Source organism: Neoarius graeffei, chromosome 12 (assembly GCF_027579695.1).
Source record: "Neoarius graeffei isolate fNeoGra1 chromosome 12, fNeoGra1.pri, whole genome shotgun sequence".
NCBI classification, from domain to species: domain Eukaryota; kingdom Metazoa; phylum Chordata; class Actinopteri; order Siluriformes; family Ariidae; genus Neoarius; species Neoarius graeffei.
In genome coordinates this window covers 35133566-35205654 of record NC_083580.1, presented here as the reverse complement: position 1 = coordinate 35205654, position 72089 = coordinate 35133566, and the positions used below count along the sequence as shown (strand labels likewise).

At 42.3% G+C, this 72089-nt stretch overlaps 2 protein-coding genes and 1 long non-coding RNA gene across 10 annotated transcripts in view; 1 reads left to right on the top strand and 2 right to left on the bottom strand.

Moving 5' to 3' along the window:
- Positions 1 to 36145: 36145 nt before the first annotated feature.
- Positions 36146 to 39372, bottom strand: irf1b (interferon regulatory factor 1b). The gene is made up of 9 exons (XM_060935808.1): positions 38996 to 39372; positions 38334 to 38425; positions 38088 to 38187; positions 37778 to 37983; positions 37554 to 37662; positions 37337 to 37450; positions 37215 to 37240; positions 36899 to 37031; positions 36146 to 36742 (listed from the first exon to the last, which is right to left on the bottom strand). Exons 2-9 carry the CDS (start codon positions 38418 to 38420, stop codon positions 36609 to 36611), a joined length of 909 nt encoding a protein of 302 aa, XP_060791791.1. The 5' UTR covers positions 38421 to 38425; positions 38996 to 39372; the 3' UTR covers positions 36146 to 36608.
- Positions 39373 to 41855: 2483 nt separating this feature from the next.
- LOC132894900 (uncharacterized) lies at positions 41856 to 44417 on the bottom strand. Its single transcript, XR_009655688.1, has 2 exons — positions 44248 to 44417; positions 41856 to 42146 (listed from the first exon to the last, which is right to left on the bottom strand). It is a non-coding gene; the product is annotated as an uncharacterized LOC132894900 (long non-coding RNA).
- A 26559-nt stretch (positions 44418 to 70976) lies between these two features.
- The window catches only part of skp1 (S-phase kinase-associated protein 1), a 58312-nt gene continuing 57199 nt past the window's right edge, over positions 70977 to 72089 (top strand). For all 8 annotated transcript variants that reach the window (XM_060935806.1, XM_060935807.1, XM_060935805.1 and 5 more), the window contains exons 1-2: positions 70977 to 71086; positions 71796 to 71892. In XM_060935806.1, coding sequence (XP_060791789.1) covers positions 71796 to 71892 — 97 coding nt within the window. In that variant the 5' untranslated portion in view covers positions 70977 to 71086. The remainder of the gene's footprint in view (positions 71087 to 71795; positions 71893 to 72089) is intronic.

Below are 72089 nucleotides of genomic sequence, written 5' to 3'. Positions count from 1 at the left end.
CCAGTCATACTACCTGCTAGAAACATCCTGCAAGAATTGTGTAGACTAAGAACAGCCTGGGATGACACCGTACCAGAACACCTTGCACAACAATGGACCAAGTGGACTGAAGAACTCCAACAGCTCACTGACTTTGGAGTAACTCGATGCTTTAAGCCACCTGAATTTGGCAAAACTGTGCAAGCTCAACTGCATCACTTTTGTGACGCATGTGAAATAGGCTATGGTACTGTCACGTACTTAGTCCAGAAGAATAGCAGCAACCAAGTACACTGTTCATTTTGTTAGGGTTTTGCTGGGATTCGAACCTGGTTCGTTGGTGTGATAATCCAGCAAACCCCCACTAGGCCACCAGGGGGATGACTCAAATGCAGAGGCATGAGGCGGAAGTAGAAAAAGAATCAAAAGGTTTATTTAAACTATATACACTATATACAGGGCAAAACAAAAGACAAAAAAAAACCAAAGAGTATAATCCAAAAGAAAAGCAAAGTGCAAAAATTCAAAAGCTAAGAAGATCAAAAAACACAGTACAAAGGAAACTGGAGATAAACATAACAGCACAAAGACTCCGTGACAAGAGGACTGAACTCAGGGGTATAAATAGACAAACTAATTAAGGACACAGGTGAAGATAATTAGGCAATTAACACAAACACAAAACACAGGAACAGTGGCGGCCTCTAGAGGCCAAAATAAACACGACATGAAAAGGAAATAACAGCGGCCTCTAGAGGCCAAAACAGTCCTAGTCCTAACAGGACCCCCCCCTCTAGGAGCGTCTCCTGACGTTCCCAGGGCGATCCGGATGGGCCAAATGGAAGTCCCGACATAGTTCTTTATCAAGGACATCCCGAGCAGGAACCCAGCAGCGCTCCTCAGGACCATAGCCCTCCCAGTCCACCAGATATTGCAACCCGCCGCGGACCCGGCGGGAGTCAAGCAGGCGATTCACAGTGAACACAGTCTGCCCCTGGAAGATGCGGGGGGTGGGGGGTTCCTAGGGGCAGGGGCATACGTAGACGTCAGTACGGGCCGTAACAGGGAAACATGGAAAGTGGGGTTGATCCTCAGAGTCCGGGGCAACTGGAGCCGGTAGGAGACAGGGTTCACCCTGCGCACCACCTTGAAGGGGCCAATGTAGCGAGGAGCAAGCTTGCGGTTCTCCACCCGCAGTGGAAGGTCCTTAGTGGACAGCCAAACACGCTGCCCAGGGCGGAAAGCGTGTGCAGGTCTTCTATGGCGGTTGGCCTGAGTCTGGTTGGTTCTGGAGGTCTGTATGAGGGTCTTCCTGACCTTGCTCCAGGTCTTGCGACACCGTCTCACATATTGGTTGACCGAGGGCACCCCCGCGTCCTCCTCCTGGTCCGGGAACAGAGGTGGCTGGAACCCGAATTGGCACTGGAATGGCGACAGCTTGGTGGCCGATGACTGCAGGGTGTTGTGGGCGTACTCCGCCCATGGCAGCCAGGTGCTCCACGATGTCGGGTTATCCATAGCCAGGCCTCGCAGGGTGGTTTCCAGGTCCTGGTTGAGCCTCTCCGTCTGACCATTGGACTGTGGGTGAAACCCAGAGGAGAGGCTGGCAGTGGCTCCGATGACCTTGCAGAACCCGTGCCACACTCGGGAGGAGAACTGGGGCCCTCGGTCTGAGACGATGTCCTGTGGAAGACCAAAGACTCGGAAAACATGATTAAACAAAAGTTTCGCAGTTTCAAGAGCAGAGGGGAGTTTGCACAGTGGTATGAAGCGGCAGGCCTTGGAGAATCTGTCAACTAAGACCAAAATGACCGTGTTACCTTGTGACTCAGGGAGACCCGTGATAAAGTCGACTGCCACGTGGGACCAGGGACGCCGGGGAATGGTCAGAGGATGCAGGAGACCCTGGGGACGCTGTCGTGGGTTCTTGGTTCTGGTGCAAACCTCACAGGACAGGACAAATGACCTTACTTCCTTCTCCATGTTAGGCCACCAGAAGCGTCTTTTCAGGAAGTCCAGGGTCCTCCGAGCTCCCGGGTGGGCGGTGAGAGGGGAAGAGTGACCCCACTGGAGAACCTTGGCCCGGGCTTGATGTGGGACGTACAAGAGGCCTGGTGGCCCCGTCCCAGGACCGGGGTCCTGGCATTGGGCTCGTCGGACAGCCTCCTCAATACCCCAGCGGACAGGGGCCACAATCCGGGACACAGGGATAATAGGCCCGACTTCATTCTCCCTGTTAGTGGCAGAGAACAGTCTGGACAGTGCGTCAGGTTTGGTGTTCTTGGAGCCGGGGCGGTATGAGAGGGTGAAGTCAAACCGACTGAAAAACAGGGCCCACCTAGCCTGTCGAGGGTTCAGTCTCTTGGCTTGCTGGAGGTACTCCAGGTTCTTGTGGTCAGTCCAAACCAGGAATGGATGTTGTGCTCCCTCCAGCCAGTGCCTCCACTCCTCAAGGGCCAGTTTGACCGCTAGCAGTTCTCGATCCCCCACATCGTACCGGGACTCAGCAGGACTCAGGCGGTGGGAGAAGTAAGCGCAGGGGTGCAGCTTTCCTTCCGAACGTTGAGAGAGCACCGCGCCGACACCACTGTCCGAGGCGTCCACCTCCACGATGAATGGTTGGGAGGTGTCCGGGAGAACCAGAATGGGTGCCGTGCAGAAGCGGTCCTTGAGGTCTTTGAACGCCTTTTCTGCCTGAGGAGACCAGCCATAAGATCCACCTGTCCCTTTGGTGAGGTCTGACATGGGTGCTGCCACAGAACTGAAGTTCCTGATGAACTTGCGGTAGAAGTTAGCGAATCCTAAGAACCGCTGAACCTCCTTAACGGACTTGGGAGTAGGCCAATCCCGGACGGCCAGGGTCTTGGCAGGGTCCATTTGGAGTTGGCCTGTCCGTACAATAAATCCCAGAAAGGAGACCTCGGGAACATGAAATTCGCATTTCTGGGCCTTGGCGAACAGATTGTTCTGTAGCAGCCTCTGGAGAACCTGGCGGACATGGTGGCGGTGCTCCTGCACAGTCTTGGAAAAGATAAGGATGTCGTCGAGGTAGACAAAAACGTATAGGTTAATCATGTCCCTTAAGACGTCGTTGATTAGGGCCTGAAAAACAGCTGGTGCGTTGGTGAGTCCGAAGGGCATCACCTGGTATTCGTAGTGCCCAGACGGGGTGTTAAAGGCAGTCTTCCACTCGTCTCCCTGTCGGATACGGATGAGGTGGTATGCGTTCCGTAGGTCCAACTTGGTGAAGACAGTGGCGCCTTGGAGCAGGTCGAAAGCTGTGGACATCAGCGGAAGGGGATATCGGTTGCGCACAGTGATCTTATTCAGGCCCCTGTAATCAATACATGGTCGGAGCCCCCCATCCTTCTTGCCGACAAAGAAGAAGCCGGCTCCAGCAGGTGAAGTGGAGGGTCGAATAAACCCAGAGACCAGGGCATCTTTGAGGTATTCCTCCATGGCCTTGCGTTCTGGCTGAGAGAGTGAAAACAGTCTGCCACGAGGAGGGGTAGTCCCAGGGAGCAAGTCGATGGCACAGTCGTAGGCCCGGTACGGAGGAAGAACGGCGGCCCTGCTCTTGCTGAATACCTCCTTGAGATCCCAGTACTCTGTGGGAACTTGAGATAACTCGGTGAGATCAGGGGGCTCGGCAGGAGACACAGGAGAGCTAGAGAGCAGACAAGAGGCATGGCATGCAGGGCCCCATTCCACAACCTGGCTTGTTACCCAGTCTATGCGAGGGTTGTGGCGAGTAAGCCAAGGAAGGCCTAGAATAACTGGGAACTCAGGTGAAGGAATCAGGTGCAGGGATATTTCTTCCTTGTGACCTTGAGACTGGAGGAAAACTGGAGAAGTAACTTGGGTGACTCTTCCATCACCTAACGCTTGGCCATCGAGGGCAGACACAGACAGTGGGACTTCAAGAGGTGCAGTCGGAATATTGATGCTTTGGGCGAAGTGAATATCCATAAAGTTCCCAGCCGCCCCTGAGTCTATCAAAGCTTGACAAGAGTGGACAGACTCACCCCAGGAGATGGAGACCGGGATGTAGATTCCTTGGCCAGGGAGTCCAGGAGAGAGGGTAGGCCCCGTCACAACCCTCCCTCGGCTGGACGGGGCGGTCCTTTTCCCAAGAGTTCGGGACATGATGCTCGGAAGTGACCAGGCTTGCCACAGTAGATGCAGCACTTGTCCCTCCTTCTGCGCTCCCTCTCAGATGCGGAGAGGCGAGTACGACCCACTTGCATGGGTTCTGGACAGTCACTGAAGGAGGTAGACGGTCTCCAGGTAGAGGTAGGGAGGCTGGGGGGGCTCAAGGCTTGGTGGCGTTCTCTCATCCTGTTGTCCAGACGAATAGCATGTGAGATGAGGGTTTCGAGGTCACTTGGGCATCCAATAGAGGCCAGACTGTCCTTGATGGGGTCAGACAGACCATGGTGGAAGGCTGACACCAGGGCAGTCTCGTTCCATCCACTTACTGCTGCGAGTGTTCGGAACGAGATGGCGTAATCTGCGACGCTTCCTCCTTGCCGGATGGACATGAGCTTTCGGGCTGCGTCGGTACTGATGTCTGCCTGATCGAAGACCCGAAGCATCTCTTCAGAAAACAGCTGGAAATCAAAGCACTCAGGTCCCTGTCTTTGCCAGATAGCAGTAGCCCAGGCTCGCGCCTTACCAGCTAATAAGGTGATCACAAAGGCAATCTTGCGGCGATCCGTAGTGTAGGTGGTAGGCTGAAGCTCAAAGGTGAGTTGACACTGGGTAAGGAACTCTCGGCACTCACTGTGCTTGCCGTCATACCTCTGTGGTGCAGGAAGGCTGGGTTCGCGAGGTGAAGAAGGCAGCATTGCAGGAGGCACTGGAGCAGGAGTGGGAGCTGGATCAGGAGCAGGAACTGGATCAGGAGCAGGAGATGCAGGCAGAGATGTCAGCTGTGCCAGGGTTTTCCCAATTTGCTGAAGCAGTTCCTCGTGGCGAGCGAGGGCCTCACGTTGGCTGGTGAGCGTACGTCCATGAGCGTCCATGGTCGCTCCGAAGCGTGTCAAAGCTGCCATAATTCCCTGAAGGTTGGCCGGGTAGACAGTTGAAGCAGCCTCTGCTGAGTCGGTCATGACGGAGTCTTTCTGTTAGGGTTTTGCTGGGATTCAAACCTGGTTCGTTGGTGTGATAATCCAGCAAACCCCCACTAGGCCACCAGGGGGATGACTCAAATGCAGAGGCGTGAGGCGGAAGTAGAAAAAGAATCAAAAGGTTTATTTAAACTATATACACTATATACAGGGCAAAACAAAAGACAAAAAAAACCAAAGAGTATAATCCAAAAGAAAAGCAAAGTGCAAAAATTCAAAAGCTAAGAAGATCAAAAAACACAGTACAAAGGAAACTGGAGATAAACATAACAGCACAAAGACTCCGTGACAAGAGGACTGAACTCAGGGGTATAAATAGACAAACTAATTAAGGACACAGGTGAAGATAATTAGGCAATTAACACAAACACAAAACACAGGAACAGTGGCGGCCTCTAGAGGCCAAAATAAACACGACATGAAAAGGAAATAACAGCGGCCTCTAGAGGCCAAAACAGTCCTAGTCCTAACACATTTGTCTTGGGGAAGGCGAGGGTCGCCCCTCTGAAACCAACTACCATTCCACGGTTGGAGCTGATGGCGGCTGCCTTAGCTGTGAAGGTGGATGTCATGCTGAAGAAAGAGCTTCAGTTGCCGCTGTCAGATTCCAAGTTTTGGACAGACAGTACTGCCGTACTCAAGTACATAGCCAATGAGAACATCAGATTTAAAACATTTGTGGCAAACAGGATTGCCATAATCTTGCAAGCATCAAAAGTGCATCAATGGAGCTATGTCAACACTCAGTTGAATCCTGCTGATTATGCCTCAAGGGGTCAAAGGGTGAGCGCCTTCATGAGGAATGATGTCTGGATTGCTGGTCCCAGCTTCCTTAGTAAACCAGAAAGGGAGTGGCCAGATGAACCCAATCACCTAGAAGAGCTCACGGCTGAGGACCTTGAGGTGAAGAAAGGCATGCTGGTTAACGCTACCACAGTAGAAAGCACTGATGCAATGCAGCAACTAATACAATACTACTCTTCATGGATACGTCTCAAGAAGGCTGTGGCGTGGTTCACGCGACTCAAGCAAACCCTGGTGAACCTGTCTAGGAAGAGAAAAGAGTTGAAAGGATTGTGCAGGGATGAACAACAGTTGAACAAAGAGATGTTGAGCTACAAAAAGGGTCTCAAACATACTTACCTGACTGTGGATGACCTGCAAAAAGCGGAGATTGCTATTATTAGCCATTGCCAAAACAATAACTTCCAAGAGGAGATATCTGCTCTTCGGAGAAAGGACTCCATCAAGAAGAGTAGTCGAATCTTCAGACTCAACCCACAACTTGAAGAGGGAATCCTTCGCGTTGGAGGGAGGCTCAGTCGAGCATCCATGCCAGCCGAAGCCAAGCATCCGATGAGCATCCCTAAGAACCATCATGTGGCGGACTTGATTCTCCAGGATGCACACAAGCGTCTAGGACACAGTGGACGTAATCATGTCTTGTCTCACACACGCCAGAGATACTGGATCATTGATGCTCCCTCATCAATCAGAAGAATGCTGTCTTGGTGTACCACCTGTCGAAGACAACATGGTGCATCAGGCACACAAATGATGGCAGACTTACCAAGAAACAGAGTTCTACCAAATGAACCACCCTTTACCAGAACTGGTGTGGATCTATTCGGGCCGTTCAGTGTCAAGCGGGGAAGAGTGTCTGTAAAAAGATATGGGGTGATATTCACCTGCCTTGCATGTCGTGCGGTCCACATAGAAATGGCAGCATCATTGGAGACCGACTCCTTTATTCAAGCTCTGCGTTGCTTCATTGCGAGAAGGGGTCAGGTGAAGGAAATGAGATCCGACAATGGGACCAACTTCGTCGGAGCCGACCACGAGCTGAGAAAGGCAATAAAGGAGTGGAATACTTCACAAATCAAGAATAGCTTGCTCCAACATAACATCACATGGTTATTCAATCCACCATCCGGATCCCACCACGGAGGGGTGTGGGAAAGAATCATCCGCTCCATCAGGAAGATCATGGGTGCCACTTTGAGAGAACAAAGCTTGGATGAGGAAGGTCTTCAAACGTTCTTCTGTGAATGTGAAGCCATCTTGAATAGTAGGCCTATCACTACACCTTCTAATGACATTAATGACTTGGAAGCCCTTACCCCACAGCACTTACTCTTGCTCAAGACTAAGCCCAACCTACCACTGGGTGTCTTTGATAAGGATGATACTTACGCACGCAAGAGATGGAGGCAAGTCCAGTACATGAGTGATCTGTTCTGGAAATGCTGGACCAGAGAATATTTGCCTTAACTTCAGAAAAGACAGAAATGGAACCATCCAGCGCGCAACTTCATCCCGGGAGATGTAGTCTTGATCGTCGACGAATCAGCCCCTAGAGGATCATGGCTGATGGGAAGAATTGTGAAGACTGTGGAGGACGAACATGGAGTCGTCCACAAGGTTTGAGTCAAGACGAAGACGAACGAACTTGAGCGGCCGATCACCAAACTCTGCCTGCTTCAAGAAGCAGAATGAAAAGGACTGTCAAGTACATTCAATGTTGTAATTGTTTCTAGGATAGAAAGCAATTAGGGGCCGGGTATGTAGCGGCCAAAGTAGAATTCATATAGATGTGAATTACAATTTATGTTAAAAGGTATAAATAATTTCATTTGAATTTGTAATTTCATACAAGTAGTTTATTTCATGATTAAAATGATGAATAATATGTGGCAAGGTTAGAAGAATTAGAGAATGTTAGAATTAGAATTAGAAGAATTAGAATTAGAATTCATATGCGAAGAATTAGAATTCCATAGGAACGGTCTCGCGCTTCTCATTGTAGATCTTGAGGAGCCATGGAAGCGAACAGTTTTTCTTACCTGGCTCTCTGAATCTCCGGCAGACATTAGAACCTTTTTATTTCATCAGTAGCTAGTTTAGTTAGTTCATGTGTGTTTTGTAACTGTTAAAACGAGGATTAAAGTTCCACTTTCAAGACGTTTCAAGTGGATTTATTACAAGGCACATGGACATTGAGAGTGGAAACAGCTACTTTGGGTCAGAGACTTTGTCAGTGTAAGCTATAGCACTTTTCTCAAGGTCTCACTAAGAACAAGCCTCTACAGCGCCTTTGCGCCCTCTCCCATTAATCGAGACCCCGTTCGAAAGAATTGGGATGGATCTCGTCGGGCCAAATCGTCGGGTCAACACGAGGGTACCGCTTTATATTAGTTCTGGTGGACTATGCAACGCGATACCCGGAAGCGGTGCCTCTGCGCAATATCTCAGCATGCAGTATTGCGGAGGCGCTCTTCCGCATTACCGCACGAGTTGGAATCTTGAAAGAGATTCTGACTGACCAAGGCACCGCGTTTATGTCACGTACACTAAATGAACTGTATAGGTTGTTGGGTATTAAGCCGATCCGCACCAGAGTGTATCACCCACAAACGGACGGTTTAGTTGAATGGTTCAATCGCACCCTCAAGAATATAATTTAAAAATTTGTAAGTGAGGACGCACGTAATTGGGATAAGTGGCTTGAACCCTTGTTGCTTTCAGTGCAAGAGGTCCCCCAAGCCTCCACAGGGTTCTCCCCATTTGAATTGTTATACGGGCGTAAGCCGTGCGGCATTCTAGATGTGCTGCGGGAAAATTGGGAGGAGGGACCTTCACCAAGTAAAAATGAAATCCAATACGTTATTGACCTGCGGGCAAAACTCCACACACTCACCCACCTAACCCAGGAGAATTTGCGGCAGGCCCAAGAACGACAAACCCGCCTGTACGACAAGGGTACGCGCCTCAGGGAGTTCGCACTGGGAGATAAAGTACTCGTACTGTTGTCCACATTGAGCTCCAAATTAGTCGCTAAGTGGCAAGGACCCTTTGAGGTCACATGGTGAGTCGGGGACGTTGACTATGAGGTGAGGCGAATGGACAGGGGTGGGGCGTTACAGGTTTACCACCTCAATCTGCTCAAACTCTGGAATGAGGAGGTCCCCGTGGCATTGGTGTCGGTGGTTCCGGAGAAGGCGGAGCTGGGGCCGGAGGTTCAAAAGGGAACATTGGCATAACGTACCTCTCCGGTCCCCTGTGGAGACCACCTCTCCCCAACCCAACTCACAGAGGTTGCCCAGTTGCAGACCGAGTTTTCGGACGTATTCTCGCCCCTGCCCGGCCGCACCAACCTCATAGAGCACCACATTGAGATGCCCCCAGGGGTGGTAGTGTGTAGCCGCCCTTACAGGCTACCCGAACACAAGAAAAAAGTGGTTCGGGAAGAACTCGAGGCCATGCTCGAAATGGGTATCGTCGAGGAGTCCCACAGTGACTGGAGCAGCCCGGTGGGCTTGGTACCCAAGGCCGACGGGTCAGTCCGGTTTTGTGTAGAATATAGGAAAGTCAACGGGGTGTCTAAATTTGACGTGTACCCAATGCTTCGTATTGATGAGTTGCTCGATCGACTAGGCACAGCTCGCTTTTACTTGACACTGGATTTAACAAAGGGTTATTGGCAGATTCCCTTGACTCCATTATCCCGAGAAAAAATGGCCTTTTCCACACCGTTCAGCTTACACCAGTTTGTCACACTTACTTTTGGGCTGTTTGGGGTGCCCGCTACGTTTCAGTGGCTGATGGATAGGATACTCCGCCCCCACACCACCTATGCGGCCGCCTACCTCGACGATATCATTATGTATAGTAATGACTGGCCGAGACACCTCCAACATCTGAGGGCCGTCCTTAGGTCGCTGAGGCGAGCGGGTCTCACAGTCAACCCGAAGAAGTGTGCGATTGGGCGGGTGGAAGTACGGTATCTGGGCTTCCACTTGGGCAACGGGCAGGTGCGTCCCCAAATTAACAAGACGGCGGCAATTGCAGCCTGCCTGAGGCCCAAGACCAAAAAGGGGGTGAGACAGTTCCTGGGGCTGGCTGGCTATTATCGTAGGTTTATACCAAACTATTCGGACATCACCAGCCCGCTGACTGATCTGACTAAAAAGGGGGCACCAGATCCGGTCCAGTGGACAGAGCAATGCCAGCGGGCTTTTTCTGAGGTAAAGGCTGCACTGTGTGGGGGGCCACTTTTACACTCCCCTGACTTCTCTCTCCCCTTTATGTTACAGACGGATGCGTCGGACAGAGGGCTGGGGGCTGTTTTGTCCCAGGAGGTGGAGGGGGAGGACCGCCCAGTGTTGTATATCAGTAGGAAGCTGTCGGTGCGTGAGGGGCGCTACAGCACCATTGAAAAGGAGTGCCTAGCGATCAAGTGGGCGGTCCTTGCCCTCCGTTACTACCTGCTGGGACGCTCTTTCACCCTCTGTTCGGACCACGCGCCCCTCCAGTGGCTCCACCGCATGAAGGATGCCAACGCGCAGATCACCCGTTGGTATCTGGCACTCCAACCCTTCAACTTCAAGGTGATCCACAGGCCGGGGGCGCAGATGGCCGTGGCGGACTTCCTCTCCAGTCAAGGGGGGGGGAGTCGGCTGCAGGCCAGACGGCTGCCCAGCCTGAGTCGGGCGGTGGGGGTATGTGGCAGTGGGGGCATGGCCAAGCGTCGGTCTGTGACCGGAGGGTGGAGTTGGGGAAGGTAAGTGGCAGAATCACTGCACCTGAGGTTGATTAATGTGTTTGTGTGTCTTCCCCAGTGACCGCGCCCTATTTAAGGAAGAGAGCGAGAGCAGAGAGGGTTCTCTCCCCAAACAGACGACTGGAGTGTGTGTGTGTGTGTATGTGTATAGTAAGGCTGAAAAGCTATAATAAACAGGTTTTGTGAACTCAGTTCTTGCCTGCCGTCCTTCTGTGCTCCACCCACCCATCCGAACTGCTACACACATATATGTGTGTATATATATATATATATATATATATATATATATATGTGTGTGTGTGTGTGTGTGTGTGTGTGTGTGTGTGTGTGAATATAAATATATGTATGTATATATCCACACACGTGTGTGTGTGTGTGTGTGTGTGTGTGTACAGTGGGGCAAAAAAGTATTTAGTCAGTCACCAATTGTGCAAATTCTCCCACTTAAAAAGATGAGAGAGGCCTGTAATTTTCATCATAGGTATACCTCAACTATGAGAGACAAAATGAGAAAAAAAAATCCAGAAAATCACATTGTCTGATTTTTAAAGAATTTATTTGCAAATTATGGTGGAAAATAAGTATTTGGTCAATAACAAAAGTTCATCTCAATACTTTCTTATATACCCTTTGTTGGCAATGACAGAGGTCAAAAGTTTTCTGTAAGTCTTCACAAGGTTTTCACACACTGTTGCTGGTATTTTGGCCCATTCCTCCATGCAGATCTCCTCTAGAGCAGTGATGTTTTGGGGCTGTCGCTGGGCAACATGGACTTTCAACTCCCTCCAAAGATTTTCTATGGGGTTGAGATCTGGAGACTGGCTAGGCCACTCCAGGACCTTGAAATGCTTCTTACGAAGCCACTCCTTCATTGCCCGGGCAGTGTGTTTGGGATCATTGTCATGCTGAAAGACCCAGCCACGTTTCATCTTCAATGCCCTTGCTGATGGAAGGAGGTTTTCACTCAAAATCTCACGATACATGGCCCCATTCATTCTTTCCTTTACACGGATCAGTCGTCCTGGTCCCTTTGCAGAAAAACAGCCCCAAAGTATGATGTTTCCACCCCCATGCTTCACAGTAGGTATGGTGTTCTTTGGATGCAACTCAGCATTCTTTCTCCTCCAAACACGACAAGTTGAGTTTTTACCAAAAAGTTCTATTTTGGTTTCATCTGACCATATGACATTCTCCCAATCCTCTTCTGGATCATCCAAATGCTCTCTAGCAAACTTCAGACGGGCCTGGACATGTACTGGCTTAAGCAGGGGGACACGTCTGGCACTGCAGGATTTGAGTCCCTGGCGGCGTAGTGTGTTACTGATGGTAGCCTTTGTTACTTTGGCCCCAGCTCTCTGCAGGTCATTCACTAGGTCCCCCCGTGTGGTTCTGGGATTTTTGCTCACCGTTTTTGTGGTCATTTTGACCCCATGGGGTGAGATCTTGCGTGGAGCCCCAGATCGAGGGAGATTATCAATGGTCTTGTATGTCTTCCATTTTCTAATAATTGCTCTCACAGTTGATTTCTTCACACCAAGCTGTGCAGATTCAGTCTTCCCAGCCTGGTGCAGGTCTACAATTTTGTTTCTGGTGTCCTTTGACAGCTCTTTGGTCTTGGCCATAATGGAGTTTGGAGTGTGACTGTTTGAGATTGTGGACAGGTGTCTTTTATACTGATAACGAGTTCAAACAGGTGCCATTAATACAGGTAATGAGTGGAGGACAGAGGAGCCTCTTAAAGAAGACGTTACAGGTCTGTGAGAGCCAGAAATTGTGCTTGTTTGTAGGTGACCAAATACTTATTTTACCGAGGAATTTACCAATTAATTCATTAAAATCCTACAATGTAATTTCCTGGATTCTTTTCCCCCATACTGTCTCTCATAGTTGAAGTGTACCTATGATGAAAACTACAGGCCTCTCTCATCTTTTTAAGTGGGAAAACTTGCACAATTGGTGGCTGGCTAAATACTTTTTTGCCCCACTGTATATACAGTGCTCAGTGTAAATGAGTTCACCCCCTTTGAAAAGTAACTTTTTAACAATATCTCAATGAACACAAACAATTTCCAAAATGTTGACAACACAAAGTTTAATATAACATCTGTTTAACTTATAACAGGAAAAAGCAAGTTTAATAATATAACTTAGATTACACATTTTTCAGTTTTACTCAAATTAGGGTGGTGCAAAAATGTGTACACCCCACGACAAAAAATACTACATCTAGTACTTTGTATGGCCTCCATGATTTTTAATGACAGCACCAAGTCTTCTAGGCATGGAATGAACAAGTTGGCAACATTTTACAACATCAATCTTTTTCCATTCTTCAACAATGACCTCTTTTAGTGACTGGATGCTGGATGGAGATAGTCTCAATGTGGTGTTCTATGAGGTCAGTATGACCAGGGAGGGGTGAGAACACATCACAGAATTCCTCCTGCAACCTAATAACCTGTGCTCTCTTGGATGGTGAGAGGTGGTCTCCACAGGGGACCAGGGTGAATTGGGCTGTACTTTTTAGGCTTGCCTCTGGTCCCAGCTTCACTGTCTCCAGAACTATCATTGCCAGAGTCACAGGAACCTCTTCTCTCCACAGTTTTAGGAGACTGAGGTGAGAAATTTGACATGTGTCACCCCATCTGGACATTTGACCTCATAGTCGAATTCCCTAACTTGCCATGTGACCTCAAAGGGCCCTTGCCACTTGGCTAGCAATTTTGAGCTTGAAGTAGGCAGTAAAATGAGGACTTTATCTCCCCGTGCAAATTCCCTTAGCTGTGTCCCTTTGTTGTACAGATGAGCTTGACGTTCTTAGGCCTGTAGCAAATTATCCTGGGTTATGTGACTCAATGTGTGGAGTTTTGCTTTCAGGTCAAGAATGTATTGAATTTCATTTTTACTTTGTGTTGACCCCTCTTCCGAATTTTCTCTAATGATGTCTAAGACACCACGGGGCTTGCACCCATAAAGCGATTCAAATGGGGAAAACCCTGTGGAGTTTTGTGGGACCTCGCACACTGCAAACAAAAGAGGATCTTGCCACCTGTCCCAGTTTTTAGCATTCCTGTGAATGAACTTACGAATCATATTTTTAAGTGTTTGGGTAAATCATTCGACCAGCTTGTCTGTTTGTGGATAATGAACACAAGTACGAATCAATTTAATCCCCAGTAAGTCGTACAATTCGTGCAGTGTCCATGACATAAAGTAGTGTCTTGATCAGTCAGGATTTCTTTTGGCATCCTGACTTAGGAGATAATGCAGAAGAGAGCCTCTGCAACAGTGTGTGCTGAAATATTGTGGATAGGCACTGCTCCCGGATATTGAGTTGCATAATCCACTATGACTAATACAAAGTGATACCCACATGCAAATCGATCTAATGGCCCAATGAGATCCATACCAATTCTTTGAAGGGGATCTCAGTCAATGGTAATGGGCACAATGGCACTTTTAGCATGACCACTGGATTTACCAGTTGGCCTTCATGACATGCTGCACACCACCTGTGGACATTGGTGTGAATCCCTGGGCAATAGAAACAGGCTATGAGACAATTTAGTGTTTTATCATGCCCCAAATGCCCAGACATAGGACTATGATGAGCCACATGGAATAAAAGTTCCCTATAGGTCTTCAGGACCAACAACTGTCATCTTTTCTTTACTTTGAAAATCCTGCGTCACTCAATATAGTCTATCCTTAAAGCATATATGCAGAGCCATGGCCTCACTTTCGTTTATAAATGCCTTGAGACCTCAAGAATGGCATAGGAATAGTTTTAAGTGATAACAATAAATCTAATATAGTAATTTTTACGATTAAAATGATTCATATAGGTCGCGGTCTTAGTGAATGACCTTGACATCCGTAACGTCACAGCAGGAAGTCTATTGGTCTCATCGCCATTTCCGCTAGGCTAAAACACAGAGCTGACTGCAACTCCGATTCTCCATTTTGAGCTAATTTATCACCATGCCATGTAGATGTGTTGCTGGCTGGTGCAGCAACATGACAGAAGGTGGATTTACGTTGCATTCATGGCCCAAGAATGTTCAAACTGCAAATATTTGGCCACGTTTTGCAAGAAGTTCACGGGCACATTGGGCGGCTATGAAGTATTCTCTCCTCTGCTCTGCACATTTTACTGAAGACTTGTATGAAAACTCTGATCTGTTGAGGAGTGTTGGCTATAAGCCTGTATTGAAAGAGGGTGCAGTATCAACAATTAAATAAAACTACAAGAAAAGGAAAGTATTTATTTTATTTTGTTTTTTTTTAAAGGAAAGTGAGTTTAGTTGCACCAGTTTTCCTGGAGTGAGCCGAGGGTTGTTGGTAAAACCTGGGACGGAACAGGACAGGACATATCGCTCAGGCAGTGACCTCCCTGTGGTTGTTGCTAAAACCGGTGACATCCAATTCCATCCTGGGTTTTAGTAATTGCCTGAGCCGAGCAGTAATGGCGGAGTAGTCAGTATGGAGAATGAGTGGAGCAGCCGTCTGATTTTCTCCACTGGATATTGCTGCCATCTCACCCTTACGTGGAAGAAGCGAATGAACAGAGAACTGAGCAAACAACTGAAAGTCAGACCGTTTCAAAACAATCGGCCACAAGATTGGCCTTCAAGAAGCAAGAACACAGATGGGTAAGCTCCAACTCTCATTTGGATTAAAAAAACAACAAAAGCAATGCGTTGTTTACCTGCATTTAGATTAATACATGTAACTTGTATTGTGTATTTAAGTTACCGGTATAAGATTATTTAATTTGCTTAAGAATGTGATTATTTCAGTTCATCTGATTATTTAATTAGCCTTTTACATTTTATCAGTGAAAATGCATGCATGTACATGTATGTTCCATAAGTTATAACACCTATCCTGTTTTAATGAGAGTCAACCCACAATCAATGAAGTCAAATCAGTCTTAGTTGAGCAAGTCGGTAATGGCATTTCTTACTTTCACCATAAATTTTTCTTTATATGAAGTTGGTCTATAGCTGTAAAAGGCCTCGGCCTTAAAACCGGTTCCCGCTGTGACGTCACGCACTCAGGGATGGCTAGCTCAGCAGGGCAGCTCGAATGCCAATTTTGCGGTCGATTTTAACTCTCAAAATATATATTTTTAAATTCCCATTAATGCAGCATCCAAGAGTCAAGGATGGAGATACTATCCACTCAGAAATGTATTTAAAAATAAAGGTTCTGTGTATATCCTTTAATAATACAAAAATACGTGAAGGAGAGTGCAATGTTAGGTTGGAGGATTTGACCATCAGTTACTTTCACTTGGTCAAAAGTATGTCTCTGGGACTCATCATGCACCTGCTCCCATGGGAAATCCCCTCAGGGATTCTCCAGAGACAGGAGAGCTCTCCTTCTTCTCCATGTCATCATGATGCAGAGCTGACGTGGACAGCCCTGGGACCACCTCCCCAGCTAATGCTGCAGAGGGATTCCTCCATAACGTACTACTGCAGGACCCACCCACTGCTAACTGTTTCATTAACATTTTAAACCCCAACTAATCTGTTCCCAAGATCAGTGGGTGGATGAGGCTCAGGTTAACTGCTGCCTCCACACTATGTTTTTCTCCCTGGAAGTGAATAGTGACGGGCATTAGCAGATATTTATGTATATCACTGAGCACACACTTAACCTTCACCAATCATGCATTTCCCAGTGTTCCAGCTTGTGCCTGATTCAGTTCTCGCTCAATTCTCCATACTCGCTGGTATGGAGGTCTGATTGCAACCCGAATCCACCAAAGCCTGATGCAGTGTTTTCCCCAGGGTGCTTTAGTGTGTCAGGGCTGGTACGCTTTAATTTCATGCCGACACGGTTTAAATTTACCAACACGCTATTTTTTTTGCTCCGATACTCACTGAAAACTGCTCTGTTAGCTCTCACGACTTTGCCGTGAGACTCACAATTTTTTGCACTGAATCATGCAGTGAAAGGACATTCGTGATTGGTTGACTGCAGGAAGTCAACCAAGGAAATCACCTCTTACTTTGTCTTCATCATTTCCACCTGGCGAAAATGAGTGACAGTGATCCTGGATCAGAGGATATAGCCTAACCTGCATGCCTTTGGGGGAAACCGGAGCACCCGGAGGAAACCCACGCGGACACAGGGAGAGCATGCAAACCGCTGGGCTCGAACCCAGGACCTTCTTGCGGTGAGGCGACAGTGCAAACCACTACACCACCATGCCACTTCTTCTTCTTCTTATTATTATTATTGCACAAGCACCGTAGGTGCAAAGCCCTATTGTTTTCAGCATGTTTTTCTTCTTCTTCTTTTTTTCTCTGTGGAAGAACTTGCGATGCTCAAAAACTCACAAATTTTGGCACACATCAAATATGCATAAAATCACAAAGGTACATGGAGCAAGGGACTGGGTGTGGTTCCGGAGCTCTATAGCACCCTGAGAACAAGCTATGGTTGAGGTAAAGTTGCTTGGATCGGCATGAAATTTGGTGTGATCGATACTCTTGTGATACAGGACAAAGTTCATTTAGTTGTATTTGACTCTGCCTAACAGGAAGTCAGCCATGTTGGATGGAATGTGGGATTTTGACATTTTCCCGTGCTGTTTTGAGGGGATTATGATGGCTAAAAACTCATGAAATTTTGCAAACACATTTGTCCTATGATACAATTTGAGGTCTCATCTCATCTCATCTCATTATCTCTAGCCGCTTTATCCTTCTACAGGGTCGCAGGCAAGCTGGAGCCTATCCCAGCTGACTACGGGCGAAAGGCGGGGTACACCCTGGACAAGTCGCCAGGTCATCACAGGGCTGACACATAGACACAGACAACCATTCACACTCCCATTCACACCTACGGTCAATTTAGAGTCACCAGTTAACCTAACCTGCATGTCTTTGGACTGTGGGGGAAACCGGAGCACCCGGAGGAAACCCACGCAGACACGGGGAGAACATGCAAACTCCACACATAAAGGCCCTCGCCAGCCCCGGGGCTCGAACCCAGGACCTTCTTGCTGTGAGGCGACAGCGCTAACCACTACACCACCGTGCCGCCCACAATTTGAGGTGATATGGTAAATTAGTCTAGTTGGGCTTCATTAACTCCATAGCACCACCTAGTTCAAAAATACAGATTTGACAACTTGTACATATTCGAAAACTCATGAAATTTGGTACAAACATCAGTCATGCACACCGAAACTGAACCACAGGGGCCTGACTCCAGGTGTGTCCATGGGACTCCATAGCACCCCCATATGTCATTGAGACTCCTGCACAGTATATAGTTTCACCTATCTGTGTAAAATTTGGTTTGTGTGTGGAGTGCCCTGAGATGAACAAAATTGCCTGTACATTGCATCACCCATACTCAACAGGAAGTGAGATATTTTTGGAGTTGTGCATTTTGACACGTGTTACATTTTAACGAACTCCCCTAGGCGGTATGTTGGATCCATTTCATATTTGGTATGATGTCATGTCAATATGTTGCTCATGTTAAATTGTGAAGCAATTTGCAATATGTCACAAGATGTTGAAATGGTGAACCAATAATTGTATACATTACACCACACAAACACGAAGTAAGTCAGAAATTCACCATGCATTGCCTGATATGGCTCAAACTTCACAGGTTGTAGGATATCAGGGTTCTGAAGATATCCACATGCCCAAAGACACCCTCTGGTATACCACCACCATTTGGACATGGGCAGTAATGACTCCATTGCCAAAACACGTGGTACATTTTAATGTACTCTTCCTAGGCATTTTCTTGGATTTACACCATATTTGGTATATGTCATGTCAAGATGTTGCCGATTTTAAATTGCAAAGGGATTTGAGATATCTTGCAAGATGCTGAAATGGCGATCCAATAAATTTATGGTACACCACATACTGTACCACATCATGGGGACTCCATAGCACCCCTACATGTCATTGAGACTTCTGCCCGGTATATACTTTCACCTATCTGTGTCAAAATTGGTCGGTGTGTGGGGTGCCCCAAGATGAACAAAACTGAAATGCACATTGGTTTAGCCAAATGACTTGTGACAGGATTTGCAATATCTTGCATGATGTTGAAATGGCAAACCAATAAATTTGTATGTTTCCCCACACAAACAGGAAGCATAACAAAAATTCACCATGCATTGCCTGATATGGCTAAAAATTCACAGGTTATAGGATATGATGGTTCTGATGAGATCCACATGCCCAATTTGACCCTCTGGTATAGCGCCACCTTTTGTACCTGGACAGTAATGATTCCATTGCCTAAAAACTTTGACTCATGAAATTTGATTCTCACATCAGTCCTGGCCACCACTACTCAGGGATAGAAGCTTGACCCCGGGTGTGTCCAGTGGACTCCATAGCACCCCCACATGTCATTGAGACTCCTGCCTGGTATATAGTTTCACCTATCAGTGTCAAGTCAAGTTTATTTGTATAGTGCTTTTAACAATAAATATAGTTGCAAAGCAGCTTTACAGAATTTGAATGACTTAAAACATGAACTAATGTTATCTCTAATCTATCCCCAATGAGCAAGCCTGTGGCGACAGTGGCAAGGAAAAACTCCCTCAGACAACATGAGGAAGAAACCTCGAGAGGAACCAGACTCAAAAGGGAACCCATCCTCATTTGGGCAACAACAGACAACATATAACTATAACATTAACAGTTTTAACATGAAGTCAGTTTCATTGATGTTATAAACTCTTCATTGATGGAAACTTAAGTGCAAAACTGTTCATGACAACTGCAGTCCTAAAGTTAGCAAGTCATCTGTAGTCTTCAGCCATAAAAGCATTACTGTAAGTGTCCAGAGCATCCTCCAAGTGTGACTTTCAACTGTCCGCATGGGGCCGTCCTCCACAGGAGCTATGCGATGAGACTCCAACCAGACACAGGGCACCAGGATGGATCAGGCAGGTCAGTATCAAAATTGGTAGGTGTTTGGGGTGCCCCAAGATGAACAAAACTGAAATGCACATTGTGTTAGCCAATTGGCTTGCGACAGGATTTGTGGTGTCTTGCATGATGTTGAAATGGTGAACCAATAAATTTGTGTTTCGCCATGCAAACAGGAAGTGTGTCATAAACTCACCATGCATTGCCTGATAGAGCTAAAAACTCACAGGTTATAGACATCAGGGTTCTGACAATATCCCCATGCCCAAAGTGAGCACCACCATTTTGACCTGGACAGTAATGATTCCATTGCCAAAAAACTCTGACTCATGAAATTTGGTACATTCAAGTCCTGGCCACTGCTACTCAGGGATAGAGGCTTGGCCTTGGGTGCAATGCCCAATTGTGTCCGCCATGTTATTTTTTCTGTGCACGAAAACTCATTTTTGAGGCACATGCAATGCACAAAAACTCATGAAATTTTGGCACACTGATCAGTTGTGCCTAAAATCACAACTTTACATTGAGCAAGGGACTGGGTGTGGTCCCTATAGCACCCCCAAGCACAAGCAATGGTTGAGATGAAGTTGCTCAGATCAGCATGAGATTTGGTGTGATAAATACTCTTGTGATACAGGACAAAGGTCACTTGGTTGTACAGTATTTGACTCTGCCCAACAGGAAGTCAGCCATGCTGGATGAAATGTGGGATTTTGAAAATTTCCCATGCTGTTTTGAAGGGCTTACAATGGCTAAAAACTCATGATACTTTGCACATACATTTGTCCTATGATACAATTTGAGGTGATATGGTAAATTCGTCTAGTTGGGCTTCATTAACTCCATAGCGCCACCTCGTTCAAAAATACAGATTGGACACCTTGTACATACTCGAAAACTCATGAAATTTGGTACACACGTCAGTTATGTGCACCACTACTCGTGGTAGAATGATTGTATGCTGTACAATCATTCTGCCACAGAAAAAGAACAGTTCAAAGAAATTACTGAAAGCCCAAATATTGCCATGACATTCATATCCAAGGCAAGGCAAGTTTATTTATATAGCACATTTCATACACAGTGGCAGTTCAATGTGCTTTACAGAAGTAAAAGCAAAACAGTAAACAATAGAGAATAAAATTACATAAAATAAATAGGGAAAAATATAATAAGAATTAAACAATAGTAGAAATAAAAAAATAAAATGAAGTAGAAGTTCAAATAGGGGGAGAAAAAACACAGCAGAATAAAATAGAATAAATAGTTAAGTAAAATTTGAAACATGCAGAAACTGTAAAAGTACAGATTATAAAAACATGTAAGGAAGACAATATTAATTATTTAACAGAAAGCATCTGAAAACAGCTTGGTCTTTAACCTAGATTTGAAGCTGCCAACAGCAGGAGCATTTTTAATGTCCTCTGGCAGTTGGTTCCATAGCTGTACTGCATAGTAGCTAAAAGCTGCTTCACCACACTTTGTTTTAACAACAGGTTTTAATAGTAAATTTTTCTGTTGCGATCTGGTAGATCTGATTGGGTTAGGCCGCTGCAATATATCAGAGAGGTAATTGGGCCCTGTACCATTTAGAGATTTGTACACCAGCAGCAATGCTTTAAAGTCAATTCTGTAGCTTACTGGAAGCCAGTGAAGGGACCTTAGAATTGGAGTAATGTGCTCTGTTCTTTTTGTTCGTGTGAGAACCCTAGCTGCTGCATTTTGCACCAGCTGAAGTCGTTTGATGGTCTTTTTTGGCAGGCCTGTGAAAAGGCCATTGCAGTAATCAACCCTACTAGAGATGAAGGCATGTATAAGTTTTTCCAGATCATTTTTTGACATAAGTCCTCTTAGTTTGGAAATGTTTTTTAGGTGATAGAATGCCATTTTAGTGATTGCTTTCATGTGACATTCCTCCAAGATGACATTCATGTCACTGTATGTAAACTTCTGACCACAACTGTATGCACACTCCAGATTTCTGTTTTTTCATCTTAATTACTGTTTATGTCACAATAAAACAACAGTTTGCACCTTTAAAGTGGTAGACATGTTGTGTAAATCAAATGGTGCTAACCCCCCAAAATCCATTTACTTACGAACATACGGTATTATTTCCTGATAATTCAGACATTGAACAATACCTTAATTACTTTCATTTCAAACATGCGACTTGCATTAGTTAATTCTAATTAATTTCCTAGGCTAGTCGTTAATGTATGTCACTCATTTGTTAAGTAATTACTAAGGTGAGTTATTCCTTCGTAAATGCTTTAATAATTTTTAGCTCATGTACATTTTACTGGAAAGTGTGACCATTAAACATGTCTTTAATCCATCAGCACCTTGGATTTCTATTCCAAAAATATTACATTGTATGTAATCACTTTCTTTTCATGCTTTGATCCCTCTTTTAAATGTTGAAAGTGAAAGTAAAAGTTCAAAAGAGTGCTTGATAGAAAAAGATTTAATCAAGACATGAATTTTTCTGGGGGCATTTAAGCTTTATTTTGGAACATTTGGAACAACCTTTTAGATTAATGTTGTGAAGATATGTGATATATCTGTGAGGTAAGTGAAAGTTCAGTAATTTCACGCACTTTTGCACTCATCGCAGCTAATTGGAAAGGCTTGGTTTTGGGGTATGTTTGTTATGAGGTAGCCTGAAAATTAAAAATCTGATATGTAAATTCTGAATAGTGTGAAAATGCATACTTTTCATTCATATAAGCTATAACAATCCCGCTGAAAAATTCAGCTGTCAAACCAGCTACATGACAAAACAGAGGCTGAGCTGTCCAAGCTGGGAGACGAAAACAGTTTCCGATTTACTGCTTGTACTGCACCATCATAAATAAATCAAAATAACACAACAGTAAGGCCATTAGAAAATCTCAAATATTTATTGACCAGTTTTGTCAAGTAATAAGGAAGCTAGAAAATAATTTACTAGCTGGCAAAGCTGGTTTACCAGCATAACCACTTCAGCCTGTGTTTTGGCAGCAGGTAACTGCTCAGACTGGATTTTTCAGTCGGGAAATTATTTTGATGATGCTGAAAATAGGTGAAAGAGGGGCGGCACGGTGGTGTAGTGGTTAGCGCTGTCGCCTCACAGCAAGAAGGTGGCCCCCGTGGCCGGCGAGGGCCTTTCTGTGTGGAGTTTGCATGTTCTCCCCGTGTCCGCGTGGGTTTCCTCCGGGTGCTCCGGTTTCCCCCACAGTTCAAAACATGCAGGTTAGGTTAACTGGTGACTCTAAATTGACCATAGGTGTGAATGTGAGTGTGAATGGTTGTCTATGTGTCAGCCCTGTGATGACCTGGCGACTTGTCCAGGGTGTACCCCGCCTTTCGCCCGTAGTCAGCTGGGATAGGCTCCAGCTTGCCTGCGACCCTGTAGAACAGGATAAAGCAGCTAGAGATAATGAGATGAGATGAAAATAGGTGAAAGAGTGCACAGTGTATTATAATAGTATAGACCCTTTTCAGTCACGTGACCTTCGTAAACGCGACCGCCATTTTGGACATGTAGTGGACTTCGGCTCGAATCAGTTTGAATGCGAGGAAGGCAACAAACGAAAAACATAAAAGAAAAAGGAGCGAGATGCAGAAAACACCTTCACTATCCAGCGACGTAGGGCATTTAGAGGGCGAGCAGAGGGAGAGGTATTTGCAAAAATTGAGGTTAGCAGGCTTAGAGAACGATGTTTACCTGCTTCCACCAGGATTGTTAACTGACGTACGGAAGTACATGGAGCCCTCGTCTTTACCTGACTTCGGCCCACATGATCTGTATACCTATGTCGTTAAAAACCCATCGCCATACACATACACGCCAACGTCCGAGGTTCCGGAGCGTGCTCCGGCTTGCTCCCGGAGTGCTCCGGCCGAGGTTACGGAGCGCGCTCTGGCTTGCTCCAGCCGAGGTTACGGAGCGCGCTCCGGCTTGCTCCAGCCGAGGTTACGGAGTGCGCTCCGGCTTGCTCCAGGAGTGCTCCGGCCGAGGTTACGGAGCGCGCTGCTTAATTTGAGGGGAACCTCGGCCGGAGTGTGCTCCGGAACCTCGGCCGGAGCACTCCGGGAGCAAGCCGGCGCGCACTGCTTAATTTGAGGGGAACCTCGGCCAGAGCACTCCGGGAGCAAGCCGGCGCGCGCTGCTTAATTTGAGGGGAACCTCGGCCGGATCATAATTACAGTAAACTAGTAAATACAGTAAAGGAAAAACTTGAGACTGAAAGGTTTTAACAGTCATCCAAATGACTGAATGTAAACATTGCTACAGTAACATACCAGCTACTTGTTGACATTAGCTAGTCAACAATAGCTACTACAGAAGAACAAAGAGGTTACAATGGGTTATTTTAGCCTATTTGGTTACACACTCGCCGCCACAGAATGTTAACAGCAATGTAATGCCTTTTCTGGCTAATTTTATACGTCTTACCTCCAACAAAGTGGTCACTACACAAGCGTTGGTATGCCGAGGGCTGCCAATCTTTCCTGTTTATGGCCGCTATCCATCTTCTCCGTTGGGATCCGATAAAATGATAAACCTTGCCTTGTTTGTTGATGGTTACTACATCCAGATGCACAACAATATAGTGGCAGGATGGAAGTCTTGCTGAAAGTAAAAACTTTCTTTGCTGTCGTTCCTCAATGCTGGCTGTGGTAAACTACTGGTAGTACATGTCCAAAATGGCGGCCGCGTTTGTCGTGACGTCACGTGAAAAGGGTCCATAATGCTGTTGTTGACCTACAAGCTTTAACTACAGTGACAACTACAAGCAAGCATTGTTCGATTTTACACTGATAAAACAAATAACATATTAGGCAACAGATATATGTTTGATTGATTACCAATAGCATTCCTTTGTGTAAGAAAATATACAGGAAAAAAATTGCATTAATGTAGCCTTGTCCTAAGCATCTGAAAATTCTTAGATTTTTTTAAAAAAGGTTTTTTAAATTTATCCAGTGGCTCTTGGTTCCCCAGTGATTGCATCCTTTGCAGGAATGAATGAATAAATGAATGGTTCAAAAAAAAAAAAAATAAATAAATAAATAAATACTTGACTGCTTCAAAGTATCATAAACATGATGTGCAAACCTGTAATATTCATTTAAAAATAACAGTAAATTAATAAAAAGACTTAACATGTCATGATTTCTGTGATAGGGCGCTACAGTAAATGGATTTTAGAGGTTGCTATTATGTTCATAGCTAATTTATGCCACAAGATGTCAGTAGCTGCATTTGCTTTGTAAACAACCACTTAAATGCTTACAGTAAAATGAGTCTGGGTGCAGCATACTCTCACAGTTGAGTAACATCAGTGTCATTATTATTAGACTTATAATTGTATTATACAGTATAAATTCTATTCATTATCTGTAATTCACTGTAATTTGGTTTCACAAAATGTAATAAAGACTCATCACTACATTACCATTTCTTTAGGGTGTAAACAAGGTTGTCAGGTATTTCCTACTATGGAGGACGAAATGCTCTTCGCACACATAACATGGTATGCAAAAGGGAGTTACCAATGCACAGAGATTACTCAACAATTTCTAAGGTTAAACTCGACCAATTAACCCACTGAAAACTTGTTGTTTAACAATGGCATTCCTTTCATCATTTTACCTGAGAATTTCTGCTGTTTACAAGCCAGCACTATAGCTCAGCTATATATATATATATATATATATATATATATATATATATATATATATATATATATATATATATATATCTGACACACACACACACACACACACAATATATATATATATATATATATATATATATATATATATATATATTGTGTGTGTGTGTGTGTGTGTGTGTGTGTGTGTGTGTGTGTGTGTAATATGGGGTTCCAGTGAATCTTGGTTTCCCCAATGACTGCATACCTTGCTGGCACCAAATTGTTCTATGAATATACAACTAAGTAGCTTCACCTGATACTCCCTATTTCAGTTATGTGTGTCTGTGTAGAGAAGCATTTCCAATAATTTGTACATATAGATGCAGTTGAAATATACAACACCATATTCTGCAACTCAGGTTTGTTATGAGAGGTTTGTTTTTGCGCAGGTATAGCTGTGGGAATACACGATTTAAAAAGTAATGGTTAGTAAATTTAGAACAGAAATTGAAATTTGGTCCAGAAAGTGCTGCTAGAATGTCCGAGGAATAGACAAATATGGATTAATTGATTAACTCTTCAAAAACTAAATATACCACATAAAATTAGATGAGCAATGTGGAAATTATAAGTCTTCTGGATTGGTAATGGCTACACACAGTTCAAGACTTGTTCTGTTACATTTTATTGCACTGTATTGAACCCAATCAAGATATGAACAAACAGGATTTCATGCATGGTCATGGGAAAACATCCAGGGAACCTGGGTGCTTTCCAGCTCTGCCAAGGGAGTTTCTTGTAAATGCATTCGTTTCTCCTCAGTGGCGACGCCACTTGATCATGTGGCAGTACTGCTGCTTGCAAAAAAGTCATGTGATTTACAAGAAATCCAGGCAGTGTTTCGAGGAGCCACTAGTCTGGAGCATATGAATTTCTGACAGTTAGGAAGGAACAGCTTTATTGCTGCAGTTGCTCATTTAGGATAGTCATTTTGAAGATCAGAGATCTGGACAGATTGCACTGTTCCATTAATTCTGCATTTTATTCTGGTCATGCTTAAAATATTTATTTAATTATTTATATATATATATGTGTGTGTGTGTGTGTGTGTGTGTGTGTGTGTGTGTGTATATACATACACACGTGTGGGTGTGTGTATATATATATATATATATATATATATATATATATATATATATATATATATATAAAATCTCTTCTCATTATCTCTAGCCACTTTATCCTGTTCCACAGGGTCGCAGGCAAGCTGGAGCCTATCCCAGCTGACTACGGGCGAAAGGCGGGGTACACCCTGGACAAGTCGCCAGGTCATCACAGGGCTGACACATAGACACAGACAACCATTCATACTCACACCTACGGTCAATTTAGAGTCACCAGTTAACCTAACCTGCATGTCTTTGGACTGTGGGGGAAACCGGAGCACCCGGAGGAAACCCACGCGGACACGGGGAAAACATGCAAACTCCACACAGAAAGGCCCTCGCCGGCCACAGTGCTCGAACCCGGACCTTCTTGCTGTGAGGCGACAGTGCTAACCACTACACCACCGTGCCGCCCATATATATATAAAAATGCTCTGACATCATACATATTAATAGGGGATTACACTGATATATATAAAACACTGATCAGCCATAAAAACACTGACAGGTAAAGTGAATTACATTGATTATCAGAATCAGAATTACTTTATTAATCCCCAGAAGGAAATTCAAAATTGCAACCAAGCTCCTGAATCAAGGAAGAAATAAATATGTCTAAAAATAGAAGATAAAACAGTCCTAAAAATGAATAAATAAAAATAAAATAAATTTAAATAAGTTCAATAACTTAAGTAAAAGCAAAATGAAGTGATTTTATATACAATGATTCCTATATACAACCCCAATTCCAAAAAAGTTGGGACAAAAGTACAAATTGTAATTAACAACGGAATGCAATGACGTGGAAGTTTCAAAATTCCATATTTTATTCAGAATAGAACATAGATGACATATCAAATGTTTAAACTGAGAAAATGTATCATTTAAAGAGAAAAATTAGGTGATTTTAAATTTCATGACAACACATCTCAAAAAAGTTGGGACAAGGCCATGTTTACCACTGTGAGACATCCCCTTTTCTCTTTACAACAGTCTGTAAACGTCTGGGGACTGAGGAGACAAGTTGCTCAAGTTTAGGGATAGGAATGTTAACCCATTCTTGTCTAATGTAGGATTCTAGTTGTTCAATTGTCTTAGGTCTTTTTTGTCGTATCTTCTGTTTTATGATGCGCCAAATGTTTTCTATGGGTGAAAGATCTGGTCTGCAGGCTGGCCAGTTCAGTACCTGGACCCTTCTTCTATGCAGCCATGATGCTGTAATTGATGCAGTATGTGGTTTGGCATTGTCATGTTGGAAAATGCAAGGTCTTCCCTGAAAGAGACATCGTCTGGATGGGAGCATATGTTGCTCTAGAACCTGGATATACCTTTCAGCATTGATGGTGTCTTTCCAGATGTGTAAGTTGCCCATGCCACACGCTCTAATGCAACCCCATACCATCAGAGATGCAGGCTTCTGAACTGAGCGCTGATAACAACTTGGGTCGTCCTTCTCCTCTTTAGTCCGAATTACACGGCGTCTCTGATTTCCATAAAGAACTTAAAATTTTGATTCGCCTGACCACAGAACAGTTTTCTACTTTGCCACAGTCCATTTTAAATGAGCCTTGGCCCAGAGAAGACGTCTGCGCTTCTGGATCATGTTTAGATACGGCTTCTTCTTTGAACTATAGAGTTTTAGCTGGCAACGGCGGATGGCACGGTGAATTGTGTTCACAGATAATGTTCTCTGGAAATATTCCTGAGCCCATTTTGTGATTTCCAATACAGAAGCATGCCTGTATGTGATGCAGTGCCGTCTAAGGGCCCGAAGATCACAGGCACCCAGTATGGTTTTCTGGCCTTGACCCTTACGCACAGAGATTCTTCCAGATTCTCTGAATCTTTTGATGATATTATGCACTGTAGATGATGATATGTTCAAACTCTTTGCAATTTTACACTGTCGAACTCCTTTCTGATATTGCTCCACTATTTGTTGGTGCAGAATTAGGGGTACTGGTGATCCTCTTCCCATCTTTACTTCTGAGAGCCACTGCCACTCCAAGATGCTCTTTTTATACCCAGTCATGTTAATGACCTATTGCCAATTGACCTAATGAATTGCAGTTTGGTCCTCCAGCTGTTCCTTTTTTGTACCTTTAACTTTTCCAGCCTCTTATTGCCCCTGTCCCAACTTTTTTGAGATGTGTTGCTGTCATGAAATTTCAAATGAGCCAATATTTGGCATAAAATTTCAAAATGTCTCACTTTTGACATTTGATATGTTGTCTATGTTCTATTGTGAATACAATATCAGTTTTTGGGATTTGTAAATTATTGCATTCCGTTTTTATTTACAATTTGTACTTTGTCCCAACTTTTTTGGAATCAGGGTTGTACATATATTGCACCTGAGTTAAGGATACATGGTAAGAAGTGTACCACAGTTATACAGTGGAATTGTACAGCTTGACAGCAACAGGTAGGAATGATTTCCTGTGTCTCTCAGTTGTGCAGCATGGAAGAATCAGCCGTTTACTGAATGTGCTTCTGTGGCTGATCAGCTCCTCATATAGAGGGTGGGAAGGACAGTCTAAGATTGTTTTTATTTTGGACAGTGTCCTCTTCTCCAACACCATTGTCAGAGAGTCCAGTTCCACACCTATAACATGGCCGGCCTTCCTGATGATCTTATTGAGTCTGTTAGTGTCCTTCACCTTCAAGCCGCTACCCCAGTAGATGACAGCAGGATGGCGCCGGCCACCACAGAGTCATAGAACATCCGCAGCACCATTCTGCAGATGTTGAAGGACCTTAGCCATCTCAGAAAATGGAGACAGTTCTGGCCCTTTTTGTATACAGTTTCCACGTTTTTGGACCAGTCCAGTTTATTGTCCAAGTCCACCCCCAGGTACTTATATTTCTCCACCATGTCCACACTGACCCCTTGGATGTTAACAGGATTCACCGGAGCCCTGATTCTCTTCAGATCGACCACCAGTTCTTTCATCTTTGTCACGTTGAGCTGTAGGTGGTTCTTTCTGCTCCACATGACAAAGTTGTCCACCACCATCCTGTACTCGCTCTCATCACCACCAGTAATACGTCCAACCACTGCAGAGTCATCAGAACATTTCTGGAGGTGGCAGATCTCGGTGCAGTAGTTGAAATCAGTGGTGTAGAGAGTGAAAAGGAAAGGAGAAAGGACAGTCCCTTGCGGAGCCCCGGTATTGCTGATCACTCTGTCCGACACACAGCCCTGCAAGCGCATGTACTGTGGTCTGCCAGTCAAATAATCTACAATCTAGGACACCAGTGGGGCATCCACCTGCATCGCTGTCAACTTCTCACCCAGCAGAGCCGGCTGGATGGTGTCAAAAGCACTGGAGAAATAAAAAAACATGATAGTCACAGTGCTGGCTGGCTTGTCCAGGTGTCCATAGATTTTGTTGAGCAGATAGATGATTGCATCCTCTACTCCAAGACAGGGCTGGTAGGCGAACTGAAGGGGGTCAAGAAGTGGTTGGACCATAGGCCAGATCTGCTCCAGGATGAGTCTCTCCAGGGTCTTCATAATGTGTGACTTCAATGCCACAGGCATGTAGTCTTTGAGGTTGCTAGGACGCGGCTTCTTCAGTACAGGGACAAGGCATGACATCTTCCACAGCACGGAGACCCTCTGAAGACCCAGGCTCATGTTGAAGACATGCTGAAGTACTCCACTTAGCTGGAGGGCACAGGTCTTCAGGGCCCTGGGGCTAACACCATCCGGGCCTGCTGATTTTCCTGCATGAAGTCTCTTCAGCTGTCTTCTCACTTGCTCCTCGCTGATGATCAGTGTGGGGGTGACGAGTGGGGGAGGGATGAAGGTGTTTCTTGGGGGGGTGCTCAGCCAGGGGGTCTGTTGAGGAGGTGCGAGCGAAGTCATGAAATGGGGATGAGGTAGGGCAAGAAGAGGCAGGGGAGAGGAGAGAATGTAAAGTGTGTGGTTGTACCCATCCCACAGAAGAATGGTGGTGGTGGGTTGGGCTCACACCATCAAATCTATTAAAGTAGATATTCAGCTCATTCCCACATTGCCATCCACTCCTTCACTGTTGGTTGGCTTGTAACCAGTGATTATGTTGTTACAGTGGCACCTGTCAAAGGGTGGGATATATTAGGCAGCAAGAGAACAGTCAGTTCTCGAAGTCGATGTATTGGAAGCAGGAAAAATGGTCAAGCATAAGGATCTGAACGACTTTGACAAGGGCCAAATTGTGATGGCTCAATGACTGGGTCTGAGCATTTCCAAAATGGCACTGTGTGCTCTGGAACAAAATGAAAAAGGACCATCCAGACTGTTACAACAAGAAGTCCAAAAACCAGAGTCTGTCATGGTATGGGGAAGTATCAATGCTCGTGGCAAAAGTAACTTACATTTCTGTGATGGCAGCATTAATACAGAATAGTACACTGAGATTTTGGAGAAACTTATTCTGCCTTCAGGATAACATCTTTTTAGGGAAGCTGATGCATATTTCAACAAGACAATGCAAAACCAATTTCTGCACACATTACAAAGGCATGGTTGAAGAAGGAGAGTTCTATCAGTCACTAAACATCTCTTTACTGTTGAGAGAAGGAATGCCAAAATTACAAAGTTGTAAATGCTTTATTATACCAATGTTTTTTGAATGTTTCAAGAATCAAAATTGAAATGTGTTTATTTCGAGAAAAAAAAAACAATAACATTCATAAGGTAAAACAGCAAATAATGTGCTGTTGTATTGTCTCATCTCATCTCATTATCTCTAGCCGCTTTATCCTTCTACAGGGTCGCAGGCAAGCTGGAGCCTATCCCAGCTGACTACGGGCGAAAGGCGGGGTACACCCTGGACAAGTCACCAGGTCATCACAGGGCTGACACATAGACACAGACAACCATTCACACTCACATTCACACCTACGGTCAATTTAGAGTCGCCAGTTAACCTAACCTGCATGTCTTTGGACTGTGGGGGAAACCGGAGCACCCGGAGGAAACCCACGCGGACACAGGAAGAACATGCAAACTCCACACAGAAAGGCCCTCGGCGGCCCCGGGGCTCAAACCCAGGACCTTCTTGCTGTGAGGCAACAGCGCTAACCACTACACCACCGTGCCGCCCCTTCTGTACTGTGTATAATATGCAATGTCATATAATGCATTTTAATATTTAACAACCACTTATGTGTCTTATCATATAATGCATCATAATATATAACAACCACTTTTGTGTCTTGTTTCTCAAATCCAGTTGTTTTAAACACATCAAATGCTCAGCACATTGAAAATCATGATTTTAAATACCACTTCTAATGTCCTTAACCTCAAAGGAAGGCTTGGAGTTTGGTTGGCAATCTTTAAATCTTTACATCTGGCTACAATATATGTAAAAGTTGTTAATAAACTATTTATTCCAGCTGTAAAAACACTAGGGATCTCTTCCATCATTGCTTTATTGTGGCTATGGAGGCCATGGATTACAAGGAGTTTGACAGAATACATTGGGCTTTTGGTTTTCAAATGTGGCTTCAAAAATGGAGAGGTGGATGCATTTATATAAAACCTGGTGTGAACAGTATTATAGATAATACATTGAATTATTTTATGACTTGTTGAACCTTCGACGGTCCGGGTTCGAGCCCTGTGGCCGGCAAGGGCCTTTCTGTGCGGAGTTTGCATGTTCTCCCCGTGTCCGCGTGGGTTTCCTCCGGGTGCTCCGGTTTCCCCCACAGTCCAAAGACATGCAGGTTAGGTTAACTGGTGACTCTAAATTGACTGTAAGTGTGAATGTGAGTGTGAATGGTTGTCTGTGTCTATGTGTCAGCCCTGTGATGACCTGGTGACTTGTCCAGGGTGTACCCCGCCTTTCGCCCGTAGTCAGCTGGGATAGGCTCCAGCTTGCCTGCGACCCTGTAGAACAGGATAAAGAGGCTAGAGATAATGAGATGAGATAATGAACCTTCGACCCTGGTCGAGCCAATAAAGTAGCCACCACGTGTCCTAACCTTGGGTGACTGGCTTGGGTAGACACAATAAGCATAACACCTGCCTCTAAGGTAACTGCTGTATAAATTCATGTATTAAAAACTAAGTCTATGATACACTGTATTTACAGATCTTAATGGTGACACTTTAGGCAAGGCAAGGCAAGTTTATTTATATAGCGCATTTCATACACAGTGGCAGTTCAATGTGCTTTACAGAGGTAAAGGCAAAACAGTAAACAATAAAAAATAAAATTACATAAAATAAAGGGGGAAGAAGAGAGAAAAATAAAAATAATATGAGAATTAAACAATAGTAGGAATAAAGTAATAAAATGAAGTAAAAGTTCAGTAAAAAATAGCAGAATAAAATGGAATAAAAGTTAAGTAAAATTTAAAACATGCAAAGACTGTAAAAGTTAAATAAAGTTTAAAACATGTAAAGATAATGACATTTATCAGTTAGCAGAAAGCATCTGACAACAGCTTGGTCTTTAATTTAGATTTGAAGCTGCCAACAGCAGGAGCATTTTTGATGTCCTCTGGGAGTTGGTTCCATAGCTGTACTGCATAGTAGCTAAAAGCTGCTTCACCACACTTTGTTTTAACAACAGGTTTTACCAGTAAATTTTGCTGCTGCGATCTGGTAGATCTGATTGGGTTAGGCCACTGCAACATATCAGAGAGGTAATAGGGCCCTGTACCATTTAGAGATTTGTACACCAGCAACAATGCTTTAAAGTCAATTCTGTAGCTTACTGGAAGCCAGTGAAGGGACCCTAGAATTGGAGTAATGTGCTCTGTTCTTTTTGTTCATGTAAGAACCCTAGCCACTGCATTTTGAATCAGCTGAAGTCGTTTGATGGTCTTTTTTGGCAGGCCTGTGAAAAGGCCATTGCAATAGTCAACCCTACTAGAGATGAAGGCATGTATAAGTTTTTCCAGATCATTTTTTGACATAAGTCCTCTTAGTTTGGAAATGTTTTTTAGGTGATAAAATGCCGATTTAGTGATTGCTTTCATCTGACTGTCAAAGTTTAGCTCGCTGTCAATGAAAACACCAAGATTTTTAACCATATTTTTTGTTTTAATCCCCTTTGTGTCAAGAATAGTGGTAATCCTGAGTCTTTCATCTTTTTTCCCAAATAGAACTACTTCTGTTTTATCTGTGTTCAGCTGAAGAAAATTTTGTGACATCCAGTTGTTGATTTGGTCGATACACTGGTAGAGACATTCAAGGGGGGCATAATCATTAGGTGATAGAGCAAAATAAATTTGGGTGTCATCTGCATAGCAGTGATACAAAATTGAGTTGTTCTTGATAATTTGTCCAAGTGGGAGCATATAAAGGTTGAATAGTAATGGTCCAAGGATCGATCCCTGGGGGACACCACAGGTCAAGGACATTGATGTTGAGGTACAATTTCCCATGGTAACAAAGAAGCTTCTATCTTTTAAGTATGATTTTAACCAATTGATAACTTTACCAGTCAACCCAACCCAGTGTTCAAGTCGATATAGCAGTATGTTGTGATCAACAGTATCAAAAGTTTGACATTTTAGTTGTGATGAGTGAATGTTATATTATATTAATCAGTTTACTTCATGTCAGACTACTTTAATCGGTTTGAAGAAGAAGCTTTTATTTGTCACATGTACACTCAAGCAGTGAAATTCATTCTCTGCATTTAACCCATCTGAACACACACATGCATGCACACACAAGTGAGCAAAAAACACACACATATACCCAGAGCAGTGAGCAGCTATGCTACAGCACCCGGGGAGCAGTTGGGGGTTAGGTGCCTTGCTCAAGTGCACTTCAGCCCAAGGCCACCTGTCTTACCACATGTCTTTGAACTGTGGAGGAAACCAGAGCACCCAGAGGAAACCCATGCAGGCATGGGGAGAACATGCAAACTTCACACAGAAAGGCCCCCATCAGCCACTAGGCTCGAACCCAGAACCTTCCTGCTGTGAGACAACAGTGCTAACCACTACACCACTGTGCCACCCAATGGCTTGCTTAATGATTTTCAAATGATCTTTCACTCAGTTCTATTACATTATAAATATACATTTAATAATTTTGAAGTATTTTGTATTTCTAACTATATTTAGTGTGACTCACCCAAAAATTGTATTACAGTTAAGTAGGGCAATTTAATAAAATGTATACTTTATTACTATCACTTGCATGTATTATTGAATAGCTACAAGCACATTCATAATTACTGACACCCTTCAAGAGAATAGGCTAATTTTTTTGCATAAAATAAATATTAATTCATTCAATTAGAGAAACTACTTGCCTTTCCTTAGCAGAAAACAATTATTAAAAATATATTTTATATTTTCTCAAAAATATGAAAAATTATTGACACCCCTCAAGAATATTTAAAATAAATGCAGATCATCTATCATCATCTGGGAAAGCAAAAAGAACCACAAAAGAAACAAATGGCTGTTGACATGCACATTTTAGATAATGGGTATAACCCTAATTAAAAATATCATTAAGGAATTGTTAAAATTAAAATGTTTAAATCTTTTAGAACAGTTTAAAATATGTCAGCAAGCACAAACAAGAGTATATTGCCCCCATACACAGTAAGAAAGATGATGAGGGAGTGAAAGAAGACTCCATATATATCAATTTCAGAATTGCACTACAGGCTCTATTTTGTTGTCAGGATCACAAGAAAGTTTCTTGAGAGCAACCCACAAAATTCAGTGCCACAACTTTACCAAAAGCTAATGGGACTACAGCTGAAATTCTGTGTTGTAGTCAGATAAGAAAATTAATAATAATAATAATAATAATAATAATAATTTAAAAAAATATTTTAGGCTATGAACACCTTCAGCATGTGTGGTGAAAAAGAGAACTGCATATAAAGAAAATAACCTGATAAACATTGTAAAATGTAGGAATTAATCACTGATGCTTTGGGACTGTTTAGTGATGAAAATTGTCATTGTAAATTTTGCTGTGTCAGGATATTTTAGCCCTAAACCTAAATAAATCTCATTGCATGCGTTCTTAAATTTTACAAATTCTAATTTTCTCACTTTCGTGAAGGGTGTTAGTCATTCATTCATCTTAAACAAATAATCACCTTATCCTGGTCAGGGTTGTTGTGCTTTTAGAGTCTATCCAGAAGTGGAAATACACCTTAGATCAGTCTGTTGCCAGGCATCAAGCACACATGCATTCACATAGTCATTCACACCTACGAGCAATTTAGCATAGCCAATTCAGTAAACCAAAGACCCCAAGGAAACTCACATGGAGACGTTGTGGGAGCCAAGAGAAAACTGCAGAACTTGGAGGAAAGACACCAGGACATGGGAAAAACATACAGCTCCACATAGACAGTAACCTGAGCTCAGTATTGAACCCAGGACCCTGGAACTGTGAGGTGGCAACCCTTCCTGTTATGCAAGTAATTGTGGATTGTACTTTTTAAAGTGTATTTGTTGAATAAATCCAAAATGGTCCTAAACATTAATTCAATTTAATAGCCAGGAAAATATTCTGGTTGTGGTCACGGCTGAACAGGTTTAGGAGGTCATCCCCTTAGATGACTTCTAAACTCTTTCACTATAAGGAATGCCCTTCAAATTAAATCAAGTGATATACTAATGTTATTACATTCTCCAGAATATGGCGTATACTACTTTGTACAACAAATCAAACTGAATATTGTCTTGAATATATAATAATAAACTGGGTATCTTTAAATATTACAGAGATACTGCAGAAATCACAGAAGAGTCCTACAACTTACAATTTTTACTTTTTTTATTATAAAATTCATTTATACACTATATACACACACACACGTTGTGAAGAGTTTTCACCAAAGGCACACAAGAACTTAAAAATTCATTCTAGATATCCTGTAAAGTTTTAAGAGGAAAATGCATTAAAACCCTGATGTGTAGATAACGGAACCTGCCAAATGCCACAGTAAATCACATGAATATATTTATATACAAGCCATTATCCTTTACAATTGAGAACACATCAAAAAACTGAGAAAACAAAATTTGTCTACAGTGTTCTCTGTTGATGACCATAAAATCTCTAGCATAATCCTCTATCATAAAACACACTTTATACCAACCAAGCTTAAGTGTCTCTTACAAAATTGGCTTTTGATGATCTAATTTCATGGTCAGAAAGGGAAGACCTAGAATGTGAGGTAATACGATAATGTACAGACTGAGCATCGAAGACACAAGTCTTAGAGTAGACAGCTGATTTGTGGAAGGCCAGATGTGTGAGGGCTGCTGTTCCACATATCTGTGTAGCTTAAAAGATCTTCACTGGGCAGTCCTGGTATCAGTTCTGTGTAAAAACGTAGCTCAAGCTCCTCTCCTGAAAGAAAAACACAAGTTTTGAAGTAATGGTATGTAAACTAGTTTCTGGAAAAGACGTTTGATGGATATATTTGACTAGCAAATGAATAATCCTGCGAGCAGAATACCTGGCTATACATCCTATACCCATCAGCTAAATGCAACATTTATTTACCTGAGGTATCACTCCATTGGCTATCTGGACAATGGTGAGATTCTGTCATGGCTACTTCATTGCACAGGAACCCCCTTCCGCTGCTATTGTTTTGTAGCCACCGTGAACTATCAAGCTCCAATTGCCGTGTGATCTGCAAGAGCAAAACACAGAATTTGTAGCCATCTGAGTTTTGCTTGCCCTTTGCTCAGTGGTGTTTAAAAACAATTGCAGAAATACCAATAATGGATAAATTGATACATAACAGGGTATTCCTGAGAATGAAAAAGCACAACAGAAATACAAAATTTTAGTATGTCACTAAATCTAGACTTACCTCAACAATAGCCTTTTCCTCGTAGTCTGTGAATAAGAAAGAAAAATAAATACAATGTACACCATGCCACTTTATTTCATTCCTTACTATTCAAAAGTAAAAATTTATTTTTCTTTTATTACCTGTCGTATGAACTGGTGAAACCTGGAACCCGCCAGGGTAAATATCGTTTGTGCTGTCAGGGCCGATTTCCACTTCATAACCTGAGCAATCAGGCACATCATATGTGGGGCTTTCTTGAAAGAAAGGTGACAAGAAAAATGGTATGGTCCCAAGAGTCAAACAAACATGTTATCCATAAAAATCTTTCACTGTGCTTTGGCTGTTGAGGTTACTTACTCATGCTTTCAGTGCTGTCTATGGTGTTCTCCTGAGTGATCATGTCTTGCTGCTTGTGGGTGTAAAGGTGCTCTTCATTTGATGCCATGTCTGCATCCATCTTCCTTCCCTTTCACACATAATAAACATTGAGTATGTGCTTTGATTTCATTACTTGAATGTGTCCTCTTTCATGCTTTATTCTTTATGACATAATATAAGACTATGGCATGCTATCCCCTTACCTTTTTTCTCCTTCTGCTGTCCTGGCTTTTAGAGGACTTCTTGTTCTTGACAACCTGAAGCATGCGGTAGACACGAACAGCTTCACAGCCTTTGTTGATGCTTTTGTCCTTCACTTCCTCAATATCTGGCAGAGAGTTCATTGCACAACGGAAGTTTGCTTTCCATGTTTTGGGGTCAGGTTCAGTGATTCCTGGCTTGAATTTGCCTGCAAGCATCATTAATGTTAAAAGGGTCTTGTGAAAGGCAATTGGTTTTTTGCTTCTTCCTTGAAAAACAAGGATTTGTTTGACATCAAGAGTGGCTCCTCACCTGTGTGGATTGCCCACTGTTTGAATAGACAGGCATCTTTGTCCATTTCCCATCCATGGCGTGCAGCATGCTTCCAAGGAATGGAGAACATCTTTTTCTCCTAAGTAAGCCCAAAAAGCCACAAGATACTTGAATTGCTATTTGGGTGGTTTTATGAAATGCCTCACAACTGGTTAAACCTTTTGGCAAAATCAAAAGGCATGCAGCATGCAATAAATTACTCAGAGAAAACTACCTCCATCTTACCTTATCTACCCAGACAAGTCCAGCAACTGAGTTCGAGTCAATCATATCCTCTAACCAGGGCCGCATGCGCATTCTGGACACAGGCATGGTTCCTGGACAAATACAGTGAGAAGCTTGAGCACCTAAAGTTTTTCTTAATACACTAAGTTCTTACAGTGGCATAGAACCTGCTTGAAATTTACGTGGATGGCCTTCGCTTCTCGTATATTTAATTAGTATCTTATGCTAGCCTACAGTCTTATAAAAGCCTCCCGAATTTGTTGTGAAAAATCAAGTTCATGATTTACAAATTACATCAAGTCCAGTCTAAATTTATCACACACACGCTCATACAGCACAAGACCTTAAACAAATGATCAAATCAGAATATAATGTAGAATATCAAATACAACATGAATACAAATAAAGCCTACAATATATAATACACGTAAGTGGGGAAAGAAAATAGAGCGAGGACAACACAACACAAACGTAAATGACAGCAAAGTACGTGCCTAAATGCAACCGCCCTGTCATGATGCACATTAAAAAAAAAAGTCTAACAGTGACACAAAATGCAGTTTATCAACAAGATCAACAAACAGAAATCCGTATCTTTCTTGTGAGATTCATATTACACAAACACACGAACATACAAGGATTATGAAAGCAGAAGTACTTACGGAGTATCCGGAATTATTAATGAAATAAAAGAAAGACGATATGTAGGAAAGTTATTCCACTTGGTTTAGAACAAGCTGCTCTCCGTAACTGTTATTAACTGTGTTAGTGTCTGCGAAGTGTGCGCCTTTATATTTATAAGCGTTGGGGGGCTTTCCCAACGCAAGAGCTTGGCAGTGTTCGGCGCACGCGCAGTGTGACCGAAATGCAGGCACGCTCAAACTTAAGTGGGGTGATTTCCGAGAAATCATGCCATTATGAACTATGCATGCTACGTGAGGTTGTAAGAACGGTGATGTGGTTTCGGCAAAGGCATACGTGCACACACTTCCAACAACAACAAGTCTTGCGTTTTTTTGTGTGATTGTTAAAATACGAATGGAATTTCTTACCATCTCAAGTAAAAAATAAATAAATAAAATTTAAAAAAGCCTGGTGAGAGATGTAATTTTTTTGAATAAATAAACAATTACAAAGAAGATGAATGAAAACGCGCCTTAAACTTTCAAACACTTTACATTTTAAAATATAAAAAAGCATGCTGAAAACGCTCTTGAATATTCGCGTACAATTTATTAACAGCTTTATACGAACGTGGATATCAGCATGATACACTCAACAGTGACCCGGATTGATTCCATTGCAGTGCGAAAAGAATCCCAGAGAGCTGGGTCAGAGTAAACCCAGCATAGAAACCATAGCCTTTCCGGGAAATGGTATGTCAATTAATAGAGCTGTAGAGGGGGCTCTTGAGTTAAATTTGAGGGTTTTTCTGGCGAACCCGACCGTGTCAGTACGTCCACGTAGGGTTCACATGGGTCTCAAATGGGCTTAAAACTGGGGCAGCTGAGCTCCACAATCTTTTGTTTGCAGTTTCCACGGTGGTCCCGTGGAAAAGTATATAGTTTCACCTATCCGTGTCAAAATTGGTAGGTGTGTGGGATGCCTCAAGATGAACAAAACTGAAATGCATATTGGATTAACCAACTGAATTGCTAAGTGATTTGCGATATCTTGCATGACGTTGAAATGGGGAGCCAATAAATTTATGTTTCGCCACACAAACAGGAAGTGTGTCATAAATTCACCATGCATTGCCCGATAAGGCTAAAACTTCACAGGTTACAGTGGTGCTTGAAAATTTGTGAACCCTTTAGAATGTTCTATATTTCTGCATAAATATGACCTAAAACATCATCAGATTTTCACACAAGTCCTAAAAGTTGATAAAGAGAACCCAGTTAAACAAATGAGAATAAAAATATTATACTTGGTAATTTATTTATTGAGGAAAATGATCCAATATGACATATCTGTGAATGGCAAAAGTATGTGAACCTCTAGGATTAGCAGTTCATTTGAAGGTGAAATTAGAGTCAGGTGTTTTCAATCAATGGGATGACAATCAGGTGTGAGTGGGCACCCTGTTTTATTTAAAGAACAGGGCTCTATCAAAGTCTGATCTTCACAACACATGTTTGTGGAAGTGTATTATGACACAAATGAGATTTCTGAGGACCTCAGAAAAAGCGTTGTTGATGCTCGTCAAGCTGGAAAACGTTACAAAACCATCTCTCAAGAGTTTGGACTCCACCAATCCACAGTCAGACAGATTATGTACAAATGGAGGAAATTCAAGACCATTGTTACCCTCCTCGGGAGTGGTTGACCAACAAAGATCACTCCAAGAGCAAGGCGTATAATATTCAGCAAGGTCACAAAGGAACCTAGGGTACTTTCTAAGCAACTGAAGGCCTCTCTCACATTGGCTAATGTTTATGAGTCCACCATCAGGAGAACACTGAACAACAATGGTGTGCATGGCAGGGTTGCAAGGAGAAAGCCACCGCTCTCCAAAAAGAACATTGCTGCTCATCTGCAGTTTGCTAAAAATCACATGGACAAGCCAGAAGGCTACTAGAAAAATGTTTTGTGGACAGATGAGACCAAAATAGAACTTTTTGGTTTAAATGAGAAGCGTTATGTTTGGAGAAAGAAAAACACTGCATTCCAGCTTAAGAACCTCAACCCATCTGTGAAACATGGTGGTGGTAGCATGTTTTGGGCCTGTTTTGCTGCATCTGGGCCAGGATGGCTTGCCATCATTGATGGAACAACGAATTCTGAATTATACCAGCACATTCTAAAGGAAATTGTCAGGACATCTGTCCATGAACTGAATCTCAACAGCAGGTGGGTCATGCAGCAAGACAACAACCCTAAGCACACATAATTGTTCTACCAAAGAACAGTTAAAGAAGAATAAAAGATGTTTTGAAATGTGTCAGCCCTGCGATGACTTGGCGACTTGTCCAAGGTGTACCCTGCCTCTCGCCCATTGTCAGCTGGGATAGGCTCCAGCTTGCCTGTGACCCTGTAGGACAGGATAAGCGGCTGCAGATAATGGATGGATATTTTGGAATGGCCAAGTCAAAGTCCTGACCTTAATCCAATCGAAATGTTGTGGCAAGACCTGAAGCAAGCAGTTCATGTGAGGAAACCCACCAACATCCTAGAGTTGAAGCTGTTCTGTACGGAGGAATGGGCTAAAATTCCTCCAAGCCGGTGTGCAGGACTGATCAACAGTTACTGGAAATGTTTAGTTGCAGTTATTTCTGCACAAAGGGGTCACAGCAGATAATGAAAGCAAAGGTTCACATACTTTTGCCACTCACAGATATGTAATCTTGGATCATTTTCCTCAATAAATAAATGACCAAATATAATATTTTTGTCTCATTTGTTTAACTGGGTTCTCTTTATCTACTTTTAGGACTTGTGTGAAAATCTGATGTTTTAGATCATATTGTCATGAACTAGCTCAATTTCAAGACAAAAATCAGGGAGACCACACAATCAAAGTTAGCATATAACCTAATTTTATTTAACTAATATTAAAACAAACATGAAAACCAGTTAAAATTATGTAAGTCAGTAGTGTAGTGAGTGTGTGAATGAGAGGAAAGGTATTGTAAATGATTAAATAAAAATAAGACTAACCACACCCAAAACAAAACCCAAATGTCCAGCCTGATGGATGGAAGGAGGGAGGGAAAGAGAGAAAATTGGCTGCATCAGTTCTCTTATATAGTAATCAGGATCTGAGTAGGTGCAGGTATAACTCCCAGTCTCCTGACACAACAGGACCGCCTCCTAATGAGGAAGAAACAAACAACAAGGAAAACTTTCTTCTTTAAGGTTTTACGGCAGTTGGCAAACCAACTTAAAGGTGCATTACCACCACGTACTGGGCTGGAGTGTGGAACAGAAGATATAAGGGAGTAGGGAAAAAAAAAAACTTATTCTTTTAGCTAATTCTGACTCTTTCAAACATGTGATAATGTAACAATACATCTGACTTGATGCTCTCCCTAATAAACCAGGTAAAGTGAAATTATGATTAACCATTCTGAGAGATTTATAAAGCTAATTTCTCTCGCATTCACATTTCTTACAGAGAAGTATTACATGCTCTACTGATGCCAGATGGCTACAGTATTCACAATTTCCAGTTGGGTGTTTGTCTATTTTCTTAAGAGAATAGTTGAGTCCTGTATGTCCAATTTTTAAATGGGTGATTATGATGTCTTCTCTCCAACTCCTGCCCTCTATCCTTCCACTATTCACCTGTTTTTCAATGTAGTATAGATGTTATGGGAAATATCCGATAAATAAAAATCTTATTACGACAAAGGTAAGTTCAATCGTGGACTTCTAATAGTAGTAAATAAGCCATGGCCTAGATTGAGCATATTTTATGGTGTTTAGCCTAGTCTACACAGTGGTACTTGAAAAAGTTTGTGAACCCTTTAGAATTTTATATATTTCTGCATAAATGAGACCTAAAACATCAGATTTTCACACAAGCCTGAAAAGTAGATAAAGAGAGCCCAGTTAAACAAATGAGACAAAAATATTATACTTGATCATTTATTTATTGAGGAAAATGATCCAAAATTACATATCTGTGAGTGGCAAAAGTATGTGAACCTCTAGGATTAGCAGTTAATTTGAATGTGAAATTAGAGTCAAGTGCTTTCAATCAATGGGATGACAATCAGGTGTGAGTGGGCACCCTGTTTTATTTAAAGAACAGGGATCTATCAAAGTCTGATCTTCACAACACATGTTTGTGGAAATATATCATGGCACCAACAAAGGAAATTTCTGAGGACCTCAGAAAAAGCCTTGTTGATGCTCATCAGGCTGGAAAAGGTTACAAAACCATCTCTAAAGAGTTTGGACTCCACCAATCCATAGTCAGACAGACTGTGTACAAATGGAGGAAATTCAAGACCATTGTTACCCTCCCCAGGAGTGGTTGACCAACAAAGATCATTCCAAGAGCAAGGTGTGTAATACAGATGAGACCAAAACAGAACTTTTTGGTTTAAATTAGAAGCATTATGTTTGGAGAAAGGAAAACACTGCATTCCAGCATAAGAACCTTATCCCATCTGTGAAACATGGTGGTGGTAGTATCATGGTTTGGGCCCATTTTGCTGCATCTGGGCCAGGACAGCTTGCCATCATTGATGGAACAATGAATTCTAAAGGAAACTGTCAGGACATCTGTCCATGAACTGAGTCTCAAGAGAAAGCAGGTCATGCAGCAAGACAATGACCCTAAGCACACAAAGAATGGTTAAAAAAAGAATAAAGTTAATGTTTTGAAATGGCCAAGTCAAAGTCCTGACCTTAATCCAATCGAAATGTTGTGGAAGGACCTGAAGCAAGCAGTTCACGTGAGGAAACCCACCAACATCCCAGAGTTGAAGCTGTTCTGTGTGGAGGAATGGGCTAAAATCTGGTGAGCAGGACTGATCAACAGTTACCAGAAACGTTTAGTTGCAGTTATTGCTACACAAAGAGGTCACACCAGATACTGAAAGCAAAGGTTCACATACTTTTGCTACTCCCAGATATAGAATATTGTATCATTTTTCTCAATAAATAAGTGACCAAGTATAATTTTGTCTCATTTGTTTAACTAGGTTCTCTCTATCTACTTTTAGGACTCATGTGAAAATCTGATGTTTTAGGTCATATTTATGCAGAAATAATATAGAAAATTCTAAGTACATAAACATGCTGCGAGTCTAGCCAAGCATTAGGTCTAATAAAATATATCGCATCCAAAGCCCACATCTAGATTTTAACGTTGGACAAAGCTTTCATACGAAACTGATTTCAAATGTTCTACGCACACAAATACTTTATTGGCATCCAGTCTTTCCGTTTAACTGCAGCTCACCATTTTCTCATGTTTTTGGGTACACCGAAAAGCGGTGAAAAGTTAAACCAGCCTTATCTCCATATCTGTTAGTACATCCTAAAGCACTACAGTTCTCTGGCATTTTGTCAGTCCTGCGCGTTGTAGTGTGTAAGAACTCTCAGGGGCGCCGTGGGTTGCACATGCGTCGAGTGGACCCGTCTTCTTTAGGGTTTTATGGCGGTTGGCAACCAACTTAAAGGAGCATTACCGCCACCAACTGGGCTGGAGTGTGGAACAGGTCGATATTGGACTAAACCAGACCTGGGCATTTTCCGGCCCGCGGGCCGCATCCGGCCCTTTGGTTCATTCTGACCGGCCCGCGTAAGGTTAATTAGAAATTACAAAACGTATTTCCTAATTTTACCTCATGCATGGACTGAATGTGCATTGCTTTTATTTTGAAGTTGTGTTAAACAAAAACGCAATGCGCGCGACATGAACATGACATGAAATCCCACGAAACCTAATCCCGCGATAACTACTTCCGTAATTTGTCCAGACCAACCACAAACTTGTATGTCATCCTTCAAACGGTCCAGCCAATCACATAGTGTGACGTCACCAGCAGGCGCCGGAGCCCGAGCCAATCTGTAGATCTGATACCTACACCGAATGGACTGATGATCATCTGTCAGCTGTGCTTCGCATCTCCACCTCAGACATTCAACCTGACTTTGATGCACTCGTTAAAGACCAACAGAGACTAGATTTCTCTCACTGAACAAATAAAAAACACCAAATGAGGTGATTAGACTACAATTGTGGACATCATTATTATAATATGATGTATCTTGCTTGATATTTGGAGTAGAAAGACAATATTTTGATGTCTTTATTGTGTTTTGGGGTGAATGTGACTGAAAAAAATGGTACAAACGTTCACATTTTGTTAACCATTGTTTTGGGAAATTTGATTGAATAAATGACATTTTTTGTAAGGCAACCTCGTTTTTTCCATACTCTTACCAGTCTTAGTAGCTTGTAAAAACAATGATATTTATTGCTTTATATAAAGAAATACAATTAATATTATGCAGAATTTAGTTCAGCCTTATGGTCCGGCCCTCCACAAAATTTTCTGTTTCTCATGTGGCCCTATGGAAAAAATAATTGCCCACCCCTGGATTAAACAAATAAACAAACAAAACTTGTATCCTCTGGGCTAGCCCAGTTTCTTTGAGAAATCTGAGAATAAAATGATATATATGGCTAGATGCCTTACCTAAGATGCCAGGTAGATTAAAACTGCTGTGTTTCACTGTGCTTAATGACTGACAAAGGTTTCTTCTTTCTTCCTCATACTGTTTGCAGTGAAATAAAACATGCTTTACTGTTTCCAGCTGGCTACAGTAATCACAGTTTCCTGTGTGATGTTTACCTATTATTTTTAATGTACTGTTAAGCCCTGTGTGACCAATTCTTAGACGAGTTATCATGCTCTCATCTTTCCTACTTCTACCAGTCCACCTGTTTTTGGATGTTGTACAGATGTCTGCCCTTTTCATTGTCATCCCAGTATTCCTGCCAGATTGATTTGGCATGATTCTTTATAAGGACCTTAGCCTCTGCCTTACTCACATGGATTAGTAAATCTACCTCTTTATGCTTGAATGTTTGTTTGGCTAACTTGTCCACCTACTCATTACCCTCAACACCAGCATGTGCCGGTACCCAAAGAAAATTAGTTACTAATCCTACTGCTTCTAGATGGAATAATGTACTGTATACTTCATTGATGAGGTCACCCCTGAATGATCTACCTGACTTAATGCTTTGTAGAGCTGAATAACTATCTGAGATGATGACAGTATTGTGAATTTTGTTTTCTTTTATCCATTCCAGGGCCAACCAGATCGCTACTAACTCTGTAGTGTAAACAGATAAGTTGCCATCTATTCTTTTCAAAATGCTCACATCATTTGCTGGAATGTGTACTGCTGAACCAGCACACTCTCTTTCTGGATCTTTTGATCCATCTGTGAATATGAATGTATGGCATGAAAAATGTAACTCTAAATAATTCTGCACTATGGTTTCTACTGTCACCTCTTTTGGTTTCTTTTTAATTTCTAAGTGAATGCCCAGGTCTACAGAAGGTAATGTGAAAAACCATGGCTGAATAGAGGATAAAGGTACAACAGGACTGTACTGCAACTGATGTAGCCCTAAACTCTCTGCTTTAGCATCACCTATCCACCCAAAGCTTCTAAAGTTGAACTTGTTATGCTCCCAACAGTCATTTAAAATATTTTTGGCTGGATGATCAGCATATTGCCCTCTAAGGTTAACCCAGTATGTTAACATAAATTGTATTCTTCTAATCCTTAGTGGCATCTCACCCATTTCCACCTGCATTGCAGGTACAGGGGATGTTTTAAAGGATCCACTACAGATCCTCAAAGCCTGAGCTTGCAGTACATCTAAGACCTTTATGTTAGATTCAGCTGAAGACATATATGCTATGCAGCCATAATCAAAGACAGACCTCATAAGTGCCCAGTATACATTAAGCAAAGCTGCTCTGCTGGCTCCCCAGGACTGTCCTGATAAACAGCGAAGGATGTTAATAACCTTTTTACACTTGTTTCCTACCTTACTCATGTGTACTTTCCATGTTAACTTTTCGTCAAACCATACCCCAAGAAATCGGATAGCTTTGACTTGCTCAAGAGGATGTTCATAAAGTTTTAAAGAAAAAGGAGTGATTTTGCGCCTTCTTGAAAAACATATTACTTGAGTCTTTGACACTGATAGCCTAAAACCCCATTCAATTGCCCACTTTTCCACTTTCATTATTGCTGCTTGCATTTTTGTTTTGACGTGAAATATTACGTCCTCTGACCTATAATGCTCCATCATCTGCATATAAGGATTTGCCTATACCTTGCTCTATGTTTCAAAAGATGTCATTAATCATGATATTAAACAATAATGGGCTACACACACTACCTTGCGGTGTACCATTCTCCACTGTATATATTTCAGAATACTCTGTACCTACTTTTACCTGTATCTTCCTGTCAAATAGAAAATCCAAAATCCAGTTGTATGCCTTACCACCTATTCCTATGGACTCTAACTTAATTAGCAGACCCTCCTTCCAGAGCATGTCATAGGCTTTTTCTATGTCAAAGAATACTGCTATTACTATCTCCTTATTGGTCTGAGCCTTCCTAATGTCAGACTCTAAACATAAGACTGAACCCATTGCGTTACGGCCTTTACGGAAACCACTCTGATAGGGAGAGAAGAGTCCTTTACTTTCCATATAGTAGGTTATTCTTTCTGTGACTATCCTCTACATAACTTTGCCCAGTTGTGATGTTAACGCTATAGGCCTATAACTACCAGGATCAGAGGGTTCTTTCCCTGGCTTAAGTACAGGAACTATTATTGAATGCTGGGTCATTCATGCCAAATCAACAAGAGGTTATGCTCGACCATCTCAGATTTCAATGAAATTTGGAGGGCTCAGAGATACTATTAAAATAAGTTAATCCCCAAAACTTGAGCTTCCTATCACCAATAGTTTCAGAGATACAGGCATTTGAATTTTTCGATTTTTTTGTTTTTTGCTCAAAACATACATATTTCAAAGTGCAATATAATCTTTATTATGCAAGATAGAAACCTAAAATTTTGCACAGAGAGACTCAACAAGCTTCAACTTAGAATTTCAATGGTCATTGTATATTAGATGGTGATTTTAACAAGGAAATTAAAAAGACAAATTTGCATTTTTTGAATTTTTAACTCATTCTGGAAGCTTGCCTGTGGCAGTAATGTTTAAACTAAGAATGTTATTCAAATCTACACAGAAATATCTACCAATTTCAGTTTTACCAAGTCTCCGCTATTCCTAGTTTGTCTGTAATAGGGTTTTGAAATTCGCCGATTTCTAAAACATGCCATTTTCAGTAGCAAGAAATCCAATGTGGGACAGCAGTTAGGAACTTGTAAATTTTTTTCAGTAATCCCCAAGACCCATATTTTATATTTCCAAATGTTTGTTCTGTGTCTCTCAAGTATTTTTAAACTACAAGGGTTTAAAAAATCAATTTTCACCAAATTCGAATTTTTTTATATATTTTCATATAACTGATATTTGAGGGTTAACAAATGTTTCAATAAGGCTCAAGTAGGTTAGGAGACATGTTTCTTCCTCAATTTTAAATAAAATTTCAATTAATGCTCAGTATTAATTATTTGTAAATTGATTTTAATCTAAGACTGTGTAACATTAGCAATCAATGACCAGCTATTGTGTACCAGTCAACAGCCAGCCTTATCAATATCAACACAGCACAATAGGTGACCTTTGATACCAGAACAGGTGGCTCATATCTTATAGTTTTAGAGTCTGTAAACTGCATACTTGTTCAGATAACATTATATTGCTTGGATTATATTAAATACATTGTAATACAGAGCACTGAGAAAATTGACCAATGTTATTAACTGAATGTGTTTCTTTGCAAGGATTGGATATTTTGAATAGTTGACTAGGGAATTTAATTGTAGTTGCTTTCAATTTGAGATCATTATAAATGAGTTTGTTCTTAGACATCTAGAAATGGCTGAACTTCCTCCCTGTTCTATAGGAATTGGACTAAAGAAAGATTCTGACTGCCATAAACTAACATACAACAGAAATTGTAAGTTAAATACACTCTCTCAGTATAGTTTGGAGCAAATTTCATTAATTAAACAGAACTGAACTTGAGAACATTTCAAGCACAGACACAGTAATGTCTGCATCATGAGAAACTGTTTCTGATGAAATATGAAGAGCTACAGAAAAGTTGTTGTGATCCATATGAAAGGCACAAGAAAAAAGTTAAAACAGAATTACGTTCAATTCTTCCTGAAACAGCAGATTCACTTTCAAAACTGATAAATAAAAATATTAAACCTGGACACAAATTGTGTTTTAAATGTTCACAGAGAGTGAAAGAACATTTAAGCCACGCAGATTCAACAGGTTCTACAGAATCAGAACAAGAGAGCATGTGTGTAGATGTGGATCCAACATACACTGGTGAGGTAGCTGAATCACTTGACAAAAGCCTTGTGTCAATTGGTTGCTCTCCACTGAAAATTGCCAAGTATAGCCACAAACAGAAAGCTGCATATGGCAAAGCAAAGCTGCAACGAGTAGAAGAAACTTTACGTTCTAAAATGAAATTTTATTAATTAATGAAATTTGCTCCAAACTATACTGAGAGAGTGTATTTAACTTACAATTTCTGTTGTATGTTAGTTTATGGCAGTCAGAATCTTTCTTTAGTCCAATTCCTATAGAACAGGGAGGAAGTTCAGCCATTTCTAGATGTCTAAGAACAAACTCATTTATACTGATCTCAAATTGAAAGCAACTACAATTAAATTCCCTAGGCAACTATTCAAAATATCCAATCCTTGCAAAGAAACACATTCAGCTAATAACATTGGTCAATTTTCTCAGTGCTCTGTATTACAATGTATTTAATATAATCCAAGCAATATAATGTTATCTGAACAAGTATGCAGTTTACAGACTCTAAAACTATAAGATATGAGCCACCTGTTCTGGTATCAAAGGTCACCTATTGTGCTGTGTTGATATTGATAAGGCTGGCTGTTGACTGGTACACAATAGCTGGTCATTGATTGCTAATGTTACACAGTCTTAGATTAAAATCAATTTACAAATAATTAATACTGAGCATTAATTGAAATTTTATTTAAAATTGAGGAAGAAACATGTCTCCTAACCTACTTGAGCCTTATTTAAGCATTTGTTAACCCTCAAATATCAGTTATATGAAAATTATATCAAAAATTTGAATTTGGTGAAAATGGATTTTTTAAACCCTTGTAGTTTAAAAATACTTGAGAGACACAGAACAAACATTTGGAAATATAAAATATGGGTCTTGGGGATTACTGAAAAAAATTTACAAGTTCCTAACTGCTGTCCCACATTGGATTTCTTGCTACTGAAAATGGCATGTTTTAGAAATCGGCGAATTTCAAAACCCTATTACAGACAAACTAGGAATAGTGGAGACTTGGTAAAACTGAAATTGGTAGATATTTCTGTATAGATTTGAATAACATTCTTAGTTTAAGCATTACTGCCACAGGCAAGCTTCCAGAATGAATTAAAAATGCAAATTTGTCTTTTTAATTTCCTTGTTAAAATCACCATCTAATATACAATGACCATTGAAATTCTAAGTTGAAGCTTGTAGTACAAGACATTGAGTCTCTCTGTGCAAAATTTTAGGTTTCTATCTTGCATAATAAAGATTATATTACACTTTGAAATATGCATGTTTTCAGTAAAATGCAAAAAAATCGAAAAATTCAAATGCCTGTATCTCTGAAACTGTTGGAGATAGGAAGCTCAAATTTTGGGGATTAACTTTTTAATAGTATCTCTGAGCCCTCCAAATTTCATTGAAATCTGAGATGGTCGAGCATAAATTTGTCAGATATTTGTTGATTTGGCATGGAATGACCCTGCTTCCACATTGATGGAAGATGCCCAGAATCCCATATGCTGTTAAATAATCTCAGTACTATCCTTAGTGTATCGTCTGTCATATTTGCTAACATTTTGTAGCATACCATGTCTTTCCCTGGAGTAGTCTGGCAGATATGGCTTTTCTCAACTCAAACATAGTAAGAGGCAGATCCAATGGGTTTTCTGAACTTTCCTTCCTTATTAAGACAGTTGGGTGCTTTCTTAAAATGTTGCCTCTAACTGCCCTAGCCTCTTTAGTTAGGTTTTCAGAGCTGTGCACCTTCCTGAATGTTTGTGCTAAAAGTTCAGCTTTTTCCAGATTATTAATGGCTACTATATTTCCACTATTCAAGACTGGTAACTCATGATTCCTTCTAATCCCTCCCATTCTTCTTATCATGCCCCATACATCAGACAGCTTCACAGTCCTTCCTATACTATTACAGTATTCCCTCCAAAAGGTACGCTTTCTTGCTTTAATTGTTTTCCTAACAGCTGCCTGAGCTCTCTTATATTCAATCAAAGCATGTTGAGAATGACACTTTTTAAGATCCTTAAAAGCTTTATTTCTTGCCTTGACTGCTTTACTGCAATCCTTATTCCATCATGGAACATTCTTATTTCTCCCATTTCCTTTAACTTTAGGTATAGATTCCTCAGCTGACATTATTATTTCATCAACCAACACACTATTAAATTCATTAACATCTATTTCTTTCACCTCCCTTAGCTTAAGGCATCTTAATGCACATAATACTTGAAAGCTTTCCCAGTTTGAATTTTCCATTTTCCATCTTGGTATTCTTTTAATCTTTTCACAGCACACTTCTAATCCTATTTTATTTAATACTGGATAATGATCACTACCAATTGCAGTTTTCTTTACTACCTTCCATGAACTAGTACCTGCTAGCTTGCTAGATAAGAATATCAAATCAATGACAGATTCTGTGTTGCTGATACCACTGTATTGTGTACCCTCCCCATTGTTAATGCATACCAAACATTTATTATCAATAAACTCTTCAATTATATAACCATTTGAGTCTGTGTGATCACTGCCCCAAAGCAGATGGTGTGAATTAAAATCTCCACACCAAACCATATTACCTTGTACTGGCTCCAAAATGTTTTCCAGAATATTTTCATCTAGCTTCCCACGGGGATTATAATAGTTCACTATATTCACTGGGCCTCTTTTAGTCCATACCTTAGTCACAGTTGACTCATGATTCTTGTTGACCCCAAGAACTTTATAGTTGATTCCATTTTGGATAAAAGTTGCAACTCCTCCTCTTCTACCATTTCCTCTATCCCTTCTAATTGCAGTATATCCCTTAATGATAAAATCTAATTCAGGCTTCAACCAAGTTTCCTGCACACAAATTGTTAGGTTTTTCCTTTAATTTATCAATGTACTTCTTGAACTCTTGACCATTAGTAATCAAGCTTCTGGCATTCCACTGTAATATTATTAACAGCATTAAACTAATCATAGCTTGACATAACTTGAGAAGATTGACTATCCGTGTTTAGATTATCTCTGACTGTCTCCCAGAGTAATCCTTTGATACCCAGGTACTTTTCAGCCAACCTCACAATTATATTTATCCTTTCCGTTCGACTCTGAGTCTGAGCTGAACAATTAATAATCTCTGCCATAAAGAGCACAAAGTCGCTCTTATTGATAGCTAGACCATCCCTTTCCAACTTATTACACCCCTCACAGTTATTAGTGGACTTGTCATTATTGACTTCTCTACGTTCATTTTGTTTTAGTAACGGTGAGATTCTAGGGACTTTTTTTACGGCTTCTGAATAACTAATACCTTGGGAAGCTTTAACTTTCTGCACCTCTTTAGCTCACTTGCTAAACTCGCAACCTTGATAGGCTGCACTGTGTTCACCACCGCAGTTACAGCATCGTTTGTAATCTTTGTCACAGTTCTCGTACTTGTGTTCTCCACTACATTTGCTACATCTCGTCTTGCCCTTACATACAGCTGCTACATGCCCAAATCTTTGGCATTTATAACACCAGAGTGGTGGTGGGATGTATAGTTTAACATCGTAACACATGAATCCAACAAACACTTTATCCGGTAGTTCCTTCTCTTCAAATGTAATCATTACAGAAAGGCTATCACAGATTCCACCATTTCTCTTGGTCTTAAGACGTTTAATTGCATTCACTTTAACTTTCTTGATGTTTTCTTTCAGCATTTCTACAGTTATATCAGTTGGAATTCCTGTAATGACACCTCTGGTGAGCTTTTGATCATTAGCCCTTGAACACTGTACAGACTTTCCATTGATCTTTTGTACCTTTTTAAAGCTTTCTCATGTTGTTCGGCATTATTACACAATACTAACAATTGTCCACTCTGCAAAACCTTTGCGCTCCTTATCTCTCCCATTTCCTTGTTTAGACCCTTCGTGAGTTGGATTGGATTCCACTCTTTAAAAGTGGTATCCGGCTGCATCAACTTAATAAAAACCTTATGACTTTCCCTTTCATACCTTTCTGAATCAGATCTAGAGTCCACAGTATCTGGTTTTTTCCTCTTTTTCTTTTTATTTCGATAGAATTTCCACACCCTGCTCATTGGCGCCACCATACTCAAACATTCCTCTCTCACTTCCTGAATCGTCACTTCCATCCTCCATCTCCTGACCAGTCACAACCCAGCTGTTGCCAACTGCCCTGCTGCTCTCCTCAGCCTTCAAGTCACAATCACAGCTCAGCTTGTGTTGCCAGTCTCTCGCCTCATCCTCTCACCACCCTTCTAAACATCGAGTGGACCCTTGCGTGCGCGCCATTAATGACGCCCACCTTCTTCTTCTTTCAGGTTTTATGGCAGTTGGCAAACCAACTTAAAGGTGCATTACTGCCACCAACTGGGCTGGAGTGTGGAACAGAAGATAAGGGGGGGAAAAACCTTTATATTCTTTTAGATAATTCTGAATCTTTCGGAAATTTGATAATGTAACAGTACATCTGACTTGATGCTCTCCCTAATAAACTAGGTAAAGTGAAATTGTGATGGGGGCGCTAGTGAGCAGCGCATGGAGTAGACATGCTTTTAGGGGCTCCTCCGAGCCAATATGTAAAAATATTATTTTGACAGTCTCGTATATATTTTTTATTGGCCACGGGAATAACTTTACAAATTGGAGGCTTAACCAGTTAAGTTTTTGCAACGATATGCCGAAGAAGTTACCCACAAACGTCGAGTGCCCTCGACCATCCTCAGCGACTGCTAATGCTAGCGCTGGCGGTGCTAGTAGCAGCCAGCCAGATCATGAGTCCAGCGATAGCGACACAGAGCATCTGCCTTTAATCTGGGAGAAAGTCTCCGACAAGATCCTTTCACATATCAATGGCAGGTTTGATAAACTAGAGCAAACACTTAAAGCGGTGCAGAGCTCTCAAAGAGAATTACTGGAGAAGGTTGAAACGGTAGAGGAGCGAGTTTTGGACCATGAGAGCCGCATAACCTGCTTGGAGAGGATGGTCTCGGGCCTGAGGGATGAGAACAACACGCTCAAGCTAAAGGTGGACGACCTTGAAGGCCGATCGCGTCGCAATAATAATAATTGTCGGCATTCCTGAGCATGAAGAAGGCGGCAAACCAACAGAATTCATCGAGGCATTAATCCCGACGCTTCTCGGCGAAGACAACTTTCAGTTTCCGGTGGTTATCGACCGGGCCCACCAGATCCTGCGGCCGCCGCCCGCGGCTGGAGCTAGGCCTCGCGCCATTATCGCCAGGGTCCACTTCTATCGGGAGAAGGAGCTCATACTCCGCCTCCGGAGGGGACGACAGATGAAGTATAAAGGCAACAAGGTGCTTATTTTTCCGGATTATACGCCTGAGGTGATGCGGCAGCAGCGTGAATACACCGAGGCCCTGGGGAAGCTGCAGGAGCTGAAGGTGGAGCACAGTCTACTTTTCCCGGCGCGGCTCCGGATAAAACACAAGGATCGGTTTAGGGTCTTCAGTACACCGAGTGAGGCAATGACTTTTATCAACACTGACTTAAAGAACTTAACTTAAGACTGTAGTGGTCCCTTAGTGTATATATTTATACAGAGGGCTAATAGCACTATCTCAATGTTATATATCTCATCTCATTATCTCTAGCCGCTTTATCCTTCTACAGGGTCGCAGGCAAGCTGGAGCCTATCCCAGCTGACTACCGGCGAAAGGCGGGGTACACCCTGGACAAGTCGCCAGGTCATCACAGGGCTGACACATAGACACAGACAACCATTCACACTCACATTCACACCTACGGTCAATTTAGAGTCACCAGTTAACCTAACCTGCATGTCTTTGGACTGTGGGGGAAACCGGAGCACCCGGAGGAAACCCACGCGGACACGGGGAGAACATGCAAACTCCACACAGAAAGGCCCTCGCCGGCCCCGGGGCTCGAACCCGGACCTTCTTGCTGTGAGGCGACAGCGCTAACCACTACACCACCGTGCCGCCCAATGTTATATATATATATATATATATTTTTTTTTTTTTATTCAGTTAACTGTGTTTTCAACATTTGGCGAGACTGTCAATTTGATTTTTCTGACTTGGGTCAAACATGTTTGGCAGCGGAGTTAGTTATCACAGCTGTAATAGTGAGTTGCAGGTTTGAAAGCGGGTCTCAGACCGTGCGTGTAGCGGTCCCGAGCATGAAGGGAGGCCTGTGCTTTGTTTGGGGAAGTACTTGTGGGCGGGAAGGGAATATGTTCAAGTTCGTGGGTTTGTTTGAGTGTGTTAGTTTAGGTTATAATGTTTGTTATTTGTGTGTCTTTTTTATATTTTGTGGGCTTTTGAGAGGATACCAGGTTGCTCTTATTACAGAAATGATGTCAGTATCTGATGCCACAACACATAGCAGTATAAATGATAATCTCACATTGGTCTCATGGAACGTTAAGGGTTTGGGTCATGTGATTTAAACGAGGTCGCGTCTTCTCGCATCTCAAATCGTTAAAAGCAGACATAATTTTTCTTCAGGAAACGCACATTAGTGTAAATGAGCAGCGCAGGTTGAGGGCAAATTGGATTTCCCAAGTTTATCAAGCACCTTTTACCCGCAAGGCAAGGGGGGTTGCTATTCTTTTCCGAAAAAATGTACCATTTCGCCTTGATTGTATGACAGCAGACCCATATGGCAGGTATTTGATGATATCTGGGCACATTAATTCTTTTCCGATAATGATGATTAACATATACGGTCCAAATTTTGATAATCCTGATTTCTTTCGTAAAATTTTTGATGTGATACCTTACTCTAACCCGAATGTTATTATTGGAGGTGACTTTAATTGTTATCTTGACCCAGTCCTATATAGACTTTCTACAAAACCACCTTCTCCTATAGCCTCAGTGGGAATTCTGAATGATTTAATTAAAACAAGGAATATGGCTGAAATATGGCGACTGCAGCATCCTACAGAGAAGGAGTTTTCTTTTTATTCTCATGTCCATAAATCTTACACTAGGATTGATTACTTTCTGATAGCTACTGAATTACTGCCCAGTGTTACTGACTCTACTTATCATAACATTTTAATATCTGATCACAGTCCAGTTTCTCTTAACTTAAGAAATATCCTATCTCGTCCAAAATATAGCTGGCGTTTCAACCCTCTACTTCTTGAGGACCAGTCTTTTACTCAATATATGACTGCATGTATAGATGAATTCCTTATTACAAATGATAATGGGGAAGTCTCTGACTCTACATTGTGGGAGACCTTCAAAGTAGTTATGAGGGGCCACATTATTTCATTTGAAGCAGCCAAGAAAAAAGAACTTAATAACCGCCTTAAGGACATTGAAAAAATGCTTCCGATACTGGAAGAGGCTTATAGATCTTCCCTCTCATCCGCTGACTACAATAAGATCTTGAAACTAAAATATGAATATAATACTATCCTTAATAAACGAGTTGGTAATCTTCTATTAAAAACTAAACAGAAATATTTTGAACTTGGAGATAAACCGGAGAAACTGCTAGCTAGTCAACTTAAAGGTGAAAGGGCCAAACAGGCCATTCACAGGATAAAACCTAAATCAGGCAGACTCCTAACCAACCCGAAAGACATAAATGATTGCTTCAGAGATTTCTATAAGGGATTGTATTCTAGTAAAGTAAAGGCTACTGAAGCAGATTTCTGTAACTTCTTTGCTAATTTAACTGTTCCCCAATTAGATAGCACTGCTAGAGATGACTTAGATGCCCCAATTTCTGAAACTGACCTCTTGAATGCTATTCGAGCCTTTCCCTCTGGAAAAACATCCGGCCCAGATGGCTTTGGCTGCGAATTTTATAAATCATTTCATGACAAAATAGTCCCACTCATGCCGAGGATGGTGAATGATGTTATGAGAAATAAGACGCTCCCCAGTTCATTGTATGAGGCAAATATCTGCTTACTCTTAAAAGAGGGAAGGGAAGCGTTGGATCCTGCAAGTTACAGACCTGTCGCTCTCTTGAATAGTGATCTGAAAATAATAACTAAAGTCTTGGCTACAAAATTAGGTAGGCATATTTCCACAATTGTTCACCCTAATCAGACTGGATTTATTCCAGGTCGATTTTCTTTTAGTAATGTCCGTCTGCTTTTAAATACAATATATTCAGTGCATGGGAAAAATACACAGGCTGCTCTTGATGCTCAGAAGGCATTCGATCAGATTGAATGGCTTTATATGCTGAAGACACTAAAACAATTTGGATTTGGGGAAAATTTCATTGAATGGGTGAAGATAATTTATCTTAAACCAGTATCCTCTGTCCTTACCAATTCAGATAGATCCCAACCCTTTGAGTTACAGCGGGGTGTAAGACAGAGTGACCCTCTTTCTCCTCTCCTTTTTGATATTATCCTGGAACCACTTGCAATTGGTATAAGAGGTCATACAGGCATTCATGGGGTAAAGTTTGGTAATGTGGAAAGCCTTGTTAACCTGTATGCTGATGACTTATTGATCTTTCTTTCGGACCCAGTAGTCTCAATTCCCAACCTCCTGAATTATATAAAATCATTTAGTAAATTGTCTGGGTACACAATTAATTGGGACAAATGTGAGTTCATGCCATTGACTAACATGTGTCCTATTTTCTTGAAAACCTTGCCATTTAAAATAGCTACTACCCATATTAATTATCTTGGCCTTAAAATCTCCAAAACCCCCAAACTTTTATTGAAACTGAATTTTTTGGAAATGGTCGATAAACTAAAAGCCAATATTAGGAACTGGAAACTGCTTCCTCTCTCAATGATTGGCCACATTAATGCCATTAAAATGGTTGCACTTCCAAAGTTTTTGTATCTTTTTCAAAACCTCCCTATTTATTTGCCATTACATTTTTTTAAACAACTGGATTCAATTATTCTGTCATTTATTTGGGCAGGTAAACCCCCTCGTATTTCTAAAGCCCATTTGCAGAAGAATGTAAAAAGTGGGGGTCTCGGCCTCCCTGTTTTTAGGCATTATTACTGGGCTGCAAATGCAAGAGCTCTTATTTTTTGGAATGGGGCTTTGCCTTATGATTACTGTTCATCTCCACTCTGGCTAAAAATTGAATCCATGTCGGTGTCACAAACTTCGCTCTCAGCATTGCTTTTTTCAATTTCACAATCATCCCATAAACTATTTGGTTACAACTTCATTCTTAATAATTCCCTGAAGATATTGAATCAAATTAGAAAAGTCCTTGAATTACCAAATGTTTCGATAAATGCCCCAATAACAGACAATCACTTGTTTAAACCAGGCTTGATGGATGGGGTGTTTTTGGACTGGAGAGAGAGAGGCCTACATTGCATATCAGACTTTTACATTGATAACAATTTGGCTTCTTTCCCTCAGCTCCAGGCTAGATATCGCCTTCCTCAATCACATTTTTATCGATACTTACAGGTCAGACACTTTGTAAAGGAACATATTTCGGATTTCCCAATAAGACCACAAAATTATAACTTTTATGATACACTTCTCTTACAACCAAATTCCAAACATTTGATTTCCCGCTTCGTCATTGCTTTTGAGACATCAGCGAGTACTAGTTATCTCAGGGATACATGGGAAAAAGAACTGGGAGTTCCACTGTCAGATGAAATATGGGAGGAGAGCCTGTCCAATGTAAGGAAGTGTTCTATAAACTCTAGATATCGGTCAATTCAATTTAAAGTCATACATAGACTGCATTATTCTAAAATTAAACTTAATAGAATATTTGAATCGGTGTCTCCCATGTGTGATAGATGTAACAGAGCCGAAGGTTCACTCGCACATTTATTCTGGTACTGTCCTGTACTGGACAACTTTTGGAGTGACATATTTAATTGGTTCTCTAAGCAATATAAAACAAATATTCAACCAGACTATAACCTGGCCATTTTTGGTTCCTCTGAAAAGACATCGACCCTTCCTTCCTACTGTAAGCAGGTTCTCAAAACAGGCATGGTAGCAGCCAAAAAACTGATATTACTTAACTGGAAATCTCCATCTTCCCCATGTTTTAAGAGGTGGCTCAACGAAATGGTTTGGGTTTCTAGGATGGAACAGATTCGCTTTAGCAGAAGGAACTCACCAAAGTATTATGAAAAAGCATGGAAACCATTCTTGGATTTACTTGATGAGGCCTAAATGACCAGTTTGTGATTTGGGCTGCTGTGTGGGATTGGTAATAGTTTTATTTCTGTATTTTTCTTTGTATTGACCAAGGTTCTGATCTTTCTCTCAGGGTTTTTTTTTTGTTCTGTCTCTTTTTGTGTATGTGTGGTTGTTCTGTGTCTTGATTTGTTTTATTGTACCTATAGGTATGCATGTTAAGTTGAAAAAGTGAAATTGTGAAAATAAAGTATTAAAAAAAAGTGAAATTGTGATGATTCACCATTCTGAGAGATTTATAAAGTTTTATTTCTCTTACGTTCATATTTCTTACAGTGAAGTACAGTATTCACAATTTCCAGTTGGGTGTTTGCCTATTTGGGGTTTAAATCGGAGTGCTAACCTCCTAGTGGTATTCCCCGGGCAACGGCTACAGCAATGACCTTGGGTTGCGATACCACCGGGGGCATGGTGGGAAACCGGCAGGCTCATCCTGAAAGGTTCCCCCTGCTCCTGGCAGGTTCAACCATGGTGGGACGGTTCCCAGGGGAGCTGCTGCTGGCAAATAGCACCCGCACCTTTCCAGCTCACTGCTCTTCCTTATCGGAGCATGACACAAAATAGATAAGGTTGGGCAAAGGGTCAGCACCCCCTTACCACAAAAACCTAAAACTGCTGCAGAAACACAAACTAGAAACTCTATATATACGGGCCTGGGAGAAGATGGTCCTCCAGAAGGAGGACACATGACACCAAGTAATGAAATCCAAATAAACCTGGAAGCTACTAGGCCAGTAACCATCAAATCGACCAGGACCACTACCAGGTTGGGGACATGGAATGTCCAAACTATGTATGAGGCGGGAAAAACAGCACAAGTGGCAACAGAGATGAGAAATCACAAGCTAGAGGTGATGGAAATCAGTGAGTCAAGATGGACAGGCTTGGGACAGGTGATGTTAAACACAGGAGAATTGCTGTGATATGCAGGTCATGAAGAGGAAACCGCCCCCCCCCCCCACACACACACACACACGCACACAGGGAGTGGCCTTAATGTTGTCCAAGACAGCCCAGAAAGCTCTCGTTGGATGGGAGACACACGGCCCGAGGATTCTAACTGCATGCTTCCGTACAGAAAGAAGGAGGATCAACATGGACATCATCCAGTGCTACGCTCCAACAAACGATGGCGATGAAGAGGTCAAAGAGGAGTTCTATAACAGAATACTGACAATCATCCAGAACAGGCCAAGACGCAACATCGTCATCACCATGGGGGACTTCAATGCCATGATAGGGAGTAACAACCAAGGCTACAAGTCAATCATGGGGGAACAAGGTTTGGGCGTAATGAATGATAATGGGGAGAGGTTTGCCAATATGTGTGCTACAAGCAACCTAGTCATAGGTGGGAGTATGTTCCAACATAAAAGGATACACAAAGCTACTTGGACATCACCAGACATGTTCACGGAAAACCAAATTGATCATATATGTATTGGGAAAAAGTTCAGAAGATCCCTCCAAGATGTTTGAGTCAAGTGAGGAACCGATGTTTCCTCAGACCACCACCTACTGATCGCAATCTTAAGGTTAAAACTGAGAAAAAACTGGACAGGGAACACCAGAGAAAGTGGCAGAAGGTACAACACCTCAGTCCTGAGGGATGCAGAAAAGCTGGAAGAATTCAGAATCACACTCTCCAAGTTCCAGGTCCTGCAAGACTTAGAGACCATGGTAGAAGATTCCATCGAGGAAAAGTGACAGGGGATAAAAGAGGCAGAAACATCAACATGCCAGGAAGTGCTGGGCACAAAGAGACAAAGCCACAAGAAGTGGATCTCAGCAGATACCCTGGAAAAAGTGGAGGAGAGGAAAAAGAAGAAAGCAGCAATAAACAACTGTCGCACAAGAACAGAAAAAGTCAAAGTACATGAGGAATACATAGAAGCACACAGGGCAGTAAAGAGGCATATAAGAGCAGACAAGAAGAATTACATGGAGACACTAGCAGTAGAAGCAGAGGATGCAGTCCGCCATGGCAACATGAGGGAGCTGTATGCTACCATCAAGAAACTTTCTGGAAAACACACCCAGTCAGAGAGACTAGTAAAGGATAGTGATGGGAATATCATCCCGGATATGGAAGGGCAAAAGCACAGATAGGCACAGTATTTTAAAGACTTGCTAAACAGACCAGCCCAAGGGAAATGGCAGACATCCACCAAGCGGACAGTGACCTGCAAATTGAGTGTGGACCACCATCAAAGGAGGAGATCCAGAAAGCTGTTAAACAGCTGAAGAATGGGAAGGCATCAGGTCCAGACAATATCCCAGCAGAGGCGCTGAAGGCAGATGTGGAGACAAGTGTGGAGATGCTCTACCCATTGTTCCAAAGCATGTGGGAGAAGGAAGAAGTCCCACAGGAGTGGAAGGAGGGGTACATCATCAAACTACCAAAGAAGAGTGACCTTTGCTCCTGCGCCAATTACAGGGGAATCACCCTTCTCTCAATTTCAAGTAAGATCTTCAACAGAGTCCTCCTGAACAGGATGAAAGATGCCGTGGACCCAAACCTCTCTACGTCAATTTCATTGATTATGAGAAAGCATGCGACAGTTTGGACAGACAGTCACAATGGAAGCTACTGAGGCACTATGGCATACCTAAAGAAATCACCAACATTATCAAGAACTCCTATGAAAGGATGATGTGCAGGGTAATCCATGGCCAGCAACTCGCAGATGCCTTCCAAGTGCGGACGGGGGTGAGGCAAGGATGCCTGCTGTCCCCATTCTTGTTTCTTCTGGCCATAGATTGGAGTATGAAGACATCCACAGACGGTAAGAACAATGGAATAAAATGGACAGCTGGGAAACGGTTGGATGATCTGGATTTCGCAGATGATCTGGCTCTTCTCTCTCACACACAGCAACAAATGCAAGAGAAGACCAACTCAATAGACGCGAGCTCAGCTTCCCTAGGCCTCAAGATCCACAGTGGAAAGCGCAAGATCCTCAAGGTCAACACAAACTGCAATACTCCCATCACCCTGGCAGGAGAAGCACTAGGAGAGGTGGATAATTTCACTTACCTAGGAAGTGTCATCGACAAACAAGGTGGGATAGATACAGATGTAAAGGCACGGATAGGAAAGGCAAGAACAGCTTTCCATCAGTTGGATAAAGTCTGGAGATCATCAGAACTAACTACCAGTGCTAAAAAACGGATGTTCAACACAATGGTAAAACCTGTTCTATTGTATGGTGCAGAGACATGGCGAACAACAGCCAGCACAACACAGAAAATACAAGCTTTCATAAATACCTGCCCTAGAAAAATTCTTAGAATCTACTGGCCTAACACCATCAGTAATGAGGACTTGTGGCACCGCACCGGGCAACAACCAGTAGGGACTGTCATTCTATGTACAACCCCGATTCCAAAAAAGTTGGGACAAAGTACAAATTGTAAATAAAAATGGAATGCAATGACGTGGAAGTTTCAAAATTCCATATTTTATTCAGAATAGAACATAGATGACATATCAAATGTTTAAACTGAGAAAATGTATCATTTAAAGAGAAAAATTAGGTGATTTTAAATTTCATGACAACAACACATCTCAAAAAAGTTGGGACAAGGCCATGTTTACCACTGTGAAACATCCCCTTTTCTCTTTACAACAGTCTGTAAATGTCTGGGGACTGAGGAGGCAAGTTGCTCAAGTTTAGGGATAGGAATGTTAACCCATTTTTGTCTAATATACAACCCCAATTCCAAAAAAGTTGGGACAAAGTACAAATTGTAAATAAAAACGGAATGTAATAATTTACAAATCTCAAAAACTGATATTGTTTTCACAATGGAACATAGACAACATATCAAATGTTGAAAGTGAGACATTTTGAAATTTCATGCCTAATATTGGCTCATTTGAAATTTCATGACAGCAACACATTTCAAAAAAGTTGGGACGGGGCAATAAGAGGCTGGAAAAGTTAAAGGTACAAAAAAGGAACAGCTGGAGGACCAAATTGCAACTCATTAGGTCAATTGGCAATAGGTCATTAACATGGCTGGGTATAAAAAGAGCATCTTGGAGTGGCAGCGGCTCTCAGAAGTAAAGATGGGAAGAGGATCACCAATCCCCCTAATTCTGCGCCGACAAATAGTGGAGCAATATCAGAAAGGAGTTCGACAGTGTAAAATTGCAAAGAGTTTGAACATATCATCATCTACAGTGCATAATATCATCAAAAGATTCAGAGAATCTGGAAGAATCCCAAAAGCCAAATGCAACGCCGGCCTTCCCCTACTTTGCTATTATTAAGGATAGGCTATACCGAGTAACGCAGGACACTCAAACTGGCGAAAAGGTAACACAGCTGTTAATTCCAAAGAGCCGCTGGGAATTCATATTCCAAGCGGCTCACTTTAATCCCATGGCCGGACACTTGAGGCAGGATAAGACACTAGCCTGAATAATGGCCCGGTTCTATTGGCCAGGAATTTGCGGGGATATCCGTCGGTGGTGGGCGGCACGGTGGTGTAGTGGTTAGCGCTGTCGCCTCACAGCAAGAGGGTCCGGGTTCGAGCCCCGTGGCCGGCGAGGGCCCTTCTGTGTGGAGTTTGCATGTTCTCCCCGTGTCCGCGTGGGTTTCCTCTGGGTGCTCTGGTTTCCCCCACAGTCCAAAGACATGCAGGTTAGGTTAACTGGTGACCCTAAATTGACCGTAGGTGTGAATGTGAGTGTGAATGGTTGTCTGTGTCTATGTGTCAGCCCTGTGATGACCTGGCGACTTGTCCAGGGTGTACCCCGCCTTTTGCCTGTAGTCAGCTGGGATAGGCTCCAGCTTGCCTGCGACCCTGTAGAACAGGATAAAGCGGCTAGAGATAATGAGATGAGATGAGAGATCCGTCGGTGGTGTGTGGCGTGCCACTAATGCCAATTAGTAAATCCCGTGGCCACTCCAAAAGCGCCTTTGTGCCCTCTCCTGTTAATCAAGACCCCATTTGAAAGAATTGGGATGGATCTTGTCGGGCCATTAGATCATTCAGCACGGGGATATCACTTTATTTTAGTTCTGGTGGACTATGCAATGCGATATCCAGAAGCAATGCCTCTCCGCAATATCTCAGCATGCAGTATAGCAGAAGCACTCTTCCGCTTTATCTCCCGGGTCGGGATTCCGAAAGAAATCCTGACAGACCAAAGCACTACATTCATGTCACGCACACTGCACGAGCTGTATGGGTTACTGGGGATTAAGTCTATCCGCACCAGCATCTGTCACCCACAAACGGATGGCTTAGTAGAACGGTTCAATCGAATTCTCAAAAATATAATTCGGAAGTTCGTAAGCGAAGATGCATGTAATTGGGATAAGTGGCTCGAGCCCCTGTTATTTGCAGTACGAGAGGTCCTGCAAGCCTCCACAGATTTTTCACCATTTGAATTGTTATATGGGCGTAAGCTGTGTGGCATTTGTGGCAGATCACAGAATCCAGGGACACATGTCTGCCCGGGGGCATTTTGAGTTATTGACAGATTCAGAAAGTACAGGTCCTTCTCAAAAAATTAGCATATTGTGATAAAGTTCATTATTTTCCATAATGTAATGATAAAAATTAAACTTTCATATATTTTAGATTCATTGCACACCAACTGAAATATTTCAGGTCTTTTATTGTTTTAATACTGATTATTTTTGGCATACAGCTCATGAAAACCCAAAATTCCTATCTCAAAAAATTAGCATATCATGAAAAGGTACTCTAAACGAGCTATTAACCTAATCATCTGAATCAACGACTTAACTCTAAACACCTGCAAAAGATTCCTGAGGCTTTTAAAAACTCCCAGTCTGGTTCATTACTCAAAACTGAAATCATGGGTAAGACTGCCGACCTGACTGCTGTCCAGAAGGTCATCATTGACACCCTCAAGCAAGAGGGTAAGACACAGAAAGAAATCTCTGAGCGAATAGGCTGTTCCCAGAGTGCTGTATCAAGGCACCTCAGTGGGACGTCTGTGGGAAGGAAAAAGTGTGGCAGAAAACGCTGCACAACCAGAAGAGGTGACCGGACCCTGAGGAAGATTGTGGAGAATGGCCGATTCCAGACCTTGGGGGACCTGTGGAAGCAGTGGACTGAGTCTGGAGTAGAAACATCCAGAGCCACCGTGCACAGGCGTGTGCAGGAAATGGGCTACAGAGAAGCAGCACTGGACTGTTGCTCAGTGGTCCAAAGTACTTTTTTCGGATGAAAGCAAATTTTGCATGTCATTCGGAAATCAAGGTGCCAGAGTCTGGAGGAAGACTGGGGAAAAGGAAATGCCAAAATGCCTGAAATCCAATGTCAAGTACCCACAGTCAGTGATGGTCTGGGGTGCCATGTCAGCTGCTGGTGTTGGTCCACTGTGTTTTATCAAAGGCAGGGTCAATGCAGCTAGCTATCAGGAGATTTTGGAGCACTTCATGCTTCCATCTGCTGAAAAGCTTTATGGAGATGAAGATTTCATTTTTCAGCACGACCTGGCACCTGCTCACAGTGCCAAAACCACTGGTAAATGGTTTACTGACCATGGTATTACTGTGCTCAATTGGCCTGCCAACTCTCCTGACCTCAACCCCATAGAGAATCTGTGGGGTATTGTGAAGAGGAAGTTGAGAGACACCAGACCCAACACTGTGGATGAGCTTAAGGCTGCTATCGAAGCATCCTGGGCCTCCATAACACCTCAGCAGTGCCACAGGCTGATCGCCTCCATGCCACGTCGCATTGAAGCAGTCATTTCTGCCAAAGGATTCCCGACCAAGTATTGAGTGCATAACTGAACATAATTATTTGAAGGCTGACTTTTTTTGTATTAAAAACACTTTTTTTTTTATTGGTCAGATGAAATATGCTAATTTTTTGAGATAGGGATTTTTGGTTTTCCTTTACTTTTTTGCCAAAATCATCAATATTAAAACAATAAAAGGCTTGAACTACTTCAGTTGTGTGTAATGAATCTAAAATATATTATAGTCTAATGTTTATGAGTACATTACAGAAAATAATGAACTTTATCACAATATGCTAATTTTTTGAGAAGGACCTGTACAGTTTCTAAGCTTTCCAATGATGCCTTCCATGTGGAGATCTGACAATATTTGAAGAATGTGTGGCCTTTTGAAAGTGTATACTTCTTAAAACAGAAAAGGGAGAAAATCGCCCTCAAAGTTTTCCATCTCAGCTACTCTGGGTGTAGGGCGGGCACATAATGGTGCTCATTTGCATGATATTAAGGAAAGCTCTACCCCCTACTAGCTAGCACGATACTACTTTCATGTAAACAAAGATCACCACGTCAATTTTCCTTCCATGCAAAGTGTAAGACTCCCTACGTGTGGGTGGAGCACTGAGGACGGCAGGACAGAGATCAGGTTTGGAAACAGGCTTTATTGCCACACTTTTCAGTGAACAATGTTTATGGGGACTAGACAAACACACACACACAGCCAGCGTCTAGTCCGGAGCCTCCCTTCTGCTCTCACTCTCCCTCCTTAAATAGGGCGCGGTCACTGGGAAGACACACACAAACACAGGTTAATTGTTCTCAGGTGTCGTGATTCTGCCACTTACCTTCCCTGACTCCGCCCTCCTGTCACCGACCGGCGCTTGACCACGCCCCCGCTGCCACACAAAGTATGCCCAAAACAATTATGAAGTACAAAAATAAGTCCTAAAGTATACTTTAACATTTTGTGGTTGAAAAATTACTCACACCGTAAGAAAGAAAGATAGCACGATGATGACACAACTAACACAACGCTAGTTTCATGTAAAGCCTCGGTCACAACCGGCCGTACAGTACATGCTCCTACGGCCGGTCTACATGCAAAAAACGCAAGAAACCAACGGAGAGCGTGCATGAAACGCACGAGAGCGCGCATGTGATGTGCTGATTTTCGAGCCGCAGACCGGCCGCAGAGGTTCTTTGTCATGTCAAACAAACTCTACGGGCACTTACGTTTTTTTCAGGTTGCAAGACAAACTTACGGCCAACGCGCGTCTTTCTCCACGAACAAAAAAAACGCATTGATTTGGGAAACGCCAAAAATCACACGGCCAAAAAATCGTACGTCCGGTTGTGACCTAGGCTTAACCAAACCACAACACACTCCGTTACATGCAAAAATAACCACACAGCCTTAGATTAATAAACTTACCCCATCAGAAAGAGAAACGTCGCCTTGCACACACCAATGCCTCCGATGGAATGTAATCCTAGAACGGTCCGTGTATCATCCGATCATTCAAGTATTCCATTCAATCTGGAAAACGAGGTTGCGTTTTTTTTTGCTAGAAATGGTCATCTCCGATGTAAATACCATGTGTCTGTTTGCTTCGCGGTGTTTCAGCTCCTCTGCGCTCTGTTTAGCTTCCTCATTCCATAGTGAAATTACATGCCTGTATGCAGCTAAGTAGCCATGCGCTCAACTCGCATCATACAGCTGATTCGTGGAAAAAACCCCAAAAGACTTAAATCATCATGTGAATGGCCCATATGGTAATTTACCCACACACCCCAGCAGGCTACAGTCCTGACAAAAACGAGACAATTTGCAACAAAAAATGTATGCTTTTCCAACAAAACAATCTATTATCTGAAATACTGATTGCATTCTTCAAGATCTCAACTTGCACATGATGGAAAAAAAACAAAAATCACAAATTTAAAAAAAAAATGCTTCTTTTGCGATTATCTCGGATTCGTTTCGGCCGACATGTGTCCTTGGATTCGGTGAGGGGTCACATTTTGGACGCGCTACGTGAAAATTGGGAGGAAGGACCTTCACCTAGTAAGAACGAAATTCAATACGTTCTCGACCTGCACGCCAAACTCCACACACTCACGCACCTAACCCAGGAGAATTTTTGGCAGGCGCAAGAATGTCAAGCCCAACTGTACGACAGGGGCACGCACCTTAGGGAGTTCACACTGGGAGACAAAGTACTCATATTACTGCCCACATCGAGCTCCAAATTGGTCGCCAAGTGGCAAGGGCCCTTCGAGGTCACATGGCGAGTCGGGGACATTGACTATGAGGTGAGGCGAACGGACGGGGTGGGGCATTGCAAGTTTACCACCTCAGTCTATTAAAATGTTGGAATAAGGTCCCTGTGGCATTGGTGTCAGTAATTCCGGAGAAGGCGGAGCTGGGGCCGGAGGTTCAAAAAAGAAAATTGACATCGCCCACAGCTCCAGTCCCCGGTGGAGGCCACCTCTCCCCAACCCAGCTCACGGAGGTAGCCCAGTTGCAGAAAGAATTTTCTGATGTGTTTTTGCCCCTGCCAGGCCGCACCCACCTCATAGAACACCACATTGTGACGCCCCCGGGGGTGGTAGTGTGCAGCCACCCTTACCATCTGCCCGAACACAAAAAAAAGGTTGTCCGGGATAGGGATGGCGAAAACTAAAAAAAATCTTGACCGACCACCGAGCCTCATTAGCCAGTTAAAGTCGGTTAACCTATGAGTTTAAAATTCTAGAATTGGAATTATTACAGGGATGTAAACGGCGCGCCTTTTGGCGGATGCCGCCCTCTCCACGGCTGAATCGCGCAGATCCGACCTTCCTTTCCCAAGGGGGGGGGCGTTGGAGCGTCCGACCACAACTTCATCAAAGCAAATTCTGCATATAAGCAAATGCCGCCACAGTCCACGAAACACAGGAAGTACAAGCATGAGAAGAAAACAGCAAATCAGAAAGCCGCGCGCGCGCCCGCGCTGAAGCCGCGCAAAATTTAATGTGCGCATTCTGATCTACTGATTGCGCAGCTTCCGCGCAAACCCGCGCAGCCCCCCGATCCACTGCCCTCCTTTCACACCCCCCACGCCTCATGGACTGCAACGGCACCCGCCTATTTAGTAATTTTAATACAGAATCCACCTTGAAATTACAATCAGACACTCCAACGCCCCCCCCCCCAAAAAAAAAAAAAAAAACGGATCTGCACGATTAAAAAAAAAAAGTCGGCATCTGCGCTTTTAGTTTGTGTGGAGAGATATGATCTGCAATAACATGCATTGTTGGCTACAGACCGAAACATACTTTCAGAATGCACTGGCCAAGGCAGGACTAAACTCCATGTGCCTTCTAATAATAATAATAATTAAAAAAAAAACAATAGTAATTTGTAAGCTAAAAAGACGGTGTCTACACTTTTCTTTCACCGAGTGGCAGCTGGACGGGACATGACTGAATGGGTGTTTCTGATTTGTCAGCTGTCTTTAACTGGGGCGGGACATGACTGAATGGGTGTTTCTGATTTGTCAGCTGTCCGCTCCAAAATCGGCAGCTTCAAAACGATTGATTTTTTTTTTTAACCGACAACCAAAAAAAATTAACCGGTTGACGTTGATTCGGTCAACCACCGGTCAAACGGTCATTGGTTAACATCCCTAGTCCGGGATGAACTTGAAGCCATGTTCGAAATGGGCATAATCGAGGAGTCCCACAGCAACTGGAGCAGCCCAGTGGTCCTGGTCCCCAAGACCGATGGGTCGGTCCGGTTCTGTGTGGACTATAGGAAAATCAACGCGGTGTCTAAATTTGACACGTACCCAATGCCTCACATTGACGAGTTGCTTGATTTGCATCCTGTAACCTATTTTTGCACATTCTGGGACATACTGTATAGCCTGGACTTCAAAACAACCCATGCACATGCACACACCATGCACACACCCCTTAAAAATTTGTATGTTTTACATTCTTCTTATTTTTATTCTATTTATTATATAACTAGTTTTGTCTTTTATATTAACTTTTCAGGGTGGCACGGTGGTGTAGTGGTTAGTGCTGTCACCTCACAGCAAGAAGGTCCGGGTTCGAGCCCCGTGGCCAATGAGGGCCTTTCTGTGTGGAGTTTGCATGTTCTCCCCGTGTCCGCGTGGGTTTCCTCCGGGTGCTCCGGTTTCCCCCACAGTCCAAAGACATGCAGGTTAGGTTAACTGGTGACTCTAAATTGACCGTAGGTGTGAGTGTGAATGGTTGTCTGTGTCTGTGTCAGCAGGGTGTCAGTTGGGATAGGCTCCAGCTTGCCTGCGACCCTGTAGAACAGGATAAAGCAGCTAGAGATAATGAGATGAGATTAACTTTTCAAGCACCAACTACCAAAGCAAATTCCTTGTATGTGAGAACGTACTTGGAACACTTGATTCTGATTCTGATTCTGAATGCACTGGCTTGTGCACCTCAGTGGTTGGATTTTTTTTAAATTTATCTGAAGCATCAAGGATTTATATTGGATGAACGCGATGAGTATGCAGGTAAAGTTTGTGTAGATTCCAAGTCATTTTGAGGTGGTAAGTAACAAACTTGCAGATAAATACTAGCCTGGGCCCGCCCATCCTAAGCGTGACGCAACACGAGGGCCTGTTGCTCGCAGAGCTTTAAAGTCGCGTTAGCCAGACTAGATAAATACCCAAAGTAAGCAGTAAACATTTATTATGTGCATTGTAAACGGATCATTTACGCTCCAGACCAGTAGGTGGCGATAATGCACAACAAGTAGTTTCCCCCAGCCGAAGTTAAAAAATAAAGAAGAAGAATAGGCTCCGCGGTTGTGACGAGCTTTATCGACATTAACGTTTTGTCTTTGAATCGTTGAGGAATATAGTCATTGTATGTGTGAGATATTATTGAATAAGATAATCGTTGATGTTTACGTTGCGATGAAAACTTGTCTGTCAGTTTTGCTGCGCTTTTCTCAATTGTCTGTTAATGTCTGGGTACTAGGCCTTGATGCAGTCAGATATCCGTCGAGCTTGTTGAAATTGCTAGTTTGTTCAGCGCAGTTCGTTAACTGCTACATTTATTTGTTAATTCGTGTAATACTCATATCTCTGTGTGTGGGTGGGGGGGATATACATCCGTACGTCCTTTGTTTGTTTCAAGTAAAAAAAATAAATAACGTTATTGTGGTGCTGTAGAAGTTAATCATCAGACATTTTAGGCAAACATTGTTTTTGTGCTGCTACAAGATTTAGCGCGATAGCTAGCTCCGAGAGCTTTTGACAAGCTCGTTTCGCCACTGTGATTGCAACCTTGTTTGAATTACAGTTTTGTTGTTAAAATAGTGGCGACACACCAAGTTATTGAGCTAGCGGTAACTCATATAACATAACTCTGTGTTAACTCGGGGATTACATTAATAATAATAATGTATGCTATTGCTATATTGTTATTGGTTATAGAATAAAATGTGTAAGATGTCAATGATTTCAAAAAGTCAGTTTAATTTAAGATAGTAATCATTATCGGTCTACTTCAGGTACCTGCCTATGACTGTTATGAAACTATTTATTAAATGTTGGATAACATTCTTTAATAGATGCCAACAATTAAGCTTCAAAGCTCCGATGGAGAGATGTTTGAAGTGGATGTTGAAATCGCGAAGCAATCTGTGACTATAAAGACAATGTTGGAAGGTATGTTACTCATTGTTTTGGCAGCCACACCACTCTTTGCTGTTTTAATTCTAGCTACTTATATAGATTTGGTTGTATGACTTCCTAAACAACAAAATAAATATATTTAGTACAGTTGTGTTCAAAATAATAGCAGTCCAACATGACTAACCAGATCAATCACTGTTTTTGGTAGAAGTTATATTACTACATGGCAA

What these genes read in the sequence shown, in the direction of transcription:
- irf1b (XM_060935808.1), bottom strand. Translation starts at nt 38,420, where the DNA reads ATGCCTGTGTCCAGAATGCGCATGCGGCCCTGGTTAGAGGATATGATT. An exon ending in ACAGCAGAAGGAGAAAAAAG is followed by an intron (nt 37,663 to 37,777) that starts GTAAGGGGATAG and finishes TATGTGTGAAAG; the next exon opens with GGAAGGAAGATGGATGCAGA. An exon ending in TTCACCAGTTCATACGACAG is followed by an intron (nt 37,241 to 37,336) that starts GTAATAAAAGAA and finishes TCTTATTCACAG; the next exon opens with ACTACGAGGAAAAGGCTATT.